Source organism: Felis catus, chromosome A3, assembly GCF_018350175.1.
Source record: "Felis catus isolate Fca126 chromosome A3, F.catus_Fca126_mat1.0, whole genome shotgun sequence".
In the NCBI taxonomy this organism is placed as follows: domain Eukaryota; kingdom Metazoa; phylum Chordata; class Mammalia; order Carnivora; family Felidae; genus Felis; species Felis catus.
The window spans coordinates 103818373-103890461 of NC_058370.1; the positions used below are offsets into that span (position 1 = coordinate 103818373).

General features: G+C 46.3%; 2 protein-coding genes across 18 annotated transcripts in view; both read right to left on the reverse strand.

Moving 5' to 3' along the window:
- Positions 1-1957: 1957 nt before the first annotated feature.
- BCL2L11 (BCL2 like 11) lies at positions 1958-51963 on the reverse strand. 17 transcript variants are annotated; one of them, XR_006595770.1, is made up of 6 exons: positions 50048-50465; positions 49009-49145; positions 48751-48840; positions 28416-28520; positions 18896-19005; positions 6353-6382 (listed from the first exon to the last, which is right to left on the reverse strand). XR_006595770.1 is itself a non-coding variant. In XM_045054580.1 (5 exons), exons 1-5 carry the CDS (start codon positions 50314-50316, stop codon positions 6284-6286), a joined length of 705 nt encoding a protein of 234 aa, XP_044910515.1. In that variant the 5' UTR covers positions 50317-50465; the 3' UTR covers positions 1958-6283. The 17 variants fall into 17 exon arrangements, 10 of the variants coding, with proteins under 10 accessions (XP_044910515.1, XP_006930369.1, XP_044910522.1 ...); XR_006595769.1 differs by adding an exon at positions 46931-46966 and having other exon boundaries at positions 6360-6382; positions 48751-49145; positions 50048-50367; XM_045054580.1 differs by lacking the exon at positions 28416-28520 and having other exon boundaries at positions 1958-6382.
- A 2659-nt stretch (positions 51964-54622) lies between these two features.
- The window catches only part of ACOXL (acyl-CoA oxidase like), a 375298-nt gene continuing 357831 nt past the window's right edge, over positions 54623-72089 (reverse strand). Inside the window, 1 exon segment of the mRNA XM_045054588.1 lies at positions 54623-55420. Within this exon segment, the coding sequence (XP_044910523.1) occupies positions 55220-55420 (201 nt within the window). The 3' untranslated portion in view covers positions 54623-55219.

Sequence of the window (72089 nt, forward strand, 5' to 3'; positions counted from 1 at the left end):
GGACGCTCATCTGAGCCACCCAGTGCCCCCAAAATAACCAACTTTAAATGATATGTGTGCTGAAGTATTTAGGGATGAATACTGATGTCTATGGTTTACTCCAAAATGCATCAGAAAGGAAGATAGATTCATGGTTGGATAGGTGACGTTAAAAATAGTAGGGGCACCTGGGTGGCTTAGTCAGTTAAGTGCCTGTCTCTTGATTTCGGCTCCTGGTCATGAGATCGAGCCCCACATTGGGCTCTGTGCTGACAGTGCAGAGGTGGCTTGGGATTCTCTCTCTCTCTGCCTCTCCCCGGCTCTCTGTCTCCCTCTCAAAAAAAATAAATAAATAAACGTTAAAAAAAAAAAGTATAGTAAATTGTGAAAGGTAGAATCTAGCAGGTGGGTATACTGGGGTTCTCTGTGAAATTCTTTCAAATCTTCTGCATATTTAAAGATCTTGATAATAGGACGTCGGGGGGGGGGGGGGAGAAAGCAAAAGATTCAAGTTAAGATATTTGTGACACGTAGAGATTTTTACTCATGATACATAGAGCTCGTCATCAACAGAAGAAATGAAAACACCCAAAGGGCCGTAAGCGAAGGCCTCTAGACAAAAGGCAAATGCCAACAATATCTGACAAGATCATCCCATTTGTAACTAGAAAAACCTGAATTTGACCAACCACGCTACTCTTCCCCGTCCAGGCTGATATCAACATGGTATTGACACTCGGCGGAGAATTGGAGGAGAAACGGATGTTCTCACGTGCCGCCGGTGGTCGTGTGAGTGCAGCCAGACTGGCAGCATCCGTGAGCCCGCGGGAGCGGAGACCCCCACCTCCCTGTCCCACCACCGCGCAACCCTCCCGCTTGCTGGCCAGGCAGCCCGGGGCAGCACTGAAGAGGCAGAAATGCCAGAAGCAGGCCGCCAGGCGGCAAGCGGCGAGCCTGCGTGCACTCGAGGCAGAGGTTAGAATGGAGTGGAGTCACTCTGGAAGCTCTACGACCTACTGCTAAGGCAGAATCACGTACAAATTGCTGCATTGATAGAAAAGGCAAAATCACGGTAGCCTGAGTGCGCGTGCACGCACACGGACCCACAAAGAAAAGGATGGGGAAAAATTTGAACGCGTGTCTGTTGGTGAGGAAGTAGGATGGGGGATGGGGGCCAGAACAACTTTGATCTGAAGTAAGTATGATCTGCAATAAATGTATACACACACAGATGTGTAGCAACAAGACCACAGTCATTGGTCTTGCTTAATTAAGTCATTGGTCTGGTCTTAATTAAGCATTGCTTGCTTAATTAAAATGGAGCACATGAACAGATGACCCTGTTGACAACAAAGCCCGGCCAGCAACAGTGGCAAATTCTACAATTACTTATTTAGGATTTTAGAGCCTATGCCCCCAAACCAAGCTTTACGGTCTCTGTCATCCCTTACACCAAGTGCATACTCACTGTGGAGCACAGTGCCCCCAGCACTCAACTCAGTGAACCCTCCCAAGGCAGCAGCGGTCAGTTCACACCCGGGGCCCCAGACACGTGTTGGTGATCCCCTCGGCTCTGCAGACAAGCCCCTTCCGCCAGAGTCAAACCAGACTTCCCACCTTTTTGTTTTTTCTTCCAACTATGAGAGGGGATGAGATGGCAGGGAATCTGCCCTGATCACTAATCAATACAGAGCTGGCTCCTAGTACCCACCCCCCCCAACCCAGGTGCTGAGTCATATCTGCCTATGTGGGCAGAAAACCATGCAGAAGGTCCCGCCAGCCACTTCAAAACTCTTAAGAGTGGTTTGCTTTTAAGTACGCTACACAGAATTGTCTTCGAGCGAGAATTCACAAAACCTACACGTAGGTAATACATTCTGTGACTGACAAAGGGCAGAGGTGTGGGTGTGCAGATACTGATGCAGAACTCCAGCTGTCTCTCCACCGTTCTGTGAAACAAATCACACAGCTCACCGAAACTAGTTGAAAGTTTTATTTGTATAAACTTCATTAAGAACATAAAAGATTAAGTTTCTTAAAAAAAAAAAAAAACTGCAGTTATTTACAGCAGTATTGCACAAGTAAAGTGGCAATTACCCTGTCGAAATTCATCAGTGCAAAACACAAGTAAGCCAGGGAAATTGCAATACAAATGCTACATACGCTGGGTCCTAGGAAACAAGTTAGTGATGGGTCAGTATACAGACAGATCAGTGCTATTTATAAATGTGTACCTGATGAGTTCTGATACAGTAACTAGTGGTCACAGAATCTGAACATACGACTTGGGAGAGTTTCTAAAGTCAGGTTTCCGGATGAAAGTAGTCAAGTTACCTAGCTGGGAGCTTGAGGAACGCTTCTCAGATGCAACGCCATTTGGAGAACAGGAGTCACCTCGGCTGGCTTAGCGTCACGTGTGGACACACCCCTGCACACGCGTGTGTGCAGAGTGGGCACACACAGGCACCAGGCTAAATCAGCAGGGATGACAGAACCATCTACTGACACGGACCCACTAGGAAGTCTCTACAGCTTCCAAGAAGCTCTCACATCGTAACATCCAGCCTAGTGGGGCCCTCAACCTCCCTCAAAGGCAACAGAGAAGCAGACGACGACAACCTGAAGGAGCAGGCTGATCAAATGTAGGGACCAGACGGCTCAGGGCTGGGGACGGGGGTAGGGTCTGTACAAGTAGCTCCTGAAGACCATTTAGTCCACACCTCAAAGCACAGGACACAGCGGGTGGGGGGTAATTCAACTACTCACCAGTTGCCAAAAAGGGATCAGTGGCCTGAGGTGGTCCTGAAGTCACTCCCAAGGCAGGAGCCACCTGCCTCCCCTGTCCCTTCCTCCTGCCCCTGAACCACTCACTCCATGGCAGTACCTCCGGAGCGGGCACGCTTCTATTTCTCTGAACGCTGAATTGTCAGGGGCAAGTGTTCAATAGAAAGATCTGTCCCAACTGCCAATGATACATTTAAAAAAAAAAAAAAGATACGGCCCGGTGTTAATAGAATTTGCTTCCACGAGAAGCTTGCTCTTTTGGAATAAAAAGTCACTGGATATTTCTTGTAAAATTTGGTAACCTGCCAAATGGTCCCTCATTGATGGCGACGCACAGACTTCATCAAAAGTAGAGCATACCGCAAGAACTGAAACCCATGTGACCAGAAACTACAGGAACCAAAGCTGGAGGGCCAGCCTGGGAAGACCGTGTGGCTCAGGGAGCTGAGCGGTCACCACGTCAGAGTCAAAAAGCGATTAATGGTACAGCAGGGGGGCGGGGGGGGGGAGGGGGGCAGGGAGGTCAACACTTTTCAAAACTTAAGACATTAAATAAGCAGGAAATAAATATACAATATTTCTACAAGTTACAGCATTATGAAACAGTAGGACACATTACACAGAAAAAGAATCTACAATATTTACAATCCTCAAATCTGAAAAAGTTTAGTAAAAACAGTGATTTTTACTCATTTATGCTGTACAAAATTTTACAAGAAAGGTAAAGGAAACACAATTGCACACAGACATTTGGCTCAGTTGGTAAGTAAAATGTGACCTCCTAATCTAATAAATAGTCAAAATATATACATAATCAAGAAGGGGAAAACAGGAGAAAGCTGTTCTCTACTGCATACACTTCCATCAGACAGAATTTTTACCTGGTTTCTCCACAACCACCCAAAAGAGTTCTTCGTAAACTCCCTTCTAGGCAGGAGCACAGTTAACTGGAAGCATTACTCATGAAAGTATTTTGTATGTGTTTATTGCATTTCTGTGCTAAGTCACAGGACACTTTCTACAAACCTCACGTGAGAAGAGGTGGTCAAGGCACAAAACCCGCATTCAGTTTCCAAAAAGGGATCTAGCCACGTTGTGTTTTCTACAAAAAGTAAAAGACAGAGAAAATACAAGGTCTACCACAGTAGGCATACCTTCCAGAGGCATCTTGATAAACAGACGCATACAGTACAGAAACGTCCAGTCATCTCTCTTGAGTCCTGGTGCGATAGCCTGCTCCTTAATACTACAATTCATAGAATCTCCTATCTCCTCACGAGCTGCTTCCGCGGCCGGCCTGGAGGCCAGGAGGCCACCGAGCCAGAGGTAAACCTGTACATGTGGCCAGCACACAGCCCTCGGGCCCCGCTCCCAGGGAGCCGCAGTATTGCAGAAACAGAGTAAAGTGCCCCAGTCGGAGAGACTGGCACTGAGTGTGGAGGTCCTGGGTCGGGGCGAGGCGTCCAGAACCGAATACGTCTTTGGTGTGTGTGTGTCCAGCAGGCCCACCGTTGCCTTACAGCCGCGTGGACTTTACGACCCTACAAAGGGGTTCGAGACACATCGAAAACGCAAGCTGACACTCAACACAGCTTTAAAAACTATTCAACACCCCAAGGAGAGTTTGGGGGAAACGAAAATTCTAAAAAAGGAAGGATATTTGGAAGCAAATCTCTCTACCTAAAAGAAAAAAATGTATATGCTATAGATACATATATATATATTTATATTTATATAGAATTATGAAGATACAAATGAATGAATTTCCCCACTTAATAATGTGAAAACACTGGTCCTCTTAGGGGCCAACAGCAAAACAAGAGCTGTTGGTGCTGACTCGGTTTGATGTATTTCTCTCAAAAAGCTGTTTAATGGTCTGATGTTTCAAAGACTGTCAGAGTTATAGGGTTCACGAAATGATCTCCACCTCCCTTCTTTTCCTGCTTCCTGATCTTTTTCCTGGGCCTCCCCAGTTAACTGCCTTTGCGATGATGGCCCAACTCACGGGCTCTCCGTCCCAGAAAGGGGGAGAAAGAAAGAGCAGCCCCAACAGAGGTGGACGCACGCAGGGCGCTCCCACAAAACCCAACCGTCCCGAGGGAAATGGAACAAGTCAAACCGACAGCTGTCAGGAGGCTGAGAGGCCGCTTCAGATCTGTGCTCCGACGGAGGATTTGGATGGCACTGCCGAAGGCGGGATTAAGCCTTCATTTCAAAACGGATTCAGGGGGGTGGGAACCAAGCGTCAGGCATCAAAGGCCAGATGAACTTGGGAGTTGGGACGAAAAGCCCGGATGCCCAGGAAACAGCCGCCTCAAGCCCCAAGGCCTGTGCCAATTCCCACGAGGGCCAGGGCTCGGACACCTGCAGTCCAAGGAACTCAGCTGTGAGGGGGCGTGCTCACCACCTGTGGCCTCGCGCAGACAGTGCACCTGTGACTATGGGAAAGTCTGCAACCAGAAAAGCCGACGGTGCCTGTCTGTGCTGTTACTGCCAGTCCTTCCTCAGGACACTTCTAAATGATGAGCCCATCGAAACCAAAGAAGACCAACATCAAGCCCGTCCCAGCGTGCATGATACAGGCAGATCCTAACTCATGTCCTGACCCCATTACCTTTTATCACGAGCACGCGCTGGACCAAATCTGCGCATCGCCGTCCAGGCAGACCAGAAGAGCATCGCCAGGGGAGATAAGGAAAAACACACGGAGAAGAGTCTTAAACTTTTTGCCACAGGTGCAATTGAATTTGAGGAGGTAAGTAAATATTTACAAGATGGGAGTGGCATATCAATACAGGCTGGTAACAGACCCTCTGCCCCTTTAATCAGTTCCATTTCATAAGAACTTTTTGGTATTAATAATAATGGTAAAAAAAAAAAAAAAAACAAAAAACAACAAACCAAAACAACAAAGTATGTCAAAGAGGCAATGGCAGGGAAGGGAGGGGGCCATATCATACCTCTCCCGTTTAAAAATTCTGTACAGTAATCTCTAAAAAGAAACTAAGGCAGCTTTATAAATTAGCTGGCTCAGTTTCCACTGCAGAGTTTACATAATCCTCTGAGAGTAGGCAACAGGTTCTTAAAATTTTAGTACAAAAATCATTCACGAGTTGGTTAAAAAGTTTCCATTTCCTTTTTGAAAAACCTGCTCTTATTAAAGAAGGTGGAAAAAAAACCCACACCGCGTGTAAACACCATTCTTGCATAAAATCCTGCTCCAAAGAACCATGATTTGTACATAAATTTTTTTTTTTTTTTTTTTTTTTAAAAAGAATCCTCCCTCATTTACATTCACAACAAACTTCCATTAGAAATTCTGCTGTGTGGTGAACAGAAAGGTCCGGTCCACATGCAGCGCGGCGTCCTCGGGAACGCGTTGGCCGGCCTGCCCGCACGCCCCGTCGGGGACAGGGCCGCTGGCTGCACAGCAGTGGCCCCCAGAAATTGTGGTGCTGGGGCCTGCTGGCGTGAACACGTGAAATGTCTGCACACATGTGGCTCCGCGAGGAACCCGTCGTCACTGCAATCGCCATACCAGGCGGACGATGTAACGTAACAGTCGTAAGATAATCATTTGGGGCTGGGCTTCGGCTGCTTGGTAATTATTCAAAAAGACCTGAAACGACAATAGGAAAGCTTCTTAGTTTCTCAGCCCTGATGTTATTTTTTGGGTGGGGGAATGCCTATACTTAAGCGGACCACCAATCCCACTGTTACCCAGCTCGGGAGGCACCCACCTTCTGAACACGGGTTCTTCCCCGAGACTGCGAAAGGGGAGGCCCTCCTACCACCTCCCTTGCAGAGGAAGACCTCGCTGCGTCGACAGCAGTAGACTGAATGATCTGCTGCTTTACGGGAACCCAAAGAATGCGTGGAGCCTCAAAGAGAATCCTTGAAACTCTGTTTGCTTTTCTAAAACACGATGCTTTCTAGGTCATCGTTGGCCAGAACTGCCTTGATCTGGAAATGCATCAGCCTCTGTGCAGGTGCTGGAGAAAAGCCATGCCATTCCCATACCCCCGCCCCCCACCCCCTTAACTGGAGTTGGGTGTCCCTTTGAAAGAGGCAGGGGTGGAGGGGACAGAAGAGAGATGTGAAGGAAGTCTCTAACTACCCAGGTTATTAACCTTCAAATCCGTCGACACCCCAAGGGTGAATTTCTGGTAGCTGCAGTTTACTTGAGTACACACGGGCAGCGTCAACCCTCATCCTCCCGCTCCACATGGGGAGCAAAGAAAAAGCAATTAAAAAATTTTAAAGAGCCTCCTTGCCGGTGACTACCCTATGTTTATAAGCTGACAAACTGCTCAAAAGGAAACTGCTGGATTAAAGATCTCAGCGGTCTCAGAGGTCCTCAGGTCTTCTGAAGAGTGCCCACCTTGGCGTTCTAATCCATTCTGCCAGTAAAGTGCAAGGTGTCAATTCAGAGCAGCCGAAGCCAGCAATGGAACACACCTGCCTCTTACACCAGGCGCTACAACCCGTTTCGCAATCCAGGCCTGCAATCCATCCTGGTCGTTTCCTTAATGAGTCATCCGTGCCCAGGACCGGCTCTTTGCCATCCGGGGCTCTCCACGAACCCCGTGCTCACGCGCGCAGGTGAAGCTTCCAACGCACCACCGCGGAACCGCCGGCCCCAAGTCGGGCTGGGAACGAGTGTCCTGTCCCACACACAAACAGGGCCCACAGACGCCAGCTGCGAGCGGAGCCCCTGCCCTGTTTACACGAGCTCCCCAAGCCTGTCTGACAGAATGGGATTGTGATACGGCCAGGGCATTTCCCGTTCTCCTTCCATACCCAGACTGGAGGAAATCAGTTTTCTGTAAGCGATTCCTGTACAGGCGCTCTGTAACCACAGTCTGTGATTTTTATCTGTTTTACACACGAGATTGCTTTGTTTTGATTTAACTTTCAAAATTACTTTGCTTTTTCTGTGTGTGTGAGAATAATTTAGGGGAAGGTTAATTTTAGTTTAGACTAATATTAATAGGTTGAAAGAGGCTTATTCAAAATAAAACCACGACTTACTGAAACTAAGAAGGCGTAAATGCAGGGCTAAGCAATCCCTTCAAGGTGGGAAATCTCATGTCAGCCAGGTGTCATTACCAGCCTCAGGGAGGCCATAGAATGGGGTCTAAGTGACACCAGCAAGGCCCATTAGTGACAGATCCCAACTGCTTACACTTAGCTAATTTTACATTCAAGAACTGGCAGCGTCGGTGAGGAGAAATCTTCCACCCACCCTTTGAGGACATCAGGTGGACGAGAGTGGCCATGACAGCAGACAGGACTCACTTCGCGAGAAGTCTTTCCAAGTGTTTAAGAGTCCTGCTTTCATCTTAAATGTAGGGGGCATGGGGCGTGTTCCAGGGAAGGCGGGGCGGAGGCGGGGGCAACGCAGGAAATTCTGGAGAAAGGAACCCCCAATCCCTGACAGACGACAAGATGCTACCACCACTCAGGAAGGGCAGCGGGACGCCTGCCCCCTCAGGCAGCACGCGAGACAACACGGCACGCGCTTTCAAGCCGGCGAGAAACTGCTTTTGGACAGCATTCAACGGAGGAAGCCGTGACGACCGAATCCAAAGAAGGGCCACGCCAGCCCAGAAAACCTTTGACAGCTGGCGCGGCTGGCACAGCTCCGTGGGCACGGCCCATCCCTCCAGAGCAGCTGGATGACGGGCAGCTCCCGCTTCCCACAGACTCCCCGCCTTCCAGCACCTGCAGCCGTACGAATCAGCTGGTTTGCGGGAGCACACCGTAGGTGCCCGAAGATGCCAGTGTGGGGCGGGCGGCGCGAGGGCCACAGCGGGTGAGGACGCCCGGCCAGGCTCCAGCTATCAGCGCCAAGCACACGACAGCGGCACAGCCAGCACGAGATCTCAGACCTCTGGCCTCCGGGGCTGTGGATAAACACATTTCTGTTGTTCAAGCACTCCCTCCCCCGCAGTCTGTGGTACTTTGTTACAGCAGCCTTAGCGAATGAACACACACTCTCGGGCTACGTGCTAAGCGGACGTTCTTGGTCCTTCCCCCTTTAGAAAAACAACACTTTTCAGGTCAGGGTTGTGGAACGCTGTTTTAATCAAACTCATTCAAGTCCTTTAGTAAGGTACATCAATATGATGCATTTGGATAAAGGGCATCATTAAAAAAATGAAACATGCTACTAAGTACAAAGAATTTATGTATTACAGCGATCTCTTTCGCTCATACACACACACACACACACACACACACACACACACACACACACACACACAATCACAAGTGCTCAAAGTGTAGGCCCCATCCTGTTGGGTCTTTTTAGCTCCATGGTCTAGATCAGGAACTATATTATTTGGGGCAATTGACTTTTATGGCTATCCCATGTGCCCAGAAGATGGACTCCTTCAACATTCAGCTTTGTGTCTCCCTCCAGGAACCAATTATGACAGTTCATGCTCCTGTCTGGGCGAGGGGCTCCCACAGCCCCCATGCCTCCTTGCATGGGGGCAGGGGGTGTGCTGGGACCCAACTCTGAAAGCAGTTATCTGCATCCATAGGCCTGATGGGCAATACCTATGTCATCGGCCACGAGTGCAGAACAGCGTCGCACAGCCCATCCCAAGGGTTACCCGTGGGTGCTACCCACAGCGACCACTGCCCTGCCTGTGGAATCATGATGCAGGGTCCCACTTTGCAGGCGGAAAAACACCTACATGTTCTGGCAAAATGGGAGCCCTGTGCCAAAACGGAGTCAAGATGCTGAGGGTTCTTCCTGTTGAAAGAAAAAAATGCAACAGCATCTCTTTTCAAGAAGCTCACACTCTGGTGGGGAATCGCCATACAAATAAATAGCAGGATAGCAGGACAACGGCAATACAGAGGTTAATAAAAGGACAGAGAAAGCAGCGCTTGCCAGAGGCAAGTGGGGGCCTGGGAGAGCCAGGGCAGGAAGGCACAGAGGTGAGCCCAGGTTCCCTGGCGTAGACTCGAGTTCTCTGCTTTGAAGATATGGAAAGTGTCCTTGGAGACAGCGTCACGAGCATTCAGCATCCCCGAACGGTTCTCTTACATCCACACCAGAGGACACAGGCTCACCTGGGTGGCAGCTGGGGGGCGGGGCTGTGCCAGGGAAAAGTCCTCAAGTGGGGACGAGGTGGACTTACCAGGGCCGACGGCGTACAGGGCGGGGAGCTGGGGCACTCTGGGCCACTCCAGCCTGAAACACGTGGCTGGGGTGGGTGGGTGGGGGGGGCTGGGGCTCCCTCTGTCTACAGCAGCCAAGAGGAGAGAGCACGAGCGGACAGAGCACCAGCCGCCACAGTCGTTTCCGCACAAGGACCATCTTCAACTTACACTTGACACAATCAACCAAGTACTGGGATTTAATTACACTTTAAGGCCAAAATAATCACAGTAAAACATCCTCTCTTGCCCAATCCAGGGAGGCAGGTATGCAGATACAAGAGACCCTGATCCCATCCCAGGCTGCCCGGAGAACTGGCCAGGAGGACCACCGACCGCATGCCTGCAGAGCACAGCTCTGGACTTGGCTCCACACTCCCGCAGGCAGGGGCGAGCCCTGCCTCTGAAAAGCAGCCCAAGACATACCAGGTCTTCAGACTCTGTGCGCCCTAGCTTGGGGTCCAGACGAATCACCTGACGCCACCATTAAACAAAATGGCGTGCCACACACCTCTACAGTCTTCACAACAATGCTGCGAGCCAGTACAGCTCGCTTCTCCACGTCACGGATATGATGACATCGACCAAGCTTGTGGAATCAAAATCAAGAACCATCAAGTGCTCCCAACAAGTCAACTCAGACTTCAGCACTGCGTAGAACACACTAGCTCACCGATCCGCGCACCAAGGGCTGGTCCAAACCCCATGTGGCTGCACCAAATGACTCAGTAAGTACAACACACACGTATTCACTCAGCATTACTCAAAGGAGCTTAACCATAAAAACACACAAATGAGATAAAAACAAAAGTTAAGAGAGGTCAGAAATGACATTGAGGAAGAGAGACTTATCCTGGGAACCAGGGAGGGCTGAGATCTACTGCAGAAGAGCCATCGTTTAGCCGAGAGTTTCCTGGCAGTCAAAGTAACCAGGGAAACATGGCACTATCTTTACCATTTTATCAAAGGCAGATCAATAGCAAATTCTAAGAGACAACCCAAAAAGCAAGGAATACCTATAAAACTCTGAGACACACAGCAATTTTTAAACTTGTTCAAAAACCCCTTTCTCATACAATCTCAACACTGAATACCTAAGAGGCCCTAAACTGTTTTCTGTCTCTTTTTTTAAAAACATTTATCCACTTTGAGAGGGAGCACGCAAGCTGCAGAGGGGCAGAGAGAGAGGGAGAGAATCCCAGGCAGGCTCCATGCTCAGCGCAGAGGCTGACGCGGAACTCGATCTTGTGAACCGCGAGATTACGACCTGAGCCGGAATCAGAGCTGGATGCTCAACTGACTGAGCCACCTAGACGTCCCTTCTCTTTTTTAAAATAGATACACCTTTCAGTGGTAACATGCTAGAAGAGACCGAATTCTGGCCATGAGACTCTGAGAAACAGGGAACCTGTGCTCCAGATCAAGCAAGTGAGGATACGTCAGGTGACTGTCTGTCTGGATGGTGTCTGCTCCCCAAGGTACTACGGCGACACCTTCCGGGACAGTCCTGAGTGTCGCCACAATCAAAGATGGCAGGGTGGGAGGGGGACAGAGAGCGGCGTCAGTGATCCCGATGGAAGACCACCATCAACCTAGAGAGAATTTTAAATGACGAGAGAGGGAGACAGAGAGGAGAGAGGAAAAGGGCCCCCAAACGTGGACGTCTCCAGGAGGATGTGGGCTCTCTGCACCCTGGCCCAGATTTGAGCGCTCGGTTTGCCATCCCACTGCTGTCAGGGGTCAGGCTGATGCTGCGGTGCTGCCCAGAAGCCAGATTCATTGTCTCTCCATCACCAAGGCAACGTGTGCATTTGCATAGCGCGCGCCTCGCGTGCTATGATGTCAACACAGCTGTGGCAAGGGTGCCGGGAGGCCCTCCCCCGGATGTGGTGTTCCCACTCAGCGACCAGGAGCCAGCTCTCCCGCAGTGCTCGCCAAGCGACCGGGGCCGCGGCTGACCTGCGACGGTGGAGCCGCAGACGAGTCCCATTTGCATGAATCCAACTCCTTCATTTTTGATGCATCATCTCAAAGAAGAGGTCTGTGGAACAACCACTTCTCCGGTTGCCTTCCAGTCAGGCCTGCTGTGCACTGGGTTGGCTTCTGGCAGGGCACAAGCCACCCCTCTCCCGGGCACGTCTCTAACTCGCCGGCCCTCGGACCCCAGACCCCACCCCGGCTAATGTGAAGCGGCCCCGATCGTCCCCGGGAGGTGTGGCACCACACCATGGCCCACCACAGAGGAGCCAGAGATGGTTCTCACGTCTCCGGTGTGAGGCTCCACCAGATGAAATAAATGTCAGCCTCGGAGCAAGAACACACAGTTCCGAAATTCCCCGGCCTCAAAAGGACGATGAGACGCACTGTACCCACCACCTGAACCTCTCTGCTCTGGTTCGGCTGGGAGAAGTCTAGCGGGGGGCGGTGAGACGTCTGCAGGCCGGCCAAGCCCTGCCTCCTGCGCCTCTTCATTTCCTCAAGAGGATTAAAAAAACCCCCGTTAGACCTCTCTGAAGTCCCCCTCCAGGCACCTGCACCTCTGAATGGTTCTGTGTGAATGGCCCAGCGCCCCCCCTCCCGCGAGGCAGCCGTCCAGGTGTACCCACCGGCCGCGGCAGATGCAGCACTCGCGGGCAGGGTGAACGGGCGCCACGGCACCCGGCGATGCCCACCCAGCCATTTAAACACACCCCAGCGCCCCAGTCTCACCTCCTGTTTTGGTGCACCCAGACAGACCCAGCACGCATCAGTAGGGCCGAACACAACTTGTTCCACAAGGCAGCGGGTTGAATGAAACATAGACAGGTGGAAACTCTGGTAGCATCTCTAAACTTTGAAGACCACCCGGGAACTGTTTCAGCTCTAGTTCAACGAGACGCCAGAACGATGGGCCAGGGACGAGAGCGATTTCTAGCCTCATCCCCTGAACGTTTCCGCACGACCTTCACCACATCCCTAAGAGACGGACCGAAACTGGGGCTCCCAGACATTAACGGATGGCGTCGGGATTCCAGACCTCACCCCGAAATTCTCACACTTGTCCACGAGTCCTGCTTTCCTGTAAGCTCACGCTTTATCCCCAAGTCGCGGAAAACCCTTGTTCAGAAAACCTGTGATCCGCAGTCACTGCGGGGATCAGCTGAGGTCTCAGAGGTCTCAGGGAAAAAACAGTAAGGGCTGAAGCCATAGGAAGGGTGACTCTTGGATCACACAGGCTCCAGCATCTCTGTGATGGGGGTTGTTGGAAGGCTCTTAAAACCACAACACCGAACGACTTCCTCCAACTGCGAGAAAAACACAAAACCTCCTGAGAACTGTATCACAGATAAATGGTGGGCACCAATTTACTGAAGCTACTCCCAATGGTTTTTTCCATGAAAACGGTCTTTCTGTAAACTCATGGGCAACTCACCATCTCATGAGATAGGTGTAGTTTTAAATTTAATATTTGATATGCAAATTTCCCACCATGGTTTGCTCAGACAGTAATAGAAAATGGCTTATTTTATTAAACGCCTACATTCAATTAACGAAGGCCTCAAAAGAAGGTTGTCAGAGAACATGTTTTCTCTGGGCGGATGTTCAGCTTTTGCTATTAACCAAACAAGCCACAAATTCGTTCTCTCCCTTGTACGTTACCTACAGAATAACATTTATAAAACGAAGAATCACACAGCACAGGGAATTCACATCACAGGAAGGACAGCACAGAAAGATTTCAAATTCAGATATAGTCTATGAAAACGCTAATGGCTGGCACTTCAATTAAACTTTTGCTTCCATCTAAACCTGTCAGCAAGCCACCTTTCCCTCTCTATTTTGTCTGGTTCGGTGCTATTCTTCAGTCTACATGCAGTTCAGCCAACTCGTGCCTGTACATGCCTGGGACAGAAGTAGGAAGTAGGCAGTGTAAACAAAGGATACACTGTTTCTCCAGACCGAACAATGAAAGGGTTTTCATTCACTTCTTGGCCCAGCTAGAGGGTCTGGCGTAGCTTCCCATGCTGTTGCTCGTTGCTGTCCACGCACCAGGACGTCCCCAAGTCGTTGCCAACCGAGAGCAGTCCACCTTAGCACAGAGCAACGCAGGCCTGACAACCCGAGTGCAAAGCACCGAGGAGGCCACAAGAGGTAAATGATCCCAGCTTTGGTACGGGGGTGGGGGAGGCAGATGCTGGTTAAGAGACTGGTCTAATTACCCCAAGAGCACGTGCTTATGTTCTGAAGGCCCAGCACACGCTCCACAGACTTGGACTGCGCCCTTAGCCCACGGCTAAGAGTCCCATCCGAGTGGACGCTGTCCCGAGAACCGGTGACGAGCACACGGCGCTCCACGCTGCACCACGGCTACATGCAAGCCGCTCGCTCTCTCCGTGAAGCTCGAGACAGAGATCTAGCTTCTCCGAGACATCTTCCTCCCTACAGGCCCACCGCCACCCACACTCCCCAGCGTTCACCAAGAGCCCGGGCACGGGGAGCTGGGACAGTCAGGGCACCGTGTGGGTGCGGGTCATCATTCAGCCTTCCAGGGGCTGCGCGACCTCCACGGGCCCCTGGGCTTTGTCCTGTAACACGCGTTATGTGCGCCTGCACTGCTGAGGCCCTTGTATGCTTGACGACAGGTGAAAATGCACCAGCGGGCTGCCGCTGGCCAGATCTATCATAAGTTGAAGGATCCAAATAAGCACGGAGAGTAATGCGTAGTAACCTGTTGAACTAAAAGGGACCCGTGAATTTAGGTCCACAAACAAAACAAACACACACTCGGGAAGGGAACTTCTTCCTCCTCTATACACACTTTCCTTCCAGGGCAGATGGAGACACACAGACTGGAGAGTAGAAGACGCCACCTCTGACCAGAGTCAGCCTTGCCAGCAACAGGACAAAGGGACTCCCTGGGCCTCCCAGTGCAAACTCTGGATGGAGGAGGCCACAGTGTCACTCCTGTAGTATTCCTGCCCGAAACACAAAACTCAAGTCTCATCGTGAGGGGAGATCAGACAAACTAGAGTCTCTATGAAGTGTCTTCCAAAGTGTCAGCGTCATGAAGACTGAGAGAGAATTGGTTCCAAGTCAATGGCATCAAAGCGATGAAGACAACTCAACTTAACGCAGGATTCTAAACTGGATCTTGGACCGGAAAAAAACCTTTTTTTTTTTTATCTTACTATAAAGGATATTTTGGCACAACTGGTAACATTTGGATGAAGTCCACAGATTACATAACGGTACTGCAACATTGTTAATTTCCTGATTTTGAGAACTACACTGTGGTTATGTGAGAGGCGACTTTCATTAGTAGGAAATACACACGATGCACTGAAGAGTAAGAGGGCATCACACCTGCCACTTACTCTCAAACCGGGCAGAAAACAGCGCGCACACGGGTAGAAAGAGGGAGAACGTTAAAGCCAATGTGGCAACATGGGAACAGTGGGGAGCTTAGGTGGCGGACGGAAGGGGGTTCTTCGTACCATTCTTGCAACTTTCACGTGAAGTCTGCAGTTATTTCAAAACAAAAAAGTCACAAAAATACACCAGACTTGGAGCAGTCAAACTGACCAGGCAGAGGGGGGGCACACAGGCCACTCTGCCCTGGCAGGGTCGTGCGGGGGCAGTGACATGGAGTCACAAGAGAGAAAGGGAACATGCACCGGGACTTTGCGCTCACCTGTGCCTCTCTCACCTCCTCCAAGGGTTCAGACTGCACAGCTCCGTGGCACAGGCTTCCCCACTGCCCTTAAGTGGACTGAACACATGACAACTACAGGACACCTTCCTCTATTGCTCTAACTGAAAAAACGGGAAAATATCCTGTCAGGCTTCGCAAGGCTCATGGCAGTAAAAGACCAACACTTTAGAAAAGGCACTGTAACAGTATTAAGCACATAAAGACACTACGTATTTAAAATGCTAACATCCATTAAAAAGCAACCGTCGTAAAGCAAGGCAACGGCGTGCACCACTCACCGAAGAAGTAACACCTCCCAGCACCCCCCCCCCCACCCCGTGAGCCAGCGGGTGACGTGAATGCATTACTTCCCGCTACAGCCTCCCATTTCCTCCCCAGTTCCCACCCCCACTATTCAACAACAGACCGTCCATCAATGTGGCTGCAGGCTAGGGATTATTTTTAACCTAACAACTACCAAGACAGGCATCTGGAGCTTGGGGAGGGGGGGGTCACCGTGTCACTATCCAGGGTCTGGTGTTTTGAACCGGTTCTTCATTTAAATCTGGAGAATGTATTTGCCTCTGTTTTAGAAAAATCAGGTTATAACCTACAGTCTGTCCCCATGCCTCCCCCGATATCCCAGCCTACTTAGAAAGCTAGAGTCCCTTAAATGATCAGTGACTGCATTTTCCCAGTGGTTGACTTTTTTAAAGGGATGCAAAACAAGGTTCACAACCAGAAAACCATGTGATAGTGCAATGAAACTAACGGACATTTATTTCGCCAAAAGCACGGAGAACAAACAGGTTACATCTCATTTGAATAAACAGAGATGGCCATCTTAAATATCCTCTGAAACACTGGACTGTGACAGAACCTGGGAGAAAAGGAGGAGAGGAAGGATATAACCTGCTAGACACCGTTCCCTCACCTCCAAGGGACAGGCAAGGTAATGGCAACAACACAACGGCCTGTGACCCAAATGCACGTGACTTGGGACTATCCACCTCGAGGCCTATGTGAGGATGGCCGTGGGCTTGGCTGTGCGCCAACCCTCACGCCACACTTGGCCCGTGTCTTAGCGCTGACCACACAGGCCACCACAGTGTGCCTGGTGCATCAACCAGGTCCATCCGGGGGACGGCTTATAGTCACTGACACTCCGTGTAAGTTTAAAGAGAAACTTGCACACAATATCCTTATAAGACACCTGGCTGTGTGGCCAAAGGCTCTGATCCAGTCCCTGAGAATGGAGCTGTGTGGGCTCATGTTGGTGTCCAGAGCTTCTGGACTCTGAAGGCAACAGAGCCCAATGGCCTCACGTCTCTTGGGCAGCCCCAACAAGTCAGATCTGGCCTAAGGACATCTAGAAACCCCTTTAAGATGGGGGAAGAAGGCAGGCCCAGCACAGTGGTCACTTTGCTGCTTAGGCTAACCCAAGAGGCCACTATACCATCTTTTCCCGCTGAATTATGGACATGTCCCCCAGAATCAGCCTGCCCTCTTCAATCGCGGTCAGCCTCCCCACCCCAACGTGAGGTCCTCATCATGAATGCACTGGGGTCCTGATTCTGCCCAATCCCTCCTGGTCCACCGGGAGGGCCGAGTCCAGTCACACACAGGAACACCAAAATGCCTTCAGGGAAACCAAGGCAAAGGAGCTGGGGGTGCTGGGAGGAGGAGAATAATTTTAGTGGCAAATTACAAACCAATCAACCTTGCAAAAACAATGACCACTTCAGAGTTAGGCTGTGAAGGAATTTATACGCTGTAACCATCAGATGTAGGATGCTCGGTACCCTTGCCAGCTAAAGACAGCCACGTAAGAAACTCCTGAACTCATTCATCAGCGTGACATTTCTCATTTAATAAGAGAATCATACCAAAGCACATTTCCCATCAAACACAACCACACACATCCACAGGAACGTATGAAGGGGATCCAGTGTAAGTTTTCAGAGCATCCCTGGCTTCCGTACCAATGACTCTATACTGAAGAAATTAGTGAAAGACCCCCTGAAAATAGGAGGATGTCTCCATGTGTCTAAAAAAAGTTTGAAAAGCATCGTATGGACAGGAAAACAAGAATGACTAAAAGCAATTAACAGGTAACATCCACTTACTTAGCAACAGCTAGCTACCAAAGAGGCCAACGATGAAAGAGGGACAGAAGTACTGGGGTATTCTAAGCACGACCTCTCCTTCCAGAAAAAAAGATAGGAAAAAAAAAAAATCTCGAAGAGATACTCCTATGAAGTATAACGTTCAGAAGCCATAATATTCAGAAAGAAAAAAAAAAAAAAAGGAGCCAGAGGACAAGACACCATAAGAAAGGATGGTAATATCAATTATAACATTTTCTACAAAATAAGATGTGTCTTCTTTTTAGATAAATCCACAGAAATATCTTCATACTTGGTTGTTTGAAAAAAATGTCAACAAGCCAAAATTTCATTATAGGACACATCTGCTCGTGTGCCCTGTGCAGAAGTACTCGCCTACACTCCTAACAGCCCTAACTCCCGGACTGAAAGCTTACTTACGCATTTTAAAATGTCGTCCATGGGCTAAAGGTGTCCAAATGGTAATATCTGTTGCCACTGGGCAAAACAAACAAAACGTACACTGTGTCTACAGAAGAAGATGTAGGGAAGTTCTGTTTTGTTCTGTTTTTTAATCCGCAGCCCACCTCAGAATTTCAGTGGCAGTCAATTCAAGGTATAAAATGGTTAGACCCCAGATCACAGACCACTGACTGATGGCCTCCTAATACATTTCTGTAAATGGACACTTGAGGATAGCAATGCGGACTGAAAGGGTAATGGCTGTCCTGCTCTGTCACATTACAGGGGTGACATTATATGACTCTCGCTGGCATCATTCCTTTTGGCTGAGTAAAGATGCAAGTTCTCCTACTTTTTTAACTTTGACCCAAACGACCCAGAGGGAATGAAGAAACACTCTATACAGATTGGAAACCATATTGCTATTTATGTGGGAATATTTCAAAGCCTATTGATAATTCCTTTGTTAGCACGGATGTGTTAAGGTCTGTGCTCATGAAATCCCTTTGCCACCTTGTACTGTATTTCATTACCATCACTTACAAAATTCATCCATAAAACGTTTTAAAATGGGAAACGGGAAAGGAGAAACCCTGGTAGGTAAGACATAAGCGATACCTCACATTTCCAGAATAAGTACAGAATTATGACTGGTCGCCTTAAAAAAAACTTGTGGGGAGGGGGAGGGTGTAGGGAGAAGGGGTAAATAAAACATCATTACCCTCCTTGGGTAATATGCATTAAATTCGTCTCCGATACGCCGCAACTCTTGTGCAATCCATATCTCCGGGCGCATATCTGCGGGTACAGCCTGAGGCTGCCTCATGGAAGCTGCATCAGAACAAACAGAACAAAAATCACATGGTTTTCCATAAATCAGTTAGCAAGTTCCAAAGGCAACTTTCTAGAAGCAAGCCCATCTCACACACTCCGTTTCGTTTTGTTCTGGGAATCTCCCTAACTTCCAGGACTATGCACTAGATTATGGCGGTAAGGTCTGCCACATAAACTTGGTTATGAAGAATAACGGACAAAGAGCAACTTACTTTTTTAAAACTGGAGACTCAGAACTGCAAAGTTAAAAAAAATATCCTGGCCAATTAATTACATGTTCCCATTTCAAGAAGATACACGAAGACAAAAATGGTACGATCAATATCACCAAAAAAAAAAAAAAAAAAATTCATACTTGAAACACAAAACATAAAAATTTAGGCTGTCAGTAAATACTTTGATCTTACACAAGGTAGAATTCCTAGGGAAATTTCAAACATCACGGAGAGATACGAAAGTAGAGATACGAAATGAAACGGTTGTCCTATTTAAAGCAAAATATGGGAAAACCTGAGAAACAGCAGGCTACCTACCTGAATGAGCTCGTTTCCACAGAAGGAGGTGACAAGGAGGTGATGAGACAGCCTTTGTAAATACTAGCATGTGGTCAGATTAAAGCATAAATACGTGTTTTGTCTCAATATTAATGCAGCCAGTAAAGGTGGATTCAAGTCTGCAAACACCACATGGGGAGAGGAAACGTTTTGGGTGAAGGAGCAAAGGCATTTTCGAAAGAAGAAAAAAGAGGGACTTGGCCTCTTCATCAAGTTGTCACTAACATTCACACCCAGTCCGCTCAACTGTTAATGAAACCATTTGAAGCCATGACGGGGAGCGAAAATGGGAGTCATCAAAAGATCCCACCATGCACCAGGAAGATGGCATTCTCCATACTCGGAAAAGACCGGCTCAGTGATGCAACTGGGGAAAAGAGACGAGGCTCTTGGGTTTGTGACTTAACTTACTGAGAAAACAGGCACACTACTCACAATCTAACACGGATGTTATGTCCTAACCCTGGGAAAATATTCAAAAGCCTGCAATAATCAGATTTTGCCATGCCATACATGTGGCTTTCTGTGTTGTGTTTTTATAAAAATATTTTACATTCTGGGTTTCTGAATTTTACCGTTTTAAGTAAAAGTGATGGGGATTCATAGGTCTGTAAAAGCACGGAAAAGTGCACTCTGAAAAAATGTAAAAAACTGAGTTTTTACCAGGTCTTCTCAAAACTTTTGTCCCATCTTCTTTGTCCCCCCCAACCCCCACCCAAATGCAACAATGACCTCACAAAGAGCGAGTGCCTGAGAAGCTGGGCACTAGGGTGTGTGTGTGTGTGTGTGTGTGTGTGTGTGTGTGTGTGTCTGAAGAAGAGCACAGAATCATCTGTGCTCTGTGAATAAACCAAGGGAAGACTCCTAAAGAAAGCCCTAGGGGCAAACACGAAGGCTGACCACAGAGAAACTTTTAGGAGAAGTCAGGCATGTCCCCTGAATACACCTGCAACCACATTAAAAACTACTTTGGCTGTATCTTTGCCACACAAATATTTTTATCATTACTCTGTAAAAGCCTATTAAAATTAAGTTCCATTTAAATGGCTTAAAACTGGCAAAACCCAAAATTTCAGGGTGGATGTAATGCCAGGTGGTAATGTAACAGTCTACTCCCTTTTTGGGGGTTTATAACACTTTAAGGATTTTACTCTATCAGAGGTACCCGATCGTTACTATTCTTTTCATACTGTCAGCAATCAAGTATTTTTTCCCCTAACTTCAGAAGCTGTTAAAAAGGTCAACTCACCCCCGAGGGAAAGGAAATCTCTTTTCTTCGAGTGCCGACTACACAGCAGAGCCTGCAATGTTTCATGTGAGCTGTGTCATGCAATCCTCTTACCCGGCCCTACAGGGGGAGACACCTGCCCCCATACACAGGCGACCAGACCAGCAAGCAAGACGCCTCATGGCCACTTAACAGCTACCACCCCACCCCTCCTCTGGGCTTCAAAGCCCCACTGGTTTCTTACTGTACAAGCCTCTCTTTACGAGAGTAATCTGCTTGCAGGGGCACCTGTCTATGGCTCAGTCAGTGGAGCATGTGAGTCTTGATCTGGGGGTTGGGAGTTCGAGCCCCATGCTGGGTGTAGAGTTTGCTTAAAAATAAAATTAAGAGTTCAAAAAAGGGCAATCTGCTTTCAAACCTAGAGTCAGAAGTGAAGAAAATACCAATTATCCAAAAAAAAAAAAAAAAAAAGTGTGAAATATAGGTTATATGTCTTATAAAGATGGTAGGTCAAAACTGTTGGCAAGTTACCCAATGTTTAATAAATCAAGCTGTTCGCGAACATACCCAACAAATACGAATGCCCGTATGCTAGGCACCATTCTCGGAGGTGCTCTGGGTACAGCAACCAAACAGGCCAACCCTTGCTCCTGTGGAATTTACATTTTTGTGGATTAAATTTCAACATTTATTACTTCTTTTAATGTTTATTTTGAGAGAGAGAGAGAGAGAGAGAGGAGAGAGGAGAGAGGAGAGAGGAGAGAGAGAGAGAGAGAGAGAGAGAAAGAGTGTGAGCTGGGAAGGGGCAGAGAGGGGAGAGACAGAATCCCAAGCAGGCTCCGTGCTGCCAGCACAGAGCCCGATGTGGGGCTCAATCCCACGAACCATGAGGTTAAGACCTGAGCTGTGATCAAGAGCTAGACGCTTAACCAACTGAGCCACCCAGGCACCCCTCCATTTCAGCATTTAAATGTTAAGTTTCTCTGGACACAGACACTTTTAAGTAAACTTTATACTTATTACAACATGAAACAGAAGTAACTCCCCTGGTTAATTTCCCCCAACCCGAAGATGACACCTACTGCATTCTATTTAACGCCCTTACTACCCGTGTGGTTTAGAAGGTTCTGCCTGGCTGATGCTTGGGCTGGTGACCATCAAAGGAGCCAATTTGTGTCAGAAGTCGGCTTATCATCAAACTAGCACCTGGCCAGCAGCAAAGAAAGAAATCTGGAACCTTGGTGGCCAAGTCTAACTTGTTCACCTTAGAGATAACTGCTCTGCTATATTTTGGGGAAGGAAGCAAAGAAGGTAAGTAGATGTTTCTTCTATGGAAAAGAAAATTTCAGTAGCTCAGATAAACGTATAGACACAAACATACCCTCGAGGTGTGTGGCAATGAGATACAGAGGGTAGGTGTGTCTATGGGAGGCCCCGGAGGCCACAGCCCTTATAGGTTCCCTACACAACTCTGGTGCAGATGCTCCACAGACTAGACCCTGAGAAAACTGAGCAACGGGTAAGAAACCACAGGGAGGTCCTGGAGGCAGAAGTAACCGAAGATTATGGATCAGACCAGGGTAAGTTAAGCATGCACTAACTGGCCAGAACAACAGATTAGTAAGAGAGCTATCTAACTGTAGTTAGGTGTATTTTTTTTTTTAACATTTATTTATTTTTGAGAAAACATGAGTCGGGGAGGAACAGAGGGAGGGGGGAGACAGAATCCGAAGCAGGCTCCAGGCTCCGAGCTGTCAGCACAGAGCCCTACGTAGGGCACAAACCCCCGAACCGTGAGATCATGACCTGAGTGGAAGTCGGATGCTTAATCAACTAAGCCACTCAGGTGCCCTATGTGTATTTTTTTTTAAGTTGACTTAGAACAGTAACAATAGGGTATAATTCAATAATAGCAATATAATTTAACTATTGCCAAGGAGACTGATCCGCCTGGGCTACTCTAACACAGCATGTGTCACCATTTGGCTTTTAAAAAAAACTGGCAGTGTTTGTTTTTGTTCCTTGCACCTATAAATCTAAAATTAATGACCATCACTCGTCCTGCAATAAAACCTACCTAACATGTACACAGAATAGACCGTTACTATACTAAGATTATTTAAGACAGAAATCCTATTTTGAATATTTTAAAAGGCATTGTATTTCTGTATTTTAAAAGGGTAGTCTTTTTCAAAAATTTTTTATTAATTCATTCATTTATTTAAAGAGAGCCAGAACACGCACATGCTCATATAGGGGAGGGGCAAAGAGGGAAGGAGAGAGAAATTCCCAAGCAGGTTCTGCACTGTCCACAAGGAGCTCCATGCGGGGCTCGAACTCACGGAACAGCGAGATCACGACCTGAGCTGAAATGAACAGCCGGACACTTAACCGACCGAACCACCCAGGTGCCCCTAAAAGGGTAGTCTTAATCTCAGTTAACAGAGCGCAGTTTTCCAATATAAATTTCAAAGATTATTTTTGAAGTGACAAAAATATCTTTCTTTGGGGGGGGCGGTAGAAGAAGCTTTTCTTAATTTCATCACTGGTTTAATCTTAGTGACTGTCACAATTGGTCTGTTACACGAGAACCCACCAGAACGAAAGAATGGGGTCTGGCTGACCCCAGAGAATTGGTTTGTTAGCCCTACGGCAGTGCTGGTCAGAGCTCAAATTAATTTGCTTAATTCTGTGCTACCGGCACCCTGAGCATGAACCACCACAATGAAGAGATCCACAGTATGGTCTTCCAAAGATGCCCCTGGAGCAGGTGGGGCTTGGGGGCAGGGAGTAACTCAGAAAACATGCTGCTCTACCCCCACTCTCCTAATCCTATCCACTTACTGACCTGACTATTCCCATTATAGTAAGATGGTCCGCCTATGAAAAAGATAACTTACATTTACATTTCTAGTCTATAGTATCGAGGATAAATATTTTACTTTCCCATGTGCGTCGTGCTTCGCAACTATAAATGTTGATAGCTGATCAATCAAATGGGTCTTTATTTGAAACAAAAACTCTTAGTGCTAGTTAAGAAGATAAAAATTTTAACTTCTAGGGCAATTGTACATGAACATAAAAAATTCTCCAAAGGGGAAATTCTGGTGAGGTGTTATTTTTTTTTTTAAACAATTTTTTTAATGTTTATTTTTGACAGAGAGAGAGAGAGAGAGAGAGAGAGAGAGACAGACAGAGCATGAGTGGGGGAGGGGCAGAGAGAGAGGGAGACACAGAATCCGAAGCAGGCTCCAGGCTCCGAGCTGTCAGCACAGAGCCCGACGTGGGACTCGAACTCACGAACCGTGAGATCATGACCTGGGCCGAAGTCGGACGCTCAACCGACTGAGCCATACAGGCGCCCCTGGTGAGGTGTATTTTTGCCTACAGAAAATGTAGTTTCAGCATTTAAGAAATCATTTCACTCCATAAGCCTGGCACTAATTTAGGGGGGAAAAAAGCAGAATACAGTATGCACTGGATCTTAATGTAAAGCCACCCCACAGCTGTTACCTAAAGCCCATGAAAAGCCAGCTCAAATCCTACAAGCACCAGACTGAGCTGGGGGGGAACCTGCTAGGTCCAGATTTTCTAACCAAAGCCACTAATCAAAAATAATGCAGTTGTGTCACACACAAGCCATTCTGTCGAAAGTATGAGAGGTTAGCTGAGTTTTCATCAAAACTCTTAGAAATTATTTTTTGCAATCCAGAATTTCCTGGTAACATCACTTCCTACAGAAAAAATGCTGAGGTAGTATTAATTCATTTTTCTATACCAGTGTGGGGACGGTGGGGTGGGGTGGGGTGGGATGGGAAGGAGGACATGTTTTAATGTCAAAGAACTTTGTGTTGCGAAAAGACGGGTGTTACTTCATTAACAGACCGTTCCCGTTCAGTTACAGAACATTTTCCAACCCATATGGTAATTTCAAGTTCAGCAATTGAAAAAATTGATGTGGTGGTTAAGTGGCTGATAGTGAAATCAGGCTGGGGCTTTCGGAAAGGGCTTTCTGTAGCACTGCCAGCTAGGGTGGGAAAATGAAAAAAAAAAAAAAAAAAAGGAAAAAGAAAAGAAAACGATTGTCAATTCATAATGCGCGCAGCACCAGCCCAACCACACCTCCTGAATTTTCCTGAACACCCAAGTGCCTCCACCCCGGTTATCAATGGCAGGTGCTCAAAGGAACAGTGACCCCATCACAAGGCCAATGCTGCTCTTTCTACACCCAGCTGACTTCCTCTGTGAGGGTGGAACTGAGAAGCCCTGCTGAGTGGGGCACACACGCGTGCCGTCCACTGCGCGTACCGTGTGCGTTTCTACCGTGTGCTGTAAAACACAGCATACACGTGCGCGCACGTGACCGCGGCCTCCTGCCCGGGGGCAGGACTGGTCCGGGTCCCACTTCTGAGAGGCGGTCGCTATTTTAGTTCCCGGCGTGTCGCTACGGGCTTTTCAAGTGTGGAACCAGAATTAAAATTCATGGCAACACTTCACACTATCCTGTCTTCAGATGTCCAGTAATCCACAAATACTTGGGCAGAATCAAGATGAGCCTTTATAGTAGTCAGCGTGAATTAAGCACTGAGTGTGTATTCAACTCACTGCTGAGAAAGGATTTCTCAGTCTCTAAAGGGATGGCTATGGAACGGGTGACTTTGAGGAAATGATCATTTTAAACACACAACAGGTCACACTTAAGCGCACGTTTTGCCCGGCACTTACCGGGGACCGTGGGGCCCTTCCTCTAGACACCTCAGGGTCATCCATCTTTATTTATTTCCCCAAGGAGAGTCTAATTTAACCAAAGCCATAAAGGACCCCCTAAAGGACCATTCCTCTGTAGGCACTGAAACCAGTGCCAAACATCCAGTGATGTCCACAGGAAGCACTGCCTTTGCAGGTGGCCACCCTGAAGCTCAACATTCATTTTGGGGAAATAAAAATCCTGGGATGTTAATTCAACCCAACAGTCTCCTTATTTAAACGCGTATCTTCAGAAATATCAAGGCACAGTGATCCACAGCTTACAAGAGGGAAAAAGGAAAACAGCCTGCCAGCCTGCTAAGAGTTCCTTAGGAAACCCACCCGAGTGATCAGGCTGTCCCACCTGCCCCAGGATTCCCAGGTGGCCACAGGGGAAAAGACAACTACCATTCTGGTAAGTTTTGCTGCAGAAAATGCTATCAGAATCGCCTTCAGAAACTGATGATTCTCGGAAACTGAGCTAGAGACCAATTTCACCACGTGCACACGCACATGGGCCTGTTTCTCTCTTGCATCGCTTTATTTGTTGGTAAACTTGCATCAATTCCACTGAGCCACTGGAGAATAATGAGAGCAATTAGAAATGGAACACAGTGATCATAGTTAGCATCAGTGCTCAGAAAGTTCCTCCATCTGTTCTCCCCTGGTACACATCGGTGTCGAGCCTGGGCGGTCGCATGAATTCAAGACAGAGCTTTGCAAACAGCTGCTGGGATATACCACCGCAAGTAATGAAGCTCATGAGAGGAAGCCAGTGTTTTATACCCACTCCTTTCAGTGGGTGGTGCCCACGCTTTTACGTGGCCTTGAGTAAGAAAGTCAAAACAAGCTGCTTTGATCCATTTCCAGTCTGACCATTCGGAAACTGCCAGTAAACCAAGGCTGCGTCGTTGGACAGAAGTCTGGAAACCGGCATTCATAATCTTTCCCTGTCTACCATTAGGCTTCAGCCAATGAAGTTTCAATCTAAGGCATTAAGACCGATGTGTGATGTGTGTTGTGCCTTTTCACTCATTTACTATGCAACATCAGGAGACCCAGTTCCCCAGCTCACCTGAGCTACACCCTCCTGCCCCGCCCACCATATTTACATCTTTACTAGAAGCCAGTGATGTGCTGGGAGCAAACGCAGACTGAGTTCTCAGGTCTATGTCCGGGGTCATACCTGCTAGCTCTCAGCCACAGCAGAAGCCCAGCATCTCAGGCAGGTGGGACGCTTGGGTACAGGGGCCGTCTGCGACACGATGCCAGGTCACCTGCCCTGTGTGCCCACTGCCTGGCAGAGCTGACATGCTTTGTCCCGAGGCAGTGCGGTCTTCACTGAAGGGCATTGTGTGCTACAAAGATTTTCCTTAGAGGGAGCTGAACCTTTCCACCCCCATTCTCAATCTAACACGTCTCCTGGGCCTATAAAGATAATCTATAATCACTCTCAATCGTCACCCCTCTTTTGAAGTCACCACATGCCCCAAACCTGGTCCTAAACCAGTTCCTTCCATGTGCCTTTTTTTTTTTTAAGTTTATTTATTTCTTTTGAGAGAAAGAGCACATGCAGGGGAGGGGCAGAGAGAGGGAATCCCAAGCAGGCTCCGTACTGTCAGCGTGGAGCCCAACACGGGGCTTGAACTCACAAACCATGAGATCATGACCTGAGCCGAAACCGAGTCGGAGGCTTAACTGACTGAGCCGCCCAGGCGCCCCCTTCCACGTGACTCGGGAAGACCCACCATGACCACCCTGGTCCCCTTGGTGCGCTCCTGAAACGTGCTGCCCTGAGCAGTGGGTGGTGGAGGACTGTACTAGGGATGACGACCAGGGGCAGACACAGGACACTGCTCTCTGCTTTCCCTCCACTGACCCTAGCCACACCAAGTCTCTGCACAGCTGCAGCTCTATTTCTATAGCTTAAATTTCTTTCAGAGGATTACAGAGGATTGGACTGTGCCATCCTATTTTGAAAAACAAATAAAAATAACCCCCAAACTAAGTAGAGTCAAACAGAGAGCAGTTCTGAGCTTGCTTTAAGACAGAGACATAAACCCTATGTCCCTTCTACTGATAGTGTATGCAATTTTCTATCCAGTTTATTCCACCATTTACTCCATCACAACTATGAAGAAAAAGTGTTTTTCAGAGACCTTTTAAAAGGAACGTACAGGGGCGCCTGGGTGGCTCAGTCGGTTAAGCGTCCGACTTCAGCCCAGGTCATGATCTCGCGGTCCGTGAGTTCGAGCCCCGTGTCGGGCTCTGTGCTGGAGCCTGTTTCGGATTCTGTGCCTCCCTCTCTCTCTGACCCTCCCCCGTTCATGCTCTGTCTCTCTCTGTCTCAAAAATAAACGTTAAAAAAAAAAAAATTAAAAAAAAAAAAAAAGGAACGTACAACTCCACACATTAGTTCACTAAGGAAAAAAGTGTTAAAAACTTTTTTCAAGTTACTACATTTTGGTGCCATACATTAATTTGGTACCGTTCCTTAAGAAGGAAATGTTAAAAACAATTTGAAGTTACTACCTTTCAGTAACTTAAAAGTTATTCCCAGCCAAAAATCTCATCTCAGGGAGGAAATGAAAATTTAAACCACAAATATAAAAATTCCTGACTACAGAGTAAGTGTGGCTTCCTTTACGAAATTTAACACTGGCACCAGGAAACAGGTGACAAAAATCTCTTCTAATTCACATTAAGGCCTGAAAGTCACTGTATTTCATCTCAGTGATAGCGAACACCAAGACCTGGGGCAAAAACAGAGGCCTAAGAAGCGCCATGTTAAGCAGTTTTCATCAAAACACACAAAGGTCTATCAATCTCATTCACGCAGTTAGGATTTATCACAGCTATACACAAAGTGAAACACTAACCTGTTAGCAGAGATGTACGGGCAGTGGTGACACAGCAGAAGTCTGAGGCACCCTGAAAGCGTCTCACTTAACACAAATGCACGAAAGGGAGCCGCCTCTTTTCACCTTGCATCATAGGAGAAGAGAGACAAACTTTACACCTGAATCCCAGGCCCTCTTTTGTGTAATCACAAAGATGTAATCGTTGAGCGTGGACATTTAATGGTTAAAAATCTGTCCTTAAAACCCAGATCTGTCACAGTCAGGCTGTCTGGCTCCTCCCTAGAAAACTCACAAAGCTTGTGCGTCTTGACTGAGCACACACACACTGATGCTGAAGGCAGGGTATTCCACCTCTAAGGGACACAGGAGAACACAGGCCCCACAGCTTTGTGTAGGAAACACGGTAAGAAAGAGAAATGCTATGAGAATTTACCGCTGCATATAAAAGAAGAATACCGGAAGGCCCAAGCCAGCGGAACCCCAGAGTGGTACCGTGCATGGTGGATGAGGACGACGGTTTGAGCCTCAAGTTCCTTCCTCCACTGACCAGCCCGCACTAACACTCAAGACACCATATAACTTGTGCACCACTGAGCAGTTGTGCTGAGGGAGAACCCCAGGCCTCGCCTGTAAACCATACAAATGTTACGGAAGTAAGTGTGCCGTGTCCTCCCACACGGGAAAAGCACGGAAGCTAGTGTCACCAGTGGTGCAAGCCCAAGCCTAAGTTGTGTGCAATTCTGTGCCGAAAGACCATCAGGTCTGGTGGTTTTTGAAGCTCTTAGGTCTGTTCTGGTTCACACATTCTTCCTCTTCCTCCCCAGTACCTGTTACCCCTCGGGGGTGGACATGGCTGCCGGCCCAGCTCTGATGCTTGACGCGCTCATCAATGGGGCAAAACGGTTTGGCCACCCCTGTGCTTAGAAGCCCCTGTGCAATACAGATTCAACTGGGGTTGTTCTAATTCAGCACAAGCCCCGCCCCCAGCCCGCCGACCACTATTGAATGGCTATGACACCCTTCTACGTCAAGAGAGGACACTGGTGCCCAGCCAGGTTGTGGGACGAGGCCCAGGGGCTGTAATGGGTCAGTGGAGGGATCAAGACTGGACTGGGTCGCCTTCTGTAACTTTCCACTCCCACACTTCATGACATACTATCAATAAAAAGAACTAGAAAGAAAACAAAGCTGGTATATATAATATGCCGGGCTTTCCTCACAAAAAACACAGTTCTAAGCTTTAAATAAGCACAATGGGAAAACCCAAGTGAAAAAAAAGAGGGAGTTGCGGGCATTCATATATTGCTTTAAATATTACTTGAATTCTCATTAAATCTACAAATATTTGGGCTCCTGCCATTATGCACCAAACTGTTTTCCTATGTTGATAACTTGTTTTAACTAGTTTAGTAGAACTTATGCTCAGGTGTAAGTAAAACTAAAGTCTAAATTCAAATACATAACTAACATAAGATATATCTAGAATTCATTTCTAGACTACTTTGTGTTGAGAAATTTCTCAAGAGATGCAAAAACAAACCAAAAAGAACCCAAGAAATCTGTTAGTCTGTCCTCTAACACACTTATTCCATAGAAAAGTTAACTCTCAATAAACTAAGGTTGACAAACTCAACTCATCTCATACACTTTCACAGACACACATCCATCAGTAAGAAAAAAGTAGGTCCTTTCTGCTGAAACCAGCTTTTTAAAAAAGTCTCAAATTACTCATTAAATCCACAAATTGGTTATATTAAAACACTTCAGTAGGGGCGCCTGGGTGGCTCAGTCAGTAAAGCATCCGACTTCAGCTCAGGTCATGATCTCATCTCACAGTTCGTGATTTGAGCCCCAGGTCGGGCTCTGTGCTGACAGCTCGGAGCCTGGAGCCTGCTTCAGATTGTGTCTCCCTCACTCTCTGCCCCTCCCCAGCTTGTGCGCGCGCGCGCTCTCTCTCTCTCTCTCTCTCTCTCAAAAATAAATAAATAAATAAATAAATAAATAAACAAACAAACAAACAAAAAAACACTTCAGTAAATGGAATAGGAAGAATGCTCTGGTCCAGGAACGGGACATGTTTAAGGGGAAAAAGAAAGTTCGCAGAGCAACTCATATAGTGGAGAATCATCATGTTGAACCTGTTTCTATTTGAACACATACACCCTTCTCAGAGTGAAATGACTGATTCCATTTTTTAAAAGATTTTAGCTTGAGGGGCACCTGGGAGGTTCAGTCGGTTAAGTGTCCCGACTCTTGATCTCGGCTCCGTTCATGATCTCGAAGTTTGCGGGATCAAGTCCCACACTGGGCTCTGCGCCGACCATGCGGAGCCTGCCTGGGATTCTCTCTCCTCTCCTCCCTCTGCCCCTCCCCTGCTCGCTCATGCTTTCTCAAAAATAAGCAAACATTAAAAAAATTTCTAGCTCTAAAGCCATCTTCACTCCTAAAGAAGGTCAACAAAGCCTAAATTAAAGCAAGCATCATGCACGGGGCAGAGAGTAAGTTATGAGTGCCAAATGCCCGAGTTCCCACATCCAACACTAGATGTGCCCTCAAACCCATTTGCAAATCCTGGGAGCTCTGTTTCTGAACAGGACAGATAATCCTGGTCTCAGGGTTGGAGACACAACCCATGCCATCAACTGGCCTGTGTCCTCTTTGGGTGCAGACATTAGAGAGAAGGGGAGACAGGCTTAGGATGTAACTCAAGCACGGACCCTGGTCTCACGCAGGCCCATGGGTACATGTGGCCCAGGAAGAACAGAAGACGACTGTCTGCAGGGGCTGGTTCTCTCCATCACTGGCTGAGATACAACTCTATTCACAAACCATGGGGATCTGCTTCAGGGTAGAGAACAGAGAAAATACCAAGTGAATTGGGGTTTCCCGGAGGACACTGGGATACCATACCCATTCTAAGCAAATACTTCAAACCCCGAAGGCACAGGCTCTTAACCAATGGAGCTTAAGCTCGCCCATCAGGGAAATGGTGGGTGCTCTAACTGTTGGCATTGGTCACCTCATAGCTCGTGAAGACAAGCTCTCAAGAAGCTTTCGTGATTCATTCACTCAGAAATAAAACCCAAAATTTAACAGCCAAAGGAGCATAAATTCCCTCAAAGGGAGAAAGAAAAAGCTGTTTTAAAACTTCTTAATTCTACACAGGCAACAAATATTTCTCATGTGAAACCAACAAGCAAAATACCTCATTTTGAAAACGTTTGCTTAACTTTTGACTGCAGGAAAAAGTAGTTCAGCCTATGCCTTGTCTCAAGACCTTCTTTCTCCAAAAACACTGAAGTCAAGTTTCTGCCAAGTGCAATGGGCCATCTCCCACAGGTGTACCTGATGCAGGCCCAGCTCAGACAGTGTGGTTTCCAGATGTCTCTCGACGGTCCAAAGATTTGCCAACCACGCCAAGGTTCTTTTCAGGGTGATGTGTGGGTCACGGGCAGGTTAGGGGTGATTCAGACCTCCCTTCCCCCACGCCCCACCAGGCAAGTTTCTAGAAAGGATCTTTTTTGCTTGTATGTTTGCTGTGGGACCTGAGGGACTTAGAATTACAGTAGCATTTCCAGATGAATTCACTTCCCTGTGAGTTTCCTAAACTCCTCAAACAGCTTCTTTCTACAGAAAGTAGGAGAGAATACTCATGACCATCACGCTTGCTGACCCGCCATGGCTGCAACGGGTCATTGAGGAGCAAGGAAAATTAGTGACTGAGGTCCCATCGGATGCTTTCCGGTAGCTTATGTGGAAGCTCCCCACGACCCCCAGTGGTGAGCCCTTCTGTCTTCATTTGATCGATGAGAAAACAAGCTCATCAGACAGAAAAACAGGTCTGCCAAGGTCCTCGGCGTGTCTGGGAACAGCTGGGGTTCCGTCTAGACCCTGCCCCAGCCTGACGTACGGCCCTGCAGGTGACACAGCAGTAGTCCACCGGTGCTGAAGCAAGCTGTGACCCCTCTGGACGGAGACGTTCACGATAAAAATACTTCGCTAAATAAAAAGCCGACCCCAGAAGAGTCTATTGGGGGCTAATGTCCATGCGGATTACTTGCGGTGGTGGGCCACAAGCCTGATGTTACCCAGATGAAACCTTTACCAACATAAGGGGCACGGTACTTAATACTGAGTCGTACGGGAAGATGAACGTGTCACGGTGACAAGCTGCCGGGGATGCCAAAAATGAAGATTAAAATTAAGACAAAATATAGCATACATATTGATTTATTCTATAATTTTTTTTTTTTACATTAATTGATTTTTGAGAGACAGAGTGAGACAGTGCGTGAGTGGGGCAGGGGCAGAGAGAGAGGAGACACAGAATCTGAAACAGGCTGTCAGCACAGAGTCCGATGCAGGGCCCGACCCCACAAACCGTGAGATCACGACTTGAGCTGAAGTCGGACGCTCAACCGACTGAGTCCCCCAGGCGCCCCGGATTTATTCTATTATAAATGCCAGTCGTGATTGTGCACGCTGTACAAAAAGGCACACAGATAAGACCACCGGACACTTGAATACAAAATATTTGCTTTTAACATTTTGATATATTTTCCTTCGAATCTGTTACACTTACGAACTTCTTAAACTCCACTGTCTGTGCCTCCCACAAAACTCCTATGCTAAACCTAATCTCCAGCGTGATGGTATTAGGCGACGGGGCCTTCAGGGGGTGATTACGTCATGTGTGGAGCCTTTATGAATGGGACCAGTGCCTTTATCTGAGGTCAGGGAGCTGGCCTGCTCTCTCTCCATCACGTGAGGACACAAGGGAAGGTGGCTATCTCTAAGTTTAGGAAGAGGGCCCTCCCATAGAGCTTGAGCATGCTAGCACCCTAATCTCAGACTTCCAGCTTCTAGAAGTGTGAGATCAATGTTTCCTGGTTAAGCCACCTAGTTGGTGCTATTTTTGTTACAGCAGCAAAGATAGACTAAAACACTACGATGTCCTCAACAACTTTGTAACCGTTTTTAACTTAACTTTATGCCAGAAGCATCTGCCACGTCATTCTTCTTCTTAATGTCGTTAGGATGACAGCACCACAGTCTGTCAGAAGGATGTGTAGTAGTTTAGAGATTTTCCCCAAACCATTAAGACAGTCAATAGTTTTTTTTGGGCTGGGATAAATAATGTCAGGATGAACAACCCCCCCTGTGCCCTCGGTACATGCATTTCGCCGAGTATTTCCTGCAAAAGAGAGGAATGTCAGGCTCTCTGCTCTGTGCCTGCAGAGCAGGGTCTGAGGGTGGGTGGGCGGCAGGGTGCTTAGAGCCCGGAGCACAGCGCGGGACCGAGTCCACAAGGTCTTACAGGACAGGTGTCTGGTCTGTGTCAATAGGACCTCCAGAGAGAAGGAAAGCAGTCTCGGGTCATGTGCCCTACCACGGGTCCTGGCCACTGACCAAGCAGAACAACTTGAGGACACTGAGCAGATGAGAAAGCAGCTAGACGTTTTGTCACATAGGGAGTATGTCGGAAGACGGAGGCTTCGTTCTCCACAGAAAGGAACGGAGGCAACTGGATTCCGGCGTGGGACATGGTGCGTGAGGCAGGGAGAGGTGGTGGTCCGTGGAGAGTCCCCTGCCCCAACACAGGCAGGGTGACCACAGACCAGGGGCACGAGGAGACCTGGGCACTGGGCAAGTGTTCGAATTCATTGGTTTAAAAATATGTCAGGAGGCAAGATATTAGACTGTCTAGCATCCAATTGGCAATTACATGCATTTCTTCGAATCTAATACCACAACACAAATCAATAGACTATCTCTTTTTGCCTGCCTTATAGTCCAATCATGCAGGACTACAGGGCTAGACCTTCTCCAATAAGGAGTTCCCCTCTGGCATGCGGAATCTGACTTGAGTCACCCATTTGGTTTTCAGGCAGTACATTTGAGAGAAGCAAGGTGTAGGTACACCTTACAGGCTCACCACCAGGATCACACGCAAGGCAGTTACAGCTATAGGGGCACCGTAGTTATTATCTGAAAACAATGGCTGGGACTATTGCCCAATCCCCTCTCAACTCTATTATCCCATAGGGTAAAAACAGAGGGTGTAAGAGGTGACAGCCAAAATGCCGAGTAGTACTTTGCAATCAGAACCAATCAATACCTATCATAAATATTTAGTTAAAAGAAGATACAGGGGAGCCTGAGCGGCTCAGCTGGTTAAGTGGCCGACTTCAGCTCAGGTCATGATCTCATGGTTCGTGGGTTTGAGCCCCATGTCAGGCGCTGGGCCAACAGCTCAGAGGCTGGAGCTGCTTTGCGTTCTGTGTCTCCCTCTCTCTCTGCCCCTCCTCCACTTGTGCTCTGTCTCTCTCCCTTCTCTCTCTCAAAAATAAACACACATTAAAAAAAAAAAAAAAGAGATTTCTAGTGCCATCAAGATAGGGTCGCCCCACCCATTCCCCCAAGTCCAACCTCGTGCTACTAAAAGCCCTAGGGAGAACACAACAGACAAGAAAATGCTAGGGGCACCTGGGTGGCTCAGCCAGTTGAGCGTCTGACTCTTGCTTTTGGCTCAGGTCATGATCTCATGGTTCATGAGATCAAGCCCAAGTCAGGCTCTGTGCCGACAGTGTGGAGCCTGCTTCAGATTCTCTCCCTCTCTCTCTGCCCCTCTCCTGTTTTTTCTCTCAAAATAAATAAATAAGCATTAATTTTTTTTTTTTTTGAGAAAGAAAGTGAGCATGGATGTGAGGTGCAGAGAAAGAGGGGGAGAGAGAATCCGACATGGTGCTTGAACTCACAAACATGAGATCAAGACCTGAGCTGAAATTCAGAGTCGGACACTTAACCGACTGAGCCACCTGGGCACCCCGAAACTTTTTTTTTTAAATACCGAAAGGGGAAAGAAAAAGGTAGGCTGCCTGGGGACCCCGGGACTCGGGGAATGACATGGCAGAGAGGTCCCCAGCTTCCTCACCATTTTCCATATATCCTGGACAGGGTGCCGCAGAGGGTCTCCAATGGTCACAGACGCAAAGAGCTCCCGGGGAAGTGAGTTCTCCCCAGCTAAAGCACTGGGGAAAGGGCGGCCTTGCAACAGAAAACCCCTTGGCAACACCTGCCCTACCCCAGCTGACCACCACGTGCCGCAGTGTGGGCATGGCCAAGCCAGGGGTGGATCATCCACCCATCCCCTGCTCGGTGGGAGGTGTTCGTGCTCTGATCCCATCCCCAGCTTGTGTCCGCAGGCGAAAGGGGAGCTGAGCTGCCAACCTCTGCCTGGCACAAGCAGGCGGGGCCGATCCCGCTGCCCTGCCAGAGGGGTGCTGGGGAAATCACGTGGGTAGCTCTCTCGTCCCTGGCCAGTGGAAGCAGATCATGTTCACTCCCCTTCCAGGGTAGCGCTGGTGGGGCCCAGCAGCAAGCTGGCCCCCCACTAAGCAGCGAGGAGGTGGCACGTGGCAGGTCAGTTGCCACTGCTCGCGCGCGCGCACATACACACACACACACACACACACACACGTGCGCGCACGGGCACGTTACCCTCTATCTGCAGGCCCAGTAACAAGCTGGGCCTTCACCCGCACCAAGTGTCAGTGAGCAATGAGAGAACAAGTCAGGGCAAGTCAGCACATCACTTCCCCCACCACTGGTTAGGGGAAGGCCCAGCGGGGAGCTGAGCAGGTAGGAGACTGAACGAGGTGGTAGGAAACAGGGCTGGCGGCCCATAGGTTTTCCTCACCCTAGTCTTGGGAGTCTGTGAGACCCAGTGGGTCACTGGGCCTCCACTCTGCCCTGACATGAAGGAGAATGATCGGGAACTCATACCCAGCATCATGCAGGAAACAGGGTGGCGGGAGGCAGGGCTGGTATTCTACCCCTCACCTGCACTCTGGCGGCAACGAGGAGGCGAGAGGAGCTGAGCTTTAGTCTCCACCCTGCAGGAGTCGAGCTGGGAGCCAGCCCTCCACCACTTCCCCCTCCCAGGGGTCAGCAGGGGCTGCGGGGAACCAAGCATACACCCCCAAGTGAACTCAACAGAGCCACGTGATTTGGAGTACCACTTTTGCCGGGAAGTATCAGCAAGGCCAAAGAAGGATCTGAGCTTGCACCTCACCTGGTGGGAAGCAAGCAAAAATTTTAGAATTGAAAAATGCAACAAAGAGGGGGGGAAAAAAGAAACCCTAAACTTCACTGGCTGGGCCAAGTATTAGAGTGGGGAACAGCAGGCCACAGAATCAGAGGACACCAGGCTAGGTCCACAGAATTCACTCAGTCCAAAAAGAGAACACAGAATGAAAACTAAGAGTCTCAGGGATCTGCGAGACCACCACGAAAATACACTTTTGTCATCAGAGTTCCAAAAGAGAGGAGGCACTGAGAAAATATTCAGAGACATAACGGCTGAAAACTTCCCCAACTTGGCACAAAACCTACAACCACAAATGTAACCAACTGAGTGAACATCAAAAAGGATAAACGCAGAGAAATCTAAGACGCATAATTAAACTTCTGGAGACGAAGAAACAAAAAACCCTCAGAAGCTGCCAGATGGAAAGGACTTGTTACTTCTAGGAGAGTATCTGAATGATGGCAGACTTCTCATCCGAAACGATGAGAGCCAGAAGGGAGGGGCATGTCTTTCAAGTTCAGGAAAAAACCAAAACCAACCAACCAACCACCACCAGGGACTGTGAATTCTATGGCCACTGAAAACAGCCTTCTGGAATGAAGGGAAAACGCAGACTCTCTCAAACGCAGGACTGAAGGATTGTTGCTAGCAGGCCTACTGTTAAGAAATGACTAAACAGGGGCGCCTGGGTGGGGCAGTCGGTTAAGCGTCCGACTTCAGCCAGGTCACGATCTCGCGGAACGTGAGTTCGAGCCCCGCGTCGGGCTCTGGGCTGATGGCTCAGAGCCTGGAGCCTGTTTCCGATTCTGTGTCTCCCTCTCTCTCTGCCCCTTGCCCGTTCATGCTCTGTCTCTCTCTGTCCCAAAAATAAATAAACGTTGAAAAAAAAATTTTTTTTAAAAAAGAAATGACTAAACAAAGTCCTCTGAACAGAAAGGGAGAAACAGGAGGCTAGAACTTCAGAAAGGAAGAATACTGAAATGGGGAAAAGATAGGGGTGAATATAATAACCTAGCCTATTTTCCAAGAGCTTAAGGTATATTTGATGGCTGAAGCAAAAAATGTGATGCCACCAGATATGGTATTCAATGTACACAGAGGAAAGGTTTAATTTTTTTTTTTTTAACGTTTATTCATTTTTTGAGAGACAGAGAGAGACAGAGCATGAGCAGGGGAGGGGCAGAGAGAGGGAGGGAGACCCAGAATCCGAAGCAGGCTCCAAGCTCTGAGCTGTCAGCACAGAGCCCGACGTGGGACTTGAACTCACGAGCGGTAAGATCATGACCTGAGCTGAAGTCAGATGCTTAACTGACTGAGCCACCCAGGTGCCCCACAGAGGAAATTTTTAAGACAATTACATTTGAGGGGTGCCTGTCTGGCTCAGTCAGTTAAACATCTGACTTCAACCCAGGTTATGATCTCATGGTTCATGGGTTCGAGCCCCACCTCAGGCTCTGTGCTGACAGCTCAGAGCCTGGAGCCTGCTTCAGATTCTGTTTCTCCTCTCTCTCTGCCCCACCCCCACTTGTGCTGTCTCTCTCTCTCTCTCTCTCAAAAATAAACATTAAAAAATTAAAGGGGCGCCTGGGTGGCGCAGTTGGTTAAGCGTCCGACTTCAGCCAGGTCACGATCTCGCGGTCCGTGAGTTCGAGCCCCGCGTCAGGCTCTGGGCTGATGGCTCGGAGCCTGGAGCCTGTCTCCGATTCTGTGTCTCCCTCTCTCTCTGCCCCTCGCCCGTTCATGCTCTGTCTCTCTCTGTCCCAAAAATAAATAAAAACGTTGGAAAAAATAAATAAATAAAAAAAAAAATTAAAAAATTAAAAAAAAAAGACAATTATATTTGAAAAGTGGGACATGTAAAGGGATCTCAATGGATGTAAGGTGTCTACACTGCAGATGAAATAAAAAACATTGATACCATTGATGCCAATAGATCATAACAAATTACATCTGTATAACTGCACAATCACTAAGGACATTATTCTAAACAATGTATTTAAAAACAAGGGCACCTAGCTGGCTCAGTCTGTGGAGCATATGACTCCTGATCTCAAGGTTGTGAGTTTGAGCACCATGATGGGTACAGTGATTACTTAAGAAAAAAAAAAAAAAAACTTAGAAACAAAGAACACTAGAAATAAATCAAGATGGAATCCTAAAAAAATGCTCAAATAACCCACAGTAAGATTTACTTATTTTGACTTATTTAATTTTTTATTTTCAAAGTTTATTTATTTTTGGGAGGGAGGTGCAGAGAGAGAGTTACAGAGGGAGAATCCCAAGAAGGCCCCGCACTGTCAGCACAGAGCCTGAAGTGGGGCTCAAACTCACACATCATAAGATCATGACCTGAGCCCAAATAGTCAGATGCTTAACCAACTGAGCCACCCAAGGGGCTCCCACAGCAAGGTTAAAAAAAAACAAAAAAACCCCAACAACAACAACAAAACAAACACACATAGGAACAGAGGAAACAGAAAGACAATAAAATGGCACACTTAAGCCTTAACGTATTAACAATGACCATAAATGTAAATGATCTAAATTCACCATTTAGAAGACAGATTTGATGGGAGTGGATTACAGTATTATCTGAAGATGTGGGAAAAAATATGCCAGGTAAACAGCATTATTATTTTTTACAAAAAGCACGAGTAGCTATATTGACATCACATAAAGTAGCCTTTATGATAAAAGGATCTATCCAATAGGAATAAGTTACCAATTCAGTATGTGTGAACACCATACAGCTGTGCCTCAAAAATACATAAAGCAAAATCTGATGGATTTAAAAGGAGAAATACACTTACAGTTGGGGACATCAACACCATTTGTCTCAGCAACTGACAGAACTACCAGACAGAAAATCAGCGAGGATGTAGAACTGGACAACACAATTCAACCACTAAGATCTGATCAACCGGTAAATACATACTGAACGCTCCAACCAACAGCAGAATACAGATATTTTTCAAGCACTCATGGATCATTTACCAAAACAGACCTCAACACATTTAAAAGAACTGAAATCATACATAATGTATTCTTTGACCATAATGGAATCAAACAAGAAAACAGTAACAAAAGGACAAGGTAATTGCTATGCACTCAGAAACGAAACAACACACTTCTAAATAATCTAGGGTCAGAGAGGAAATCGCAAAGGAAATAAAAACACATGAAAGTCATTGAAAATGAAAAAGCCAACAAACAAAAAAAGAACTGTAACGAAAACGAAAACACAATATACCAAGAACTGTCAGACACAGGTAAAGCAGTGGTGAAGGGAAATTTATGGCACTAAATGTTTACAGTGGAAGAGAGGAAAAGTCTCCAAACATTACTCCAAGTTCCTACCTCAAGAAACTAGAAAAGACAAACACAAAGCAAACTAAAGGAAATAAAAATGAGCAATAAAATTGAAAACAGGAAAAGAGAGTAAAATGAATGAAACAAAAAAGCTGATTTTAAAAAATAAAACCAATAAACCTCCAGAAAGACTGATAAGGTTAAAAAAATAGGAAAACCTAAATAAATCACCAATATCAAGAATGAAATGGGCTATCACAACAGATCCTGCACCCACTAAAGATAATAAGAGAACAACACCAACACTTTAAATACCCAACATTCGGGGCGCCTGGGTGGCGCAGTCGGTTAAGCGTCCGACTTCAGCCAGGTCACGATCTCGCGGTCCGGGAGTTCGAGCCCCGCGTCAGGCTCTGGGCTGATGGCTCAGAGCCTGGAGCCTGTTTCCGATTCTGTGTCTCCCTCTCTCTCTGCCCCTCCCCCGTTCATGCTCTGTCTCTCTCTGTCCCAAAAATAAAATAAAACGTTGAAAAAATAAATAAATAAATAAATAAATACCCAACATTCAACAACTTAGAAGCAATGGACCAAGCCCCTGAAATCACAAACTACTGAAATTCAACCAAGATGAAAGAGACAACCTGAAGAGTCCTACAAACACTAAAAACCTGAATTTGTAATTTAAAGACACCCTCTCCCCTCCTCAGCAAGAAAGAAATCTTCAGGTCTACATGTTGTCATTAGAGAACTCTACCGAAACATTTCAAGAATACGAATCTTACACAATCTCTTCTGGAAAAGTGAGAAGAAGGGAACATTCCCAACACACTGTAAAGGCCCTGATCAAAACCAGAACAGTCTGAAGAGAAAACAACAGGTAAACAGTTCTCAGGAACTTAGGTGCAAAGTACTAGCAAATTCAATCCAGTGCAGCAATGTATGAAAAGAACTATACCCTGACCAAGAAGGACTTATCCCAGGCAAGTAAGGTAGATTAACACTGAAAATCAATGTAACTCACCACATCAACAGATTAAAATAAGTAAACTCACAAATTCACATCAATTGATGCAGAATAAAAATTTTATAAAATCTAATACCTATTCCATTCATGCTAAAAACTGTCAGCAATTCAGAAATAAAGAGAAACTTCTTCATCTTTTTAAAGAACATCTACAAAACAGCTGCAGTTAATAACACACTCATTGGTTAAAGACTGAAAGCTTTCCCTCTAACACTGGGGATAAGGCAAGTATGTCTGCTCTCATTCAACAGAGCACTAGAAGTTCTAGCCACTGTAATAGAGCAAGAAAAAGAAAATGCACACAGATCAAAAAGGAAGAAATAAAACTTCCTATTTGCAGATAACGAGACTGTCTACATAGGACGCCCAAGAAATTTACAAGAAATTACTGAGTTCAGCAAAGCTCCAAGATCCAAGACCACACAAATATGAACGGCATTTCTATTTATTAAAAATGAATGTTTAGAAAGTAAGTTTAAAAACGTAACACCATTAATAATTGCTCCCAAGGAAATGAAATCTAAGAAAACATGTATGAGATCTATATGCTGAAAATTACAAAACCCACAGACCTAAAAACTTGAAGAGACATCCGTTTATGGATCGGAAGACTCAACATAGTGAAGGCGTAAATTCTCCCCCAAACTGATCCATTAAGTTTAACACAATTCCTATTGAAACTCCAGCAGGGTTTTTGTAGGCAGTGATAAGCTTATTCAAAAATATAGATGAAACGGCACAGGACCTACCTAAAACAATTTTAGAAAAAAAAAAAAAAAAAAGAATAAAATCTGAGGAATCACTCTATCCATTACTGTGGCCTCGTATGTGACTAGAGTAATGAAAGTGTGGTATTGGCGGAGGGACACACAGTTCGAGAGAACACAAAAGAGAACCCAGAAATAGAGTCACAAAAACACACTAATTTTTAAGAAAGGTGCACAGCCAATTATAGTTGACCCCTAAACAACCAGGTCTACTAATAGGTGAATTTTTTTCAATAAATGTGGTAGAGTACTGTCAATGGATTTCCTCTTCCTTATGATTTTCTCAGTAACATTTTCTTTCCTCTAGCTTACTGTAAGAACTGAGTGTTCAATACGTGTAACATACAAAATATGCGTTCATGACAGTTTTGTGTTATTGCTAAGGCTTCCAGTGAAAAGCAGGCTATCAGCAGCCTAACAGTAGTCAAGTCTGGGGGTAGTCAAAAGTTATGCATGGATTTTTGACTGTGCAGAGGGCTGACGCCCCTCACCTTGAGGGGTTCAAGGGTTAACGGTAGGTGGAAAAAGGGTAACAATTTTCATAAATGGTGCAGGAGCAACCAGGTACCTATAACCAAAACGAATAAACATCGATTTACATCTCCGACCTTAAACTCGATGAACATGAATCATAGATCCAAATGTAAAATATCAAACCATAAAAGTTTTGGCAAAACAAACAAAAAACAAAAACAACTAAGCAAAACTCTCGGGACCTGGGACTGGGAGAAACGATCTGCAAATCACAAACCTGACTGGAATCTAGGATGGGTCTGAGCTCTCAAAAAGAGTGAAGGAGTAAAACACCCCAACAATCCAATTAGAAAATGAGCAAAAGACAGAAACAGCCACTTCACGGAAGAAGGCGTACACATGCAAAGGGACACATGAAAATATATTCAACGTCATTAGCCAGGAGGGAGATGCAAATTACAACAATAATGAGGCATGTGTCAGGATGGCTAAAACACACAGTGATGACACCAAATGCTAGCTAAGATCTAGAAGAACCGGACCCCTCATACATTGCTGACGGGGACACGAAACGGCAGTGCCGTTTTGGCAAACAGCTGCGCAGTGTCTTAAAAAACTAAACCGCTATACGTTCCACCAACTGCACTTCTGGGAACGGAAACTCACGTACACGCAAAAACCCATAGGGAACTGTCCATCCACAGTGGCAGTTTGTTGCCATGGTACAGCGTCATGGCCAGTCACCTGAAGGAAGCCTGTGCCCTTGGTCTTCAACTGGCAGCTGCCGAAGACGTACCGGGGATAACGCACGACACGCAGTGCGGGCTGTGACCCTCCCCGAGTGCCTCCCCAAGTCCCTACCGTGACTTGCAAACAACTCCAATGTCCTTCAACAGGTCAATGCACCGTGCTACATCATACTGTGGAATGCTGCTCAGCAATCAAAACCAAGCGATTATTGATTTATACAACATCCTGGGTAGATCTCAATGGAATTACGCTGGGCAAAAAAGCTAATCTCAAAAGGTCGCCTGTGACAGAAGTAGAGCCATGGAGACTAGATTAGTGGTTGTTGGGCGCTGGGGAGAAGGGAAGTGGCTGTGGCTTTCAAAAGGTAGTATGAGGAACGCTTGGGCTAGAACTCTTCTGTCTGTATCCTGACGGTAGCGGCCATCACACAAACCTCCACATCGGATAAAATTGCAGAGTAGTGAACACACACTCACACACAACATGGAGTACATGTGGAACTGGGGAAACGTGAGTAAGGTAGCCGGAGTCTACCCACGTCCCTTCCAGGCTGTGATACGGTACTAGTATGCACGATGTTGCCACTGGCAGAAACTAGGCAAAGGGCATAGACGATCTCTGTTATTTCTTTACTTCTTTTTTCTTTTTTTAAAGGTTTTATTTTTAAGCAATCTCCACACCCAACATGGGGCTCGAACCCACGACCCCAAGATCCATGTTTCACGCTCTTCCAACTGAACCAGCTGGGCGCCCCAGGATCTCTGTATGATTTCTTCCAATTGCACGTAAATCTGTAATAATCTTAAAAAGTGTTTTTTTTTTTTAAAAAGAGGTAAAATTTAGAACTGTCTACACAGCCATTAGTCACTAAACTTCATTTGGAACTAGTGAAGAAAAGAAAAAAAAATTCTTGCACTTTAACTCCTCCATCTGCAAAGCAGCCCACCCAGGTAAGACAGAATGCTAGCCACAGAGCTAATGTGACATTGTTCTCGAAGAAACACTTTCAAAAAGTAAAGACAAACAGATAAAATTCATATAAAAAATATATTTTATTTAAAAGCCAACAAGCATTATGAAAAGATGCTCAATGTCACTTATCATCAGGGAAACAAAAACCAAAACCTACAATGAGATATCACCGCAAATGGATGGTTCCTACTGGGGAAAAAAAAAAAAAAAAAAAAGAAAACAAATATTCAAATGTTGGCAAGGAAGCGGAGAAACTGGAACCCTTGTACACCATTGGTGGGAATATCAAATGGTGTGACCACTGTGGAAAACACGGTGGAGGTTCCTCAAAAAATTAAAAATAGAACTCCCATATGACCCAACAATCCCATTTCTGGGTATATATGCAAAAGAATCAAAAACATGGTTTTGAAGAGATGGTTGCACATATCAAAAAGAATCCGGGGCGCCTGGGTGGCGCAGTCGGTTAAGCGTCCGACTTCAGCCAGGTCACGATCTCACGGTCCGGGAGTTCGAGCCCCACGTCGGGCTCTGGGCTGATGGCTCAGAGTCTGGAGCCTGTTTCCGATTCTGTGTCTCCCTCTCTCTCTGCCCCTCCCCCGTTCATGCTCTGTCTCTCTCTGTCCCAAAAATAAATAAAACGTTGAAAAAAAAAATTAAAAAAAAAAAAAAAAGAATCCAAAGTATAATCTATGAGATATCTGCATACCCATATTCAAAGCAGCATTATTCATAACAGCCAAGAGACGGAAGCAACCCAAGTGTCCGATGACGGATGAATGAATTAATCAAGTATGTTGCATAAATACAATGGACTATTATTCAGCCCTCAAAAGGAAGGAAGGTCTAGTAATGATGAATAACCTTGAGGACGTTATGCTAAGTGAAATAAACCAGTCATGAAAAGATTAATACTGTATAATCCCACTTATATGAAACATCTAGAACAGTCCAAATCATAGACACCGATAAAACGAAGGTTGCCAGGAGCTGGGAGGAGAGGAAGTGGGGAACCGACGGTTAATGGGTACAGTGTTTCAGTTCTACAAGATGAGAAAGTCCTGGGAGTGGGTTGCACAACTATGTCAATACGCTGAACGCTACTAACTGCACACTTAGGAAAGGTGAAGGTGGGGCGCCTGGGTGGCTTAGTCCATGAAGCGTCTGACCTCGGCTCAGTTTTGATCTTGCGGTTCGTGGGTTCGAGCCCCACATCAGGCTCTGTGCTGACAGCTCAGAGCCTGGAGCCTGCTTTGGATTCTGTGTCTCCCTCTGTCCGCCCCTGCCCTGCTCACACCCTCTCTCTCTCAAAAATAAATTATCTAAAAAAATTTACAAACCCACGTTTTTAATTTAACCCAGTATATTAAAAATATCTCAACATGTCATTCATATGAACACGGCTGAGATATTTTATATTCTTTCTTACGCACCATGAAGTTTTCAAACTCCAGTGTGAACTGACAGGAACAAGCACATCTCAATCTGGACTAGTTGCATCTTAAGTGCTCAGTACTCCGCTGTGGGAAGCTGTGGCTTCCCCACTGAGCCAGACCTCACCTGTCACCCCCACATAATAAACCTTATAGTTAGAGCCAAATAACTCAAAATATTTGGCGGGGTAGGGGAGACACACAGGGTCTTTTTCCAGCTGCTAGACTTTTTTGAAATCTTATTTGTCTTCAGGTAGCTCTATGGAAAGGCTGATGGGCAAAACTCCAAACTCTGAACATCTCCTGGGCACGTCCTCTTTGTCAGGCCCTCATTACGATCTGCAGGACATCATGCCTCTCCTCGGAGGGCTCACAATCTGCCAGATAACTGCCAGGTGCAAGAGGACTAGGCACATCATGTGGAGGAATACCAAGAACACGATTGACCCCTACCTATGAATTCTGATGTTCCAGAGAACGTAAGCGTTAAGTCATTTGACACCCGGAAGTTGTTAATTAGGAGCTTTCACCCTGTTCACAATATTCACTGGCACATCCTGACCTTTCTTAACTCTTACCTCCACCAGCAGTAACTACACCTTCAAAGTACAAACTTGTGCAGAAAACAGTACACAATCTGTATTAAAAACGCACATGGCACACGCACGCTCACTAGCAAAGGCACTCAGAAACCCATACCTCTGTCAACGATTGTGAGCAGAATAATCGGTTATCCACTAAGAGCTCATTTGTTAAGTTAATTGACCCAGGATGTAAGGAGACTACAATTTGATTGGTAAAAGCAAAAAAAAAAAAAAAAAAAAAAAAAAAAAAAAAAAGAAAAGGAAAGAAGAAAAAAGAACCCTCTCTCTCTCCTCATGGAAAAATAGAGTATTTTTTAAAGACCTTCAGAAAAATCAGGGATATCGAGAAAAACAGGAAAGCATTTCTAGAATAAACAAAACATCTACTTGCTGCACATCCCAGACAAGAATAGACTTTCTCATCAGAACAAAGATGCAGGAGCAGAACTACCAGATCTGCTGCTTCCTTTCCCCACTCGCGGAGCAGAAACTATTTTGTGGGTGAAGGAGCAGGAGCCCCTGGCAGAGGAGAACCTCTCTATAACCTCACATTTGTGTTGCCCTGGGGACAGCCAATCATAAAGACTTCTTTGTGAAAAAGAAAAAAATTGCGTTTTGCAATAAATTATCAAAAGCTTCATTGAAGATCTTAACGGACATGGTTGAGTAAGGAACACTAAACGTGACTACAAAGAGAACAGAACCCAATTTTATCAACTCAGCAGATTTCAGGGGTCTTTAGGCACTGGACTATTAGAAGAATAACCATGAAAAAAAGTTATAGACTACAAAGGCTGTCAATTTTATTCGGCAGTTAATAAAACTCATGTCTGACTAAGTCCTCTCCAGTCCCCCACTCATCCCCCACCCCAGCAAACAGATCTCCCCAGAACTAAATACTGAAAACTTACCTTGATGCACTAACTTCAGACAAGCTCCTTATAACTTATCATTTACTCTTTGCATTAAACTCTCGGTTATCATGCCAATCTACCGGAATGTAGTTAGTGCTATGAAATTACACCTCAGGATCCATGACTTGACTTCACAGGTATAAACATAACTGTCTTTAATAACTTAGACTGTGATCTCTAAAGCTTTACATCTGTCATCTGGAGTAACAGGACTTACCTTATAATCTCGCTAAACAGTATGTTACCATACATACTAAAAAAAAAAAAAAAATACATTATCTCACCCACTATTTCTGGTTCACAAGGTAAGATAAACTCTATCTATGCATCAAGCCACCACCTGTAGAGGCGGATTCATAGGTCTGCAGGGAAAAACTATACGGCTTCCGAAGGATCCTTAAAATACATAGGTTTTTAAAACTACACACCATTAAGCCCTATTCACTCATTCAGTGAGCAAGAATGCTACAGGTTCATAAACTCAGGAGCACTTTCATGGGCAGAGAAACATTCCCAAGCACCGAGAACTTCTAAGCTTTAAATGAGTTCAGGACAGTAGTGAGAGAAATAGATAGCAGCAATAAAACTTCTAGCTCCTTTTCTTAAGGAGGGATCCTAATGAAGTAGATCTCAGTTTGCAGCGGGAGACACCTAGCCAATATGCATAGTTACCAATGTTTTTGCCGTCTCTGCTTGCCATTTCCCACGTGTGCCCAATCTGACAAGTGACCAACCTTCTGAGGCTCTAATTCTGTAACAGGGGGACAGACCTGCATGGTTTCCCCATCTGAAGATTAGGAGGCACAGCCCCATTCTATCCGTAAATGCAAATTTGCCATTGTGTCCCAGCAATCAGATGTCTAGCCTGATGACTGTTTAGTGAGCTTCTGGCAAAAATGTGATCTACATTCTAACAGTCTGTATATACCAGATCCTTCAGGAATAATGCTGCCAACTTGCTTATATTTCATTAATCCAGGAAAGGCTAATCTGTCCAAATGGGAAGCAAGATTTTGGTGAATCCTTATCAAGACATGAACCTTTTCCATCAGTGGGGAAGAGTGACTTGAATCAACACAGACTTACTCCCTTACCAAGGTTGCCAGAAGCAAACATGCTCAAAGTCACATGCTGGGGGCTCAAGGGTCAAATCTAGCCTGCAGATGTTTTATCTGGCTTGCACAGTGCTTTCAAAGTTCTAAATTAATTGCCAATGTCTAAACATCAGGATATTTGGCATCAAAATCTACATTCCTGGGTTATCTTGCACTATACAATAGGAAAACAACTACTACTCTCAGACCACACACCCACACAGACACAGTTGGGGGCAGTTCTGATGTAAAAAGTGCAAATGCTCCCTGATTTCCCATAGTTAGTTCCCACAAGGTCAGTTCCCTCTGTGATTATATGGTCAGGTTTTCCTGGGCATTTATATTTGCCACTCCTGGTTCAGACCCCAAAACACTGTTTAATCCCTGAAATAAAAACCCACAATCTAATCTTATTAGTGCTATACCTAAAACCTCTGAGCAAACAAAATTAGCCCAAAGAGAAATGTGAGTAGAAAACAAACCATTTCCATGGTTCTATGTTGGTACTGCCTTTACAAACAAGGTCGGTTTTTTAAAGCGTCCTTGTTGAAAATGGTTAACTTGTCTCGTTTCCCTCCATACATTTAGCCAGGTTTTTAAGCTATTTGCTGTAACTGACTGAGTCCCCTTCAAGCAAAGGGTCATTAATAAGTGAGTCTTAGTGGTTACAACAACACCTACACTTCAGTGAAGGCAGGAACAGGGATTCCGGCTTTACTGATCAACAGGCAGATCCTGGGGGTATTTGACTGCTGCTACAAAACCTGATTTAAAATCAATGTTGGCTTGATGTCTTATTTGACACATCCTCCCCTCCTATCAAAACGTGGAATAAGTCAGTAAAAGGGTTTCTAAAAGGGGGTTTAATGTAAATGTTACACACAGCCTTTACACAGAGTCAAACAACCACACGTTAGCTACCTCTTACCCGGGTATTGCTTACCCATTGCACTGAGATAATGGTTGAAGGCCTGGCAAGGAGGACTTGGGGTTTGTGTTGATTTGTCACAACTCATGGGTGCCGGGCTCCTGTCTGTGTCAAAAGAGAAATACCCACTGGAGGATCGAGACAGCAGGGAGGATCTTCTGACAAAGATGAAAAACGGGGATCTGGTAGCAAAAGGCCCGGGGCTGGCTGGTGGGGCCAGCGGGCCCTGAGGGCTGCCTTGGGGGCAGCGGTCCCCTTCGCCTTCAGGATTACCTTGCTGCTCTGTCTGTAGAGAGGTAGGGGCCCCAGGCCTGAGCTGAGGAGGCCTCTCAGCAGGCTGCAATTGTCCACCTTCTCTGTCACACTCAGAACTTACATCTGAAGGTTGCTTTGCCATTTGGTCTTTTTTTCTGCAAGTAAAATAAAAACTAAGATTATCTTAAGCAAAACAGTAACTGTAACAAATAACTAAATGTAGCTAACTTTCACGGACTCCTTGAACATTTCTAGAAGAGCGAATGCTTTAACGTTAAGTCGTCAGTTGGTATATTTTTCTGACAAGCTTCCAGGTAAGGATAAAAATAACACCTAAAATAACAAAAGTTATCTCTCTCTTTGCGAGGTGGGGGGAGGGGAGGGGGTGGGACTAAACTTCCTGCCACCAAGCAAAATACAATTACATCGTCAACGTGTGACCGGTGCTCTAACGCACACGGACACGCACACAAGTTTTAGGAGAAGCAGCTCGTGTTAAGTCTATTCACACGTGCTCTTTGCTCAGGGCCGACTTGACGAAGTCGGAAACTCCCAGCGGGCTCTGATTTCCCGGGATCAGATACCGCGCTGGAGCACAGGAGCGGGCGCAGATGCAGCGATTTGCAGGCGGCTGGCCGCGTTCCCCGCTCCGGCCCCATTGTTCTGCCGAAAGTGCTGAGGGCAGCAAGTCTGGGGAAGGTTTGGCAAGGGCCGTCAGTCGTAGTAAGTGCGTCACAATAGAGTTTGTAACTCCGAGCGAGCGCGGCTCGGCCCGGGTCGGGCGCTCCCCGCCCGCGGTCCCTCCCGCTCCCAGCCCGCGCGCCCCTCCTCCCGCAGGGGGTAGCGCGCCGCCCCGAACTCGACAGAACTTCTCCCGAACGCACCCACACTACGAGGTGCACACCTCCAAATGGGGGAGGGGGGGAGTCCCCCAAAGCCGTCCCCGGGCGCCCCCTGCAAAGTCCCCAAGTAACTCTACACGCTAGGCGACACCGGAGCGCGCGCCTCCTTCACCCCATTGACCCTCCTCTGCGAAGGCAATCGGGCCGAAACTCACGTCCGCCCCTTCCCTTCCGAGCGTCGCGTCCGAGCCCGGGCCGCGCGGCGTCCTGCCCGCGCCCTTCGCCGACCCGGAGCCCCCTGACCGTCAGCACGAAGGTAGCGCGGGAGGCAAAGCCTAGAACTCGCGTTCAGAGCCCCCGGGGCAGCGCAGACCCGACCACTGGCCGTCCACCCGCCGCCGCGCTCCGCCGGGCAGCCGAGGGCTCCGCGCGCCGCGCTTCTGGCCCGCGCTGCCCCGGCCGCCGCCGCCGCCGCCGGGAACATCCTCCGCCTCCTCCCGCTCCTCCCCTCGCGCACTGCGCCCGCCGCCGCCGGCACCGCCGACCTCCCCGCGCCGCTGGCGCCGGGTGCCCGAGCTCCCAATTGGCTCGCGCGCGGTCGCTCTGCGCCGCAGCCAATAGCCGCCGCCGGCGGGGGCGGCGCCTACGGGTCAGGCCGCCAAAGGCGAGGCGATTGTTGACAAACTCGCCTCCGAAGGCGGCCCCGGCTGCGGCGGCGGCGGCGGCGGCGGCGGTGGCGGCGGCGGCGGCGGCGGCGGCGGGAGTCTCGGGGCCCGGAGCTGCCCAGGCTTCCCCAGCCCGCCCCCCGCCTCTGTGACCGTCCGGACGCCGCTCGAGCCTCCGCAGCTCCCGCCACCCCAAGCAGCCGGTCACCTGGAGACAAAGCAGGAGCCTCGCTCTCTCCACACCCGCAGGGCCGTTCTCAGCCCCTAGTCCTTGCTGCGGGCCGCCGACCCCGCCCAGGCCGGCTGGGCTGAAGACCCCAAAGGCCGCCCCCTCCCTAGCTGCAGCACCGACCCTCCTCCAACTTCCTCCCTTTTTCTCCCGGTGCGCCGCGGACACGCTCCAAATCTAAGCGATCACCACGGCCACTGGCACGCATATCTGCGCGCACCCGTGGCCACTGCAGACAGCGAACGTATCCACACCCCCATTCCCAGCGTCCCGCGGGTCTTCCACTACCAGCACCAGCAGCGAGTAACAGGCCTTCGAGGGCACCGCACCGCCAGCCAGCACTGCAAGTGAGTCGCGGTGCCCGGGTCTCTACGACAGTCCGGCCCCCGGATGCAGCAGGTTCTGCTGCTCGAGGCTCGTCCACTGCGTGGCCGCGGCAGTCGGAGGAAGCCCTCGGTCTCCCGCTGTCTATGGATGGTGCGGCTGGTATCGTCTGCAGCGCACTCGCAGGCCGGGCAGGGCTCCCAGACACGTCCGAGAGAACGAATGCAGGAGCTGCCCTGAAACCTCGGCCTGAATGGGTACAAGGAAAAGCCGAGTCCCGTCAGTTAAATAACCACCTCAGTTCCGCAAATCCTCCGCAACGGGCCCAAGCACCAGAGAAAAGTCAAGGCTCCAGACCAGCTCGTACCGCGCAGCCGCTACTCGGGGTCTCCGGGAGCCGGCCGCGAGGCTCTGGCCGGCTGCCGCAGCCCAGTGTCGTGGAGCGGGGCCCCAGCTCCCGGGACAGAGCGGAGAGCACGCGCTGCCTTCCCAGCCGGCCCTGAGAAGCTTCACCACTCCCTCGCGCGGAATCCCGGCCCCAGCCGTACTTCGGCCAAGTGCCCGTAGCCTTTCCACGGATGACCCCTCACCAAACTGGACCTGCAGGGGAAGGGAACCCGACCCGCCTGATCGCCGCCTCCCGCCCAGCGACAAGTGGGACGGGTACGTGCATCTCTGCCTGCACGTGCTCGGGAAGGGAGCAGGAGGTGGAGCCGATCTGACTCCGGTGTTTGTGTTCCGTCGGCACCCGGCCCGCTCCCGGGGATTCGGAGGTATTTACCTTGCGTTTCTCAGTCCGAGAGTCAGAGTCAGACATTGGGGGGACGAGGGCCAGGGAAAGGGCGCCGAGGGGGTGGCGGCGGGAGCGGGGCGAAGCGAGCAGCCCGCGGCGATGCTGGCCGCAGTTGGGCTGGGGCGCGCAGGGCGACTTCAAGAACCCGGTGGCAGTGGTGGCGGCGGCGACGCGAGACGGAGCGCTCTTACAAGATCAGAACCTGGAGGCTGCGCGGAGCGAAGTGAAACCTGCACAGCCCTGCAGCTCGGCTCTGGCTGGTGGCCCCGCGCCCGCACCCAATCACTGTGAGCTCCGCCCCCGCTGGGTCCCGCCCCGGCGCGCGGGCTGGCAAGCCCCGCCCCCGCCGCGCAGCAGCCGCTGGCGCTTTCAGGCTCCGACAGGTAAAGGCGGGGGTGGCCCCGCCGGGTTCCCCTGCGCGCGCTGCCCGCCCTGCCCCGGCGGGGCGTGTTTACTGGAGCGACTGGGGCTGCTGGTGGCTTGTGCGCACCCATCCCCCTCCCTCCAAAGTGTACCCTTGCCTTTCCCCCATCCAGCAGAGGCCAAGACGTGCGCTTGGAACAGAGGGGGCGCTCCGGGCACGCAGAAGCGGGCTGGGCCGCTGCCGCCAGCCGAAGGCCTCAGGAGGCGCCCCCGAGCCCTTGATGGGCTGCAGGAATTTCTCTCTCAGCCTCTTTGGGGCAGACGCGGGGACTGGGTTGACCCGAGAACACGCAGGTCCAAGGTTGAGCAGAGGGTCTCAAAGCTCTCCTCACTCAGAGTCTGGGGTGCTGGGAGAGACCCCGATCTGCAGGGCTGCTCACCTTCCTCGCTCTCGCCTCACGTGATTGTCTTAGGCTCCCTCCTCTTGCCATCTGGCAGGGACACCTAGCCTGTCTCCCGCGCGGATCCTCCGATAAGAGGCAGAGCCCTTGGCGGGGCGAGTGGAGAAAGAGGCCAGGAGCTGATCCCCGGAGGCGTCTGTTCCGTAACCCCGAAGCGAGAAGGGGCTGAGCGCAGAGCAGGTAAAATAGGGAAATGAAAAAAGAACTCGAAAAAAAAAAAAATCCTTTTAAGAAAAAAAAAAAAACCCAGAAGAATCTCGGCCTTCAGGTGGGAGAGAGGATCGTAACTCTGCTCGGGGAGTTAGGATCCTAGAGACTGGTGGGGCTCTCAGAGAGACGCCAGGGAGGCGCGGTGAGGCCAAGGAAGGCGGCGCGCATGGTGAGCGGTGTAGAGAGCGAAGTACTCCCCCCCACACACCCCTTTTCCCTGTGCGCTCCTATCCCCTTCCTCCTTGGTGCCCGCGGCCCCACTCCCACTCCTGCTGGGGGGGACGGTACACCTCTGGGTCCGCACCCCCATATCTGTTTTCCTAATGTGGGTTATGAGTTCTCACCGTTACCCCTCACTGCTAGGAGACAGCCAGGAGACAGCCGTGGCCGGGGAGTGGGGGCAAGGTCGGTCGGGAGATGGAACATCCTGCCACGGGGGAGACCCGGTTAGACGGAATAAAGAAACTCAATTTAAGGATCACCTAACCTCCCCACCCCCCCCCCCCAACGAAGAAGGAAGGGTCCTCAGTTGCAGAGGAGCAAGTCAGCGAGGCGTTTGTCCTGCTGCTGGCCACCTCGGTCAGTTTTACGCTGCATAAGCAGACATGGAACGTCAGCGAGACAGCACAGCCCCTGGTTAAAGTCTTCTCAGCACATCCTCCCGCGAATCCTGAGCGAAGTGTGGGAGGCCAGGGGTTCCCGGATGGACTCATGAACTCAGAACCCATGGCCGGTTCTGCCTCGGGATTTCGTCGCAAGAGGGAGAGAACGAGGGCGTGCACGCGGCGAAGTGGACGCAGAGGCCAGATGTCTACCCTGACCGTGGCTTGGAGCTGCTGCCTTCGACCTCAGGTGGCGGCCACGGGTGATCTCTGAGCCTTAGCCGCCCGCTGTAGTAGCACCCCGGGGAAAATAACAGAACTCCTGTGCCCGCTGGGAGCCCCAAACCCGACCTAGTGCTCTGAGCTCTCCGTGGGGTTGGGCGACGCAGACGGGACAGGAAAAGAACCACGCAGAAGCCGTAGTGGTTGTCATCTGCTTCTGTGCAGCTCCGCCGCCCCCGCGTCGTCTGCTTTAGCGACCCTGTGAACACTTTAAAACAACAACAGCAAAAAATAAAACACACACACACACACACACACACACACACACACACACACACACACCAAAAAATCAAAGGCATCAGGGAAAGCAAATGGTTAAGCGCACTTATTTGGGACACGAAGAGGAGGTCGTCTCGGAGTCTGCTGTTCATGCAGCCCAGACTGTGCTGGGGAGCTTTGGCAGAACACCCCGCGCTCTTCCCGCCCTCTCCCACAGGGGCCGGAGGTCCTCTGGAAAGGGACCGTGTGGGAAGAGCAGGTGGGCTCTCTGCTCCGGTCCGGTCCTGGATGTCGCCCTCGCAGACACAAGCAGAGCTATGCCCACTCCTTCCTCCGCCAGGAGAGGTGGAGAGGGAGTAAGGAGGAAGGCTTGGACTGAGAGAAAGGAGCAAGAATGAAGTGGGGCAATGATCTGAAAAATGAGATAGGAAATCTACAGCCCTTGCCCAGACCACAGGCGTTGCCGGTGTGGTGTCTCCGAGTTCCGAAATCGACTTAACTGAAATGTACGGCCCTAGCCCGCCTCCCCATCCTCGGAAGTAGCCGGAGCGCCTTCCCATCGCTTAATGTCTTTATTAAACTTTGTATCTATGCTCCTCTAAAGAACAGATTACAATTTCATATGGTAAAAATATTTTCCGCTCGTTGTCTTACGGTCCGGAAGCCGCCTGCCAGAGAGGACGAGCCGGCGTTCGCGCTCTGCGGAGAGCAAAACTCCAGGCACACACGCTCCCCTTTCCACATCCGTGCGTTTCCTCGAAGACTCCAAGGGGGATCTGATTCACTGGAAAAGCATCATTTGCTGAGCTGAACTTTGCCCACGAGTGTTTGATTTTTATGCTTTGATTTTTCCCCCCACGCAGCACCAATGCGTTTTCCAAAAATCACTGTAACTCTGAATCACCGCTGACAGCAGGAGACCTTTGGCGACACCTGGGTGTGGGGCGTGTTCGCAGGGGAACCCACTGTCAAGGGGGATCAGGCGCCTAAGCTGGGAGAGGTTGCGGCTGGGCGCGGCCGGGTTACGTGATAAGGATCCGTGTTCCGGGGCTGCCGCCTGGCTTCCTTTCCCAACAGCCCATCGCGAACCGCGCCAGCCTCGGTGGGAACCTCGCTCTGCGACCGAAAATCCCCGAGGGCCCAGCGCGTGCCAGGCCGGCCTCGGCCCCAGCTCCAGGCGTCAGAGAAGCTAGTGTCGTGGCAACTGCGAGCGAGCCACCACCCTTCCCGCCACGCCCGCTATAACTTGGCTCCCAGCTTGGGCCGCTGAGAGCGCGCCCCTTCTCGGGCCTGGGTTTGTGGCGGTGCAGGGTAGAAGGCCCAGGCCGCCTGCGCATTGGTGATCCCGGCGATTGGTGCATGGAGGGAGGTGTGTGGAATGTTAAAGGCGGAGATCACCCTCAGGGCATCATCCTTCACCGAGTCGCACAAATCCAGTAACTGCAAAACATGACACAAAGTGACAGATCAGATGTTGGCTCACTTACAGCGCGGGGTGCCATTGGCTTTGCGCCCACTCCCAAGCACCTGCGCAGGTAGCCACTGGGGAAACTAGTTTCCCTTGGATTTCCCGGGACCCAGGAGGGTAGAGGCCGTTGGTCATGAATAACCGTCACAAGACTTATCTTAGAAATTCCCAAGTCTGTGACAACTGGTCCTGCAGAAGTCCACTTCTTCCATACAGGGTTGGGGGCGGGCTCCAAATTAGATGGGAATCTCAGGACCAAGGTCTGGGAATTTTATCAGCATTCCCCTTGCCTGCCCTGCCCTGCCCTGCCCTCCCCTCTCCTCCAGTCCCCATCCTTTTCCTCCCCTCCACCTCTGGAGTGCCTGGGGTGCCCCCCTCTGGCGTGCTGACGCAATTGAACAGGAAGAGCATCAGACAGGTGAACCCATTGGAGACTAGCCCGGTTCTCACCAGACTAGCACCTCCCCACCCCTGGCTGGCAGCAGGCCATAGTTCCCGAAATGCAGGCACAGTGGGACTGGGGGTACCAAGACCAAGCACTGGCATCTCCGTGCATCTTACACCTGGTTACTGCAGCAAATCAACCTGCAGTTAAGGCGAACACCGAGGAACCTGGCAGATGTCCATGTGTATTCTGATAACCATTGGAAAACACAAATATGACATCTCGGCAGAAGGGAGGGGGAAATGTAAGCTAGTGATTTTGGAGGAGCTGCATTGGGTGTATTTTAATTTCATTTTCCATGGATTAGGTGCCAATGCATTTTTTTTTCTTTTTATTCCCAGGGCAAAAAAAAAAAAAAAAAAAAAAAGCTACCAAAAATAATAGGTTGTTTTTCTAAAACTCAACAAGGACAAGGCGGAGGGTCTGCTTTCCTTTCCCATAACCAGCTGCACAATTTACCCCTCCGTTTTTTAAGTTTTCAGCCAGCCATAAATTTCTTTCACTCACCAAATTACAGTTAGCCCCCAAGTTTTTATGGTTGTAAAAACAACACTTACACCAGCCCCACTGTAGCCGCCCTCACAGCAGTGGTCATTAATGAGCTACATTAATACTGTAAAGAGCACAGTTCCCTTATAGCAGTCCAAAATGCCATTTCAGGTGTTCAGAGACAATGAGGGGGGGGGGGGTGTCCCCAAAACAGGGGTTCGGGTAGGATAGGGGAAGATCATGAATTTTAATAGTCTAACAATACATCTGCCTTTAAAATGTGCTCTATTACACCAGTAATTTCTAATGCAAACCTTCACTCTTTACACACTGTGGTTAAGCATCATAAAATCAGTAGTGAAAAGACTTTGATCGTATTTGCAAGATGCACTATGATGAACTTTCACTGACCAAGATTTCAAAGTTGGTAATTAATACTCTTGACAAATCCCTGACTAATCTGTCAACTCTCAAGGTCTTTAACCACACAGCTCAAAACCGTGAGATGGTGTAGGAGTCCTTAAACCGTCTATGTATTGTAATGTCATTATTCAAGATAAGTTTTCCTTTAGGTCTGCATTATGAAACTCAACCAATTTTTGTCACATATTCGACAATGGGGGAGATTCAATTATATGAATGAGTGTTATATGGAAGAGAGTATGGGTTTGGTCTGGCCAGTACCAGACACAGAATAAGCACCGAGAGAGAGAAATTGCAGGAGGCAGAATTTATTCAATTCCACAACTATTCCACAATTCCACAATCTATTCAATTTCCACAACTTTATTCTCTTAAAACATTTTTTAAGTGTTTATTTTTGAGAAAGACAGAGCGAGCCCAAGTGGGGGAGGGGCAGAGAGAGGGAGACACAGAATCCGAAGCAGGCTCCAGGCTCCGAGCTGTCAGCACGGAGCCCGACGCGGGGCTCGAACCCACGGACCACGAGATCATGACCTGAGCCGAAGTCGGACACTTAACTGAGCCACCCAGGCACCCCTTCACAACTTGAAAAATAAGAATAAAGTGATAAAAAAGGATCTAGCGGCTGGAGAAGAGGAGGGTTTTCTTACTCATAAGTGTTCAGGGAGCAACCCCTTCAAATGAAACTCTACAGATGAATGCTGTTATAGAAGGGGAAGACCATGTGTCAACTGCTGAGATTCTTTGTTCAACCTAAATTTCTGAGGCCGTCTAAAATATTCCTCCTTCTCCCTTTCTCCATTTGTTGCAGACCGCAACAGGCCCATTGGTCCAGATCCAAGGATCGGGCATCACTTCTTATATAACAAGTTTGACTCCGATTCCAGATACTCCCTTACCTCTGCCTGTGGGGATGATCATTATTATTATCGTCCTTTCCCTTACTAAATACATACTGGAATCCTATCCTGTGGTACGGATTGTGCTGGGTACTGGAGATTTAGTGATGGATACTGCAGACACAGGCCTTCTAGATCAAGGAGATGTTGAAGAATTTCAAAGACTTTTTACAAATAGGATCTCCTTAATAGAAAATAAACTTAAGTAGCGAATATAGCATTTATTATTATATATACGGTATTTTTTTTTATTACGAGGGAGTCCCCTAGGACTAAGCAAAGGGCAGGCATACCTTAGAAATATAGGAGGTTCAATATGTTTTCACGCCTATGTGGATCCTGAGAAACTTAACAGAAGACCATGGGGGAGGGGAAGGAAAAAAAAATTGGTTCGAGAGGGAGGGAGCCAAAACATAAGAGACTCCTAAAAACTGAGAACAAACTGAGGGTTTATGGGGGGGGTGGGTGATGGATATTGAGGAGGGCACCTGTTGGGATGAGCACTGGGTGTTGTATGGAAACCAATTTGACAATAAATTTAATATTAAAAAAAAAAAGAAATATAGCAGGTTCAGTTCCAGACCACTAATACAAAGCCAATATTGCAACAAAGCAAGTCAAAGGAATATTTTGGCTTCCCAGCGCATATAAAAATTATGTTTCATGCTATAGCTTAGTCTGTTAAGTGTGCAATAGCATTATGTCTCAAAAACAACATATGTATGTTGATTAAAATAGATTTTGTTGCTAAACATGCTAACCATCATCTGAGCTTTCAGCTAGTTGTAGTCACTCATCACAGATCACCACAACAAATAAAATAATAATGAAAAAGTTTGAAATATTGCAAGAATTACCCAAATGTGATACAAGGACACAAGGTGAGAAAATGCTGGTGGGAAAATGGCGTCAACAGATTTGCTTAACATCGTGTTGGCACAAACTTTCAATTTGTAAAAAAAAAATAAAATGCAATACCCACGAAACACAATAAAACAAGGTACATCTGTACTGTTAAAGTTTAGTTATATTACCAAACATATACGTCCATAATATAAGCACAAAAATGGCGCATATGGTAGCCTCCCCCACTCCCCATTATGCCAGTATATGACCCAACCATTCTGGTCAAAGCACCCCAAGCCCACCCGTCCCTTTACAAAGAAAATTCACCAGCTTTTGAGAATACACCAATGCATAGCTGTCCTTTAAAAATAAAAGAGCATGAACAAGTTACAAATTCTTATAGAAAAAAATTTAAAGAACGCATAGCATGGGCAGTATTGCTCTAAAAATAATAACATGAGATCCACTGGAACTATCCAGGGACGGGGATCTGAGAATATTTACCTTGAAGAAAGTGGAAGTGCTCAACACTCGAGGGACAGCGGGTAGACAAGTTGATATGTGGATTTTCAGGGGGAAATTTACAACGAGTTTGCCTTCCCACCCCTACCTAGTTGCAGTAGTTTGTCTCTTTTCTTCCTCTTTGTCCCAGCATTTTCCTTATTCCAGGTGGGAGACTAGGATGGTCTAGAATGGGCAGTATCTAAGCTTTACAGCCTTCTAAACAAAATCCAGTTTTCCTTGTGTTGGTGTTAATTATACAATAGATGCTCAAGGTATGAGGTGCCCAATGACACCCCAGCTATTCCAAAGACTCTGTGCAGAAGGTTTTCCTGCCTCTTCCCATGCCCCCTACCTCTGTTACCAACAGCAGGGGACCTCCTGCTGTTCTCTGTGTCAAATCCCTTACCTCAGCTTGAAATGGCCCTCAGTTAGCCCCTTTCTTGTGGGCGCTGGGATAGCACCTTTTTCTCCATCCCTTGAATCTGGGCTGCCTTGTGACTTACCTCGACCAATAGAATGTGGAGAAGGTGACACTGTGTGACTTCCAGAGGTTAGGTCTCAAGAAGCCTTGCAATGCATGCCCATTCTCGCTTCCTGGGACCCTGAGACCACTTTGCTGTGCAGGTCTAGCCTGCTGGAGGATGCCCAAGGCCATGTGGAGAAGATCCAAGTTCCCTCGGTCAGCAGCCGAGGCCCACTCTCAGATATGTGAGTGAGGCCATCCAGGACCTTCTAGTCCATTTGAACTCAGATGACAGCAACCACAGGAGCGATCCTACCTAAGGCTAGTCAGAGAACGACCCAGGTTGCCTACCCATGGAATTGCAAGAAGTAAACAATTGCTTTGTTATGCCATTAAGTTTTAGGGTGATATGTTATATGGCAATGGGTAACGAAGACAGACATCTTCCTTTTAAGATTTTTTTAATGTTTATTTTTGTGAGAGAGAGAGAGAGAGAGAATCTGAAGCAGGATCCAGGCTCTAAGCTCAGCACAGAGCCTGATACAGGGCTTGAACCCATGAACATGAGATCATGACCTGAGCCAAAGTCGGACACAACAGATTGAGCCACCCAGGCACCCCAGGTATCTTCCTTTTAAAATTCAAATTGTGGGGCGCCTGGATGGCTCAGTCGGTTGAGCGTCCAACTTCGGCTCAGGTCATGATCTTGCAGTCCACAGGTTCGAGGGCCCGCGTCAGGCTCTGTGCTGACAGCTCGGAGCCTGGAGCCTGCTTGGAATTCTGTGTCTCCCTCTCTCTCTGCCCCTCCCCCCACTCATGCTCTGATTCTCTCTCTCTCTCTCTCTCTCTCTCTCTGTCAAAAACATTAAAAAACATTAAACAAACATTAAAAAAATTAAAAAAATAAAAATAAGTAAAATTCAAATTGCCATCACGGGGGTGGGGAGGAGAGGGTAATCTTCAGTTATACTTCTACCCTCTTAATTATCTGAGGACAATATCTTTCTTAACTGAAAGAGAATTTCAGGTTGTAAAAGAGAAGTTTATAAAGCCAAATGACTATCCAGTTGGTGGGGTATCTGGGAGAGAATCTGAATAGCAGAGTGGAAGTCCCACCGCGCACCAGCACCCACCCCATTTTCCTAACCCAGTATAGAAGGCAAATCACCACGACTTGGCTTATATAACCCATCTGCCATGCCTTTACCGTCTCTACAAGGGACTTGAGCTTCCAACAAAAATACTCCGTAACATCAAAGTGTCAGGGATGGGGAGGGCAAGGCAGAAAATCGTTGCAACTAGAGATTCCAAGTCTCCTAAATGTTTAGGTTCTCCTGCACCATTAGAAGAGAGAAACAGATGGGGCCTGGTCAGACCTAACCAGAGTCAGCTAGTATGATGGGATAGACTAGCACATCTCCATGACTTTAGTTCATGGGACTGCAGTGTTTCCCTACTCCCAGAGATTTCTTAAACAAGGTGGCCAACAGGGGTTCATCTCCATGGCCGGGAGTCTGTCTACTATAAAGGGTAGATTAAGGGCTCCTGGGTGGCTAAGTTGGTTAAGCATCCAACTCTTGATTTCGGCTCAGGTCATGATCTCACGGTTTGTGGGTTGGAGCCCCGTATTGGGCTCTGCACTGACAGTGCAGAGCCTGCTTGGGTTTCTTTCTCTCCCTCTCTCTGTCTCTGCCCCTCCCCTGCTTGCGCTCTTTCTCTCTCTCAAAATCAATAAATAAACATGACAAAAATTTTGAAGTGTAGGTTAGAGGTCTGACCTCAGAACTGGTTGGGAGGATAGAGTGAGGTAATTATGTGAAGCCCATACTGCAAAAGGCAGCAAAAGAGTTGTTGACGCTTTATCCCCCCCCCCCAATACTATCAGTAGGGCCTTTAAAGTCTCCCGAGAAACTCAGACCAATAAGTTTCAATATGAATTTGTCTATTTACATGGAAGCTTGGGGTCTGAGTGTGACAGTATGTGGAAATCCAGCCCATGTATAGGGACCCATAATTTGCACTTCTATCCAAACGGATGTCTCTTTTTATTCTAGGATGCGTAAGGTGCTTCTTGTTTAAAACAGCTTTAGAGTATCCTTCTTGAGAAAGGTCATATATCAACACATAATGCCATTCATCAGCCGAGTGGGTGGGTTCCACTTGTGCTGTGATGGGAGCCTGGAAGTGACAAGCTAGGGAATAGGTACAACGATGCTACTTATTGTATGAATTGGGCCCGTTTTAATATGTCTGAAAGCTTTTATAATGATTGTGTGTGTGTGTGTGTGTCCACATGCGTGTGAATGAAACAGTAGCAAAATGTATTGCTGCATTTTAGTAACTACCACCTTCTCTAGAAGGTTGTTAAGAGTGTGAAATAAAATGAGTATCAGCGTCCATCCCTCAGGCACACTGCTACAATCTCTCAACAAGAGAAAGGCTTGGCTTATTTTTGTTGTCTGTCTTTATCCTCCGTGGAAAAGTCATCCATAATCCTCTGCTCTGTTGTTATACTAAAAATCTGGTGTGAGAACCCTTTCCACTCACTCTTGTTTTGTAGCCGCCTGATTCAAACCCTCACCAAGTTCTTCAGATTCCTGCCTCACAACATTACCTTTCTCGAGTGTTGTTTTGATCTGATCATTTTTCTTCTGAAGAGCCCAGAATCACTTCCACTTGCTACTCAGTTTAGTTTTAAAGTAAAGTTCTTGACTGTGAACTTGAGTCCTTTAATAGAATTTGATTTATGGAGTCCCCACAACTAGTTTCCTCACCTACAACCCAAGTACAATCTGCCCCCTTCTGCTTGGGCCAAGCAAATTTATCTTGCTTTCCACTTGACACTCTTCATTACCTTTCACTGAATCACCACATTTCCCATTCCCCCTTACTTGGCCTACCATAACTTAATTAAGCCTCTTTCAAGCTTTCTGTTCTTGGTTACAGGTGGACTGCCTGAGTACGGCCATCGGGAAATAGTTGCTGTGTTAGCTGAAGGGACATGAACATGTCATTTAACTTTGCTCCAAGTAACACACCTCATAACGGGCACAACCAGGGTTTTAATCCAGAGCTTTCTTTCTGCTTCTACGGCCCCGTCTACCCATTCTGCCTCCATCTTTACCCCCGTCCCCCCCTGTTTCCATCTCTGGAGGGTAGAGGGTTGCCATGAGGAAATGCCCCTGCCCCTGTCCAAACGTGTGGCCCCTGATGTTCTTTCTAAGTCAAAATCGATATTCCATATGTGCTGAGTGTGGGGAATGTGGGTCTGGCCGGCCACTCTGGCTCAGGTTCCCCAAGAGGGCTAGGGCAGTAATGGGCAGCCCAGGGGGCCTCTAGGATCTTGCCACTAGAGGGAGGTGCTGAGGGCCTTGGCTTCAGAGCCAGCTGCCATGATACAAAAGGGCCAGCCTGATGATCTGGATGCTCTTCCTGAGAAGGATAAGCCTCCAAGTCTCCAGAAACCATGCCCGGGCCGGTGGGGCTTAGACGCAAGGGTATTCAAGGAAACAGATTTTCTTCCTGTAAAGGGAGGGCCACTTGCTCTGTAGATTCTTGTTCAGGGAGTTGGATGAACTCTGCCGCGCAGGTCTACAGGCCCTCTCTGCTCCTCTGGTCTGTACCACAAGTCACCAGACACAATTCAAATCCCTTCAGAAGAGAAACGTGCTGATCGTCACAGAATGGTCAGTGAAAACTGTCCCAACCAGGTAAAATTCAATCTGCAGCTATTACAACTTTTTGTGGGGACGTCCAAACTCACTGAATTCACACAGGCGGGCTGTGATCTTACTTCTCCCCCCTCCATTCACCTTTCCTAAAGAATTGCCAGCCTCTGTAGGAAAAGGGTCAGAGTGGTGGGTCTGTAACAGCTAATTTGCCATCTTAGCCCAAATGCCTGGCTAGTGGTAAATGTAAAGAAAAACATACCTGAAACACTCACAGGGGGGCATAATAGCACACTACGTGCTATGATTCTAACTCTCTCAATTTACCCAACAACCACTGGAAAGGGGAGCTCAGCTCTTGTTTTTACTGGCCGCCCGCATCTCAAGCCTGCCAGAGCTAGGCATATTGGGCCTCCTGGTCCCAAGAACATGTACATTCCCATGGTTTTCTCTACAGCCAAGTTCCATTAGCAAGAAATGAAATTCTGTGGTTGTATTAAATAATCAGGACTCCAGCTTAGTATTTTCTCTGAATCAGTATAAATTATACTTTATTCGATTAGTTCTTCAGCTAATAAAAATATTGAGTATAATCTGAAATGTTAGAATGGAGAAATTGCCTTCCTTAACAAACAAAAACAAAAATACCTCATTTCACCTAACCCAAGAGTTCATTTTGAGGAGAGACAAATTAACCTTCAAAATGTTCTTCCTATCACAATGTTTTTCAACTGGAGAGTACACAATCCTGGTATTTTCTAAATATTACTGACAATGCCCATTTCAGTAAAGGAGTGGGACTTTTGAACCCTGATGTTGTGACCTCGAAGCCATGATTACCTTTCTTATCTTTAAAATATAAGGATTAAGCAAGTTTGGCACAAAGCGAGTATTTACAAATATTACTATTATCATGTGTTCTTTACTTAGTAAGAAAAAAAAATTCTTTAACACTCTGGCATTTTCCATTATGAAGTCTGCTTAATCATCATTACCTAAAACAAGAATGCTGAGACAGAGACATCAACTTTAACCACTTAATAAGAACTTCTGACATTTATTCATACTGCTACTGATTCATAAGAGGAAAAGTTTTAAAAGAAGAAAAGTGCATATAGCTTTCCCTTTAGAATACAGGAAACCATATAAAAGTATTGGCAATGGAATTAAAGTAACCACAATGCCGCTCTTGGTAGCATTTTCTACAAAGACATTTACGTGAAACTAGAAAGAATATTAAATTAGGTGGTTATAATAAAGCTTCACACCTATTAGCTTTACACCTTTTCAGACAAAAGAATGCAGTAGTTTAATCAACTGATAGTTCAACCTTGTAAATACAGACCCAAAGAAATGTAAGCATACCCAAGAGGGAATAATTTTCAGTCCAAAAATTTTTTCAAGAAACAGAAGCCCCACAAACTGCCAGAACATACAGTAAAACCCAAGATATTAGGGAGAAATTCTGTGGCAGTGGGTCCTGGAGCTTTGAATTTCATGGACCCAAACAATTTCAAAAGTAACAATGTTTTATATCAAAAAATTTAGTTTATGTTCTTAACATGAACATATGCATGATTAGTATATTTGAGAAAAATCCTTCCTCGTTTTTTTCTTTAACTAATATTTCATGAAAACTTCAAAAATAATCAGGACCTGAAGCAGTAATTTGAAAACACTGTGTCCTGATGCTTTGAAAGAAATTTGGGAGGACTTGTACTTCTAATTAGAATGTAGAAAGATTCAAGAGAACTTTGATCCCATAGTTACAACCAGAAGTTGAACTCAATGGAGAATCGAAGATATCCCAGACTATAGTCTAACATCCTCCCAGCTCAACTGCTGACAGGACAAAAAAGGCAGTATGGGAGTGGGGTGTGTGTGGGAATTGGACTAGGGACAATGACCTTGGTCTAATTAAAGCAGCCCTTGCTCAACTTGACTCTTGGTGGGATCTTTATAAAACATATAGGTTGAAAAGAAAGAAGTAAGTCTTTTTTTTAATTTAATTTAATTTAATTTAATTTAATTTAATGTAATTAATTATTTATTTATTAAAAAAATTTTTTTTTAACGTTTATTCATTTTTGAGAGAGAGAGAGAGACAGAGCATGAATGGGGGAAGGTCAGAGAGAGAGAGGGAGACACAGAATCTGAAATAGGCTCCAGGCTCTGAGCTGTCAGCACAGAGCCCGACACGGGGCTCAAACTCATGGACCACAAGATCACGACCTGAGCCAAAGTCGGACGCCCAACCGACTGAGCCACCCAGGCGCCCCAAGTCTTTTTATTTTTAGATGTCATGATTGAGTACTTAGAAAATCTCAGGGAATCTACAAATAAAATGCTTGAACTATTAGGTGAGTTAGTGAGCTTATGTATACAAGGCAATGTACAAGAATTAATTGTGTGTGTACTAAATATGAAACATATAGAAAATTAAAATTTTAAATACATAATTTGCAATAGCTTTGAAAAAAAAACACTTTGTAATAAATTTAATGAAATCTGTTCAAGAACTCTATTACTGAAAATTCTAAAACATTGTTGGGAAGAATTAAATAAATGAAGAGACATACCATGTTCATGGACTGTTAAAACATCAATTCCCCCCAAACTGATATATAGGTTTAATGGAATCACAATCAAAATCCTAGCTGTCCCCTTCTTTATTCCATGAAATTCACAAGCTAATTCTAAAATATGTATGGAAATAGGCAGTTTTCAGAATAACAAAAACAATTTTGAAAAGGAATAAAAAATCTGAAGGCCTTACATTTTCTGGTATAAAATTTAATATAATAATAAAGACAGAATTAGCAAAATAGGAGATAAGTACATCAGTGGAATAGAATAGAGAGCCCAGAGACAAACCCACACTTACATGATCAATTTTTTCTTAATAAGAAGCCAAAATATTTCCATGGATAAAGGACAATCTTTTTTTTTAAGTTTATTTATTTTGAGAAAGAGAGAGAGAGAGCAAGAGCATGCACGCACGAGTGGGGGAAGGGCAGAGAGAGAGAGGGAGAGAGAGAATCCCGAGCAGGCTCCACACTGTCAGTGCAGAGCCTGACACGGGGCTCGAATCCATGAACTCTAAGATCATGACCTAAGCCAAAATCAAGAGTTGGACACTTAACTGACTGAACCACCCAGGTGCTAATAAAGGATAATCTTTTTAACAAATGTTGCTTGAACACTTGGATAACTGTATAAAAAATAATGAACTTCAACCCCTACCTCATACTATACTCAGAAATTTATTTGAGATAAGACATAGACCAAAATGTAAAAGCAAAAATCACATAGCTTCTAGAAGAAAGCATGAGAGAATACCTTTGCAAACTTGAGTTAGGCAAAGATTTCTTAGACAAGGCCCAAACACACTGACAAAAAATTTTAAGTTGACAATTTTTTTTTCCATTGAACTTAAAACCTTCAGCTTCTTAAAAGATACTGTTAAGAAAATGAATAGGCCGCAGACTGGGAAAATCCCAAATACTTGTACGTAGAATGTATACGTCTTATAACTCAATATTTAAAACAACAATAACACACAGTTTAAAAGTGGACAAAAGACTAAGACATAAGAAGAAACAATAAGCACCTTGAAAGGGTGCCCAACACCATTAAATACTAGGGAAATGAAAATTAATACACAATGAGATATTACTACGCATCCACTAAAATAGCTAAAATTTAAAAGACCGACAACACCAAATGTTGATGAGAATGTGGAAAAATGGAACATTTATATGTTACTAGTGGGGATGTAAAATGATATAACCACTTTTAAAAGAACTGTTTATGGTTCTTAAACAGTTCAATAAATGTCTACCATACCAACCATTCTAAGTATTTACCAAAAGACATGAAAACATGTCGAAAAAACCTTGTATAAAAATGATCCTGACAATTTTATTCATAATAATACTGATCCATGATACCATAAATGTCAATCAACAGAAGAATAAACAATTTTTAATTGTTTTCTAATGCAAGAAAAAAATTAAAAGTAAGTCTTAAAGTCTTCAGTTATTTTTTCTTTCCATAGTGAGTATAAATAAGACATTGTACCTTAATACCCATGGAATGATGCAGCTGAGGTCAGTTGGAGGTAACAAGGCCAATTGCTCAAGATTGATATAGCAGGGGCCTAGAGAGATCATTTGGGAAAGAGAAGGAGTTGGGAGATATCTCTACAGTGAAATATCACTCAGAAAAAAAAAGAAAAAAAGAAAAAATGAACTACTGAACATCTCATAAACATCAAGCTGAGCAAAAGGAGAGTCTATTTGCTTCCATTCCTATAAGGCTCTAGAGCAGCCAAACTGAAATGTAATGACAAAGTCAGAACCTTGGGGGCAAAAGGGAGGGATTGATGGAAACAGGCTGAGGGAAATCTCTTGGGTGATGGGGTGTACATTATACAATCTACCATTTTATTTGTCAAAACTCAATGAACTGTACCACTAATATTTGTATACTTCAATATATGTAAAGTAGACCTCATTTCTTTTCAATGAAGAGAAAAGGAAAGGAAAAAATCAATATGGGGCAAACCAACATGTAATTGCCTACATATATATATATATATATATATATATATATATATAGTCAAGTAAGGATATCAAAAAAATGGACCATTATCACTATTTTATTTAAATGGTAACATTCAGCACCTAAAAAGTAGAAAGAACATAATGACATTTTTAATGAAAAACTATTTTTCATTACAAAAAACTCAATATATTTTATTTTTCTCATTTTACCATAGATAGGTTAACTCCTTTCCTAGGAAAATTTCTTGCTTGGGCTTATAGGAATCAGGATTGTATGGTTCTCAGGCCAGCAAGGACTGGAAAGAATCCTCCAGATAAAGTAAGATATTGTCACTGGATGAAACAGTTGCAGGCAGACTCTTCAGCACGAGAACAGAGGGGCTGGGGATGGTTCAAGTGAAAAAGGACTAAAAAAATTGAAGATCCAGGGAGGCCATCAGTCTGAGTTCAAATGAAATCATGAAGCTCTCCAGAAAACATTCTATCAGATACCATTTTTTCTTCTCAAAAATCATAATCAAAGCCCACTTTGACATATATATATATATATATATATATATATATATATATATAGTCCATATATAGTTTATATATAAAGAGGCCATATATATATATATATATATATATATATATATATATATATATAGCAGGGTTTTGTTCAGGTTTTGTCATATATATATTACAAACATAAGAAGACTCAAATGTGAGGAGAAGACAACAGTCTGTTTAGGGATATGGGGAGCTGAGGAATGACACAGTGGTGAATTCTCTGGGTTTCCTTTTTACCTCATATATCCCACACTCAGAGTTAAAGAAGATGTCAACCCAAGAACATTAATAGATGCAGATATAAACCCCAACAAAAGCATGTCCTCTCCAGTCAAAAGGGGCTGTCAAGCAAGACAGAAAATTTTTAGACAATAACCACCCTACTCCAGCCAAACACCATAGAAGACTATGACTCTATCAACATGTCTTCTCAAGGCTGAGTGGGGAGCTTAGTCTTCCACCCTTGCCAGGCTGTAATGAGGTGTCTGCCATCATGACAGTGGAGACCACATGGAGAGGCTAGACTTCCACCTACACCTGGCAGTGGAGATGCACTCCTTCCTCTTCCAGATGGAGTGCTGTAAAGGAGGCCTAGTGAAAGGAAGGATTTAACCATTGCATGGTGATAGCAGAGACACTGCCAGTGTTAATGGAGACAATGTGGGGAGCAGCAATGAAGCTCTCCTACCCTTCACCACCAGGAAGGTATCAGTGGAGGCCCAGTTGGCACCTGTAAGTTCTACCCTCACCCAGCAGTAAAAAGGAGCCCCCCTTAGATATCAGCAGAGATTGAATGGAGAATTGACTTCTGTCCCTATAGGGCAGTAATAAGGTAGTATGCTCCTTTTCTCCCACTGGAGCAATGGATCAAAAACAGAAGGCTTAAACAAAATCCCATTGTTTCATAATTTAATACCCCAAATGTCCAGGTTTCAATCAGAAGTCAAACTGAAGAAAAAGACAACCAATAGTTGCCAATACTGAGATGACAGAAATGCTAGAATTATCCAGCAAAGATTTTAAAGCAACCTTCATAAAAATGCTTCAACAATCAGATATGACCACACTTGAAACAAACAAACAAACAAAAAATCTCAGCAAAGAAATAGGAAATACAAAAAAACAAATAGAAATGTGAGGACTGAAAAGTATAATGACCTGTATAAAAACTCAGTGGATATCCTCAATAGCAAAATTTAGGAGATAGGGGAAAGAATCAGTAAACTGGAAAACAGAACAATAGAGATTATGACTCTGAACAATGGAAAGAAAATAGACTGAAAAAAAATGAACAGAGGCTTAGGGACCTGTGTGATTATATAAAAAAAATATCTAACTTAAGTGTTATCAGAGTTACAGAAGTAGAAGAAAGGGAGGTAGGACTAAAAAGCACTTAATGAAATGACCAAAAAAAAAAAATTCCCCATTTTTGCCAAAAGACAGAAACCAACAAATTCAAAAAGCTGAGCAAACCTGACCCAGGATAAACCCAAAGAAATCCACACATGGAACATCATAGTTAAACTTTTGAAAACTAAAGACCCACCCCCTCCAAAAAGTCTTGAAGGTAGAGAGAAATAACACACTTTACTTATAAAGGAAAAAACAATTTGAATGACAATGGATTTTAATTATTAACCATGAAGCCAAAAATGCCTTCAGGTGCTGAAAGAAAAGAACCCTCATCCCAGAATCCTATATCTAGTGAAATACTGTCCTATTTTCAGATGTCATGTTGGTCTATGTAGAAAATTCCAAGGAATTTGTAAGAACTCCTAGAATTAGTAAGTAAGTTCAGAAAGATTATAGATTATAAGAATAATAAATAAAAATCAACTGTGTCTCCACATACTAGTGATGGGTGTGTAGACACTTAAAATAAAATATGCAATACAATTTACAACCTCTCAAAAAAACAAAAGAAATAAATAATTAGGTGTAAATCTAACAAAACATGTATAAGACTTGTATGTCAAAAACAACAATGTGCTGATAAAAGAAATGAAATGAAATCTATATAAATGGAGAGACATACCATATTCATGGATTAGAACACTTAGCATCATAATTTTCATATGTTTATTTATTTTTGAGAGAGAGAGCAAGAGCAGGGGGAGGGGCAGAGAGAGAGAGGGAGAGAGAGAATTTCAAGCACACTTTGTGCTGTCAGCTCAGAGCCCAATGAGGGGCTCAAACTCATAAACTGTGAGATCATGACCTGAGTAGAGATCAAGAGGTGGACGCTTAACCGACTAAGCCACCTAGGCACCCCAGATCCAGTATAGCATTGATGTCACTTTTCCAAAAACTGTCATACAGGTTTAACATAATTCCTATCAAAATCCCAGCAAGATTTTTCAAATAATATAGATAAGATTATTCTAATATTTACATGGAAAGGGAAAGAATGAAAATGCTAAAACAATTTTGAAAAAGAATAAAGTGAGAGGAAAAAATTCAGCAGATTTCAAGATTTATGTAACTACAGTAATCAGGACTGACCATATGATATTGGCAGAAGCATAGACACATAGATCCATGGATCAAAACTGAGACTGCAGAAACAGGACTATACAAATATGTCCAACTGCTTAGATAAAGATGTTAAAGCAATTCAGTGGAGGAAAGATAGCCTTTCAACAAATTTTTTCTGGAGCAATTGGACATTCTTAGACCAACAAAATGAATCTCAACCCAAATTTCCTAACTTATACAAAAATTAACTCAAAATGAATTGTGGACCAAAATGTAAAATGTAGAAGTAAAAAAGTTTAGAAAAAAACTGTAGGATAAAGTCTTCAGGACCTAGGGATGTGTGAAAAATTATGAGACATACGCCAAAAGTAGGATCCATAAAAGGAAAACTGATAAACTGGATTTCATCAAAATTAAGAACTTTTACTCTGGAAAAAAGACTATGTCAAGATAGAAGGACAAGCCAGAAGAAAATATTTACAAATTATCTGACAAAGGGCTAGTATCTAGAATACATAAAGAACTCTAAAAACTCAACAGTTAAAAAAAAAAAAAAACTACCAAATCCAATTAGAACATGGGCAAAAGATGTCAGAACAGACATTTCAACAAGGAGGATATACAAATGGCATATAAACACATGAAAAAATGTTCAACATCATTATCCATTAGGGAAACGCAACTTAAAACCACAATTAAATATTACTATATATCTATCAGAGTGGCTAAAATAGAAAATAGTGACACCATGAAAGGCTAGCGAGGACATGAAGAAATGGAATCACTCCTACATTGCTGGTGGGAATGTTAAATGTTACAGCCACTCTGAAAAACAGTTCATCAATTTCTTTAAAAAAAAATCATCATGTACCCACCATTTGACCCAGCAAACACATTCTTGGGCATTTACTCTAGAGAAATTAAAACCTATATTCATACCAAAACCTATGCACAAATGTTTATAATAGCTTTATTCCTAATAGTCAAAACTGGAAGAAAACCAGATGTCTTTCAATGAGGGAATGGTTTAACAAACTGTGCTACATCCACTCCATGGAGTACTCCTTTGTAATAAAAAGAAACAGACTACTGATAGATGCAACAACTTGGATGGATTTCTAGAAAATTATGCTGGGTGGAAAAAGTCAGCCCCGAAAGGTTGCATATTATGTGATCCCATTTGCACAACTTGGAATGACAAAATGATAGAGATGGAGGACAGATTTGTGTTTGCTAAGAATTATAGGGGAGGCAAGGGAAGGAAACAGGGTGTGCCTATAAAACACAGGAGGAACCTCCGTGGTGATGAGAAAGC

Bases quoted from the DNA above. Each gene is read 5' to 3' on its own strand.
- BCL2L11 (XM_006930308.4), bottom strand. From the start codon at position 50,316: ATGTTCCCGGCGGCGGCGGCGGCGGCCGGGGCAGCGCGGGCCAGAAGC. The intron at 49,146-50,047 runs GTGAGTTTCGGC...TTTTACTTGCAG, and splicing joins TCGGAAGGGAAGGGGCGGAC to AAAAAAAGACCAAATGGCAA. The intron at 19,006-48,750 runs GTAAGCAATACC...GTTCTGATGCAG, and splicing joins CCATTATCTCAGTGCAATGG to CTTCCATGAGGCAGCCTCAG.